This window comes from Lithobates pipiens, unplaced genomic scaffold (genome assembly GCF_037356315.1).
Source record: "Lithobates pipiens isolate NorthernLeopardFrog02 unplaced genomic scaffold, aLitPip1_a1.2 Scaffold_18, whole genome shotgun sequence".
NCBI lineage: Eukaryota > Metazoa > Chordata > Amphibia > Anura > Ranidae > Lithobates > Lithobates pipiens.
The window spans coordinates 335854051-335926139 of record NW_027507758.1 but is presented as its reverse complement, the minus strand read 5'-3'; the positions used below and the strand labels follow the sequence as shown (position 1 = coordinate 335926139).

Here is a 72089-nt window from a genome sequence, read left to right as displayed (position 1 = left end):
CCTGCCCTACCCCTACCACCCCTGCGGAAGGGCCTGCCTCTTCCTCTGCCTGTAATTTTTTAAATGACCCTGTGACAAAAGTCTCTAGATAAGTGCAGTATATGTGGAAGAAGGTATATAACACCCCGCGCTTCAATCTGTCCTTTTGGGGGGCCACTGGTCTATCACACCAGTTATATTACTTTTTTCTAATTGCGCTTGTCACTCTTTGTAGTATCGCTGCAGAACCACTCAGAAGTCACAATGCTGCACAGTGGAAAAGCACTATACTGTGCTTTCTATATTTGCAAGTATTTTATACGTGTATTATACCCCTATATACTGCACACCAAATAGTACACCTATACCAGTCCTTAAAAGAACCTCTGTGGACCTAATAGTAGCTAGTTAGTAGCTAGTGAATTGCAGACTGTCCCTGCTCCAAACACCAGACTGTCCCTCCCTACACTGAAAAACGACAGCTGCAGAATCGGTTAGCAGCACTCCATGCAGTGCACTATAATATGCTTTCTATATTTGAAAGAAAGTATATTATACGTGTATTACAACCCTATATACTGTACACCTATACCAGTCCTTAAAAGGAACTTTGTGGACCTAGTAGTAGCTAGTAAATTGCAGACTGTCCCTGCTCCAAACACCAAACTGTCCCTCCCTACACTGAGAAACGACAGCTGCAGAATCGGTCAACACTCAGCAGCACAGCAGTGCAGTATAATATGCTTTCTATATTTGAAAGAAAGTATATTATACGTGTATTACAACCCTATATACTGTACACCTATACCAGTCCTTAAAAGGACTTTTGTGGACCTAATAGTAATAGCTAGTGATTAGACTGACTGTCTCTGCTCCACACAGCATCCTTTCCCTACGCTGACAAAAGACAGAATGTAAAATGGCTGCCAGATCAGATCTATTTATAAGGTAGGGGGTATGTCCATGTTCTGAAATGTCTCAATTGGCTGTACCCCATGATGGATGTGTCATGGGTCAAAGTTCTTCACAATGTAAACACATATGTTTGCCGCGAACAGCGCCAGAAGTTCACCGGTTTGGCGAATCGCGAACAAGCAAAGTTTGCCACGAACCGACCACAAGGCCATCTCTACTTACAAACAGGATAGCACTGGGCAGTAATGATTTTTCAGCAAGATCAGCAGGCTATTGCAGAGGAAATACAGAGCTCAGAAGAACATGAATGGCATAGTCGGTGAAGGTAGGAGATCAGCAACAAGGACATGGAAAAAAGTTTTTTTTCCCCACAGTTCTGCTTTAATGCAGAGACTGTATTAAGGTAAAAAAACTTTCAGACTTTAGAATCACTTTAACAGTAATTAAAGTTTTCGTTATAGATTGTTTGGGTTGATGGATCTACTAAAGACAAAAATAGGTCTTCAGCTGTTTTGGGTGAATGCTTTGTGCACTGCTCCAAATAATTTGGTGGAGGCAGGATTATGGTGTAGGGTTATTTTTCAGGGGCTGAGCTTGACACCTTAGTTCCAGTGAAGGCAACTCCTAAGGGGTCAGCATAAGAAAGGCATTTTTGACAATTATATGCTCCCAACTTTGTGCTAACAGCTTGGGGGTGGCCACTTCTGTTCCAACATGACTGCACACCAGTGCACAAAGCAAGGTTCATAAAGACATAGATGAGTAAGTTTGGGGTGGAGGAGCTTGACAGGCCTGCACAGAGTCCTAACCTCAACCTGATAGAACACCTTTGGGGTGAATTACAGTGTAGACTGTGGGGTTGATTTACTAAAGGCAAATCCACTTTTTACTGCAAGTGCACTTGGAAGTGCAGTCTCTGTAGATCTGAGAGGAAGATGTGAAATGAGGGGAAGCTCTGCTGATTTTATCATCCTATCATGTACAAGCCAACATGCTGTTTTTTATTTTCCTTGCATGTCCCCCTCAGATCTACAGTGACTGCAATTCCAAGTGAACTTGTAGTACAAAGTGGATTTGCCTTTATTAAATAAACCCCTCTGAGACAGGCCTCCACATCAGTGCCTGACCTCACAAATGCGCTTCTGGAAGAATGGCTAAACATTCCGATAGACACAGTATTATGCCCAGTACACACGACCGGACTTTTCAACATCAAAAGTCTGACGGAATGATTCCGGCAGACTTTTCGATCGTGTGTGGGCTGCAACAGACTTTTGATTCGCAAAAGTCTGACAGACTTTAGAAATGGAACATGCTTCAGATTTTTCCGCAAGAACTCTGCCGGACCCAGTTCCTACGGAGAAATCCGCTCGTGTGTATGCTAGTCTGACGGACAAAAACCAACGCTAGGGCAGCTATTGACTACTGGCTATGAACTTCCTTATTCGAGTCCAGGCGTACGTCATCACGTTCAAATCCGTCGGAGTTTGGTGTGATTGTGTGTGGCCAAGTCCGCTCATTCGGAAAGTCCATCAGAACTCTGTCAGAACTCCGGCAGAACTCCTTCGAAAGTCTGTCGGACATAAGTCTGGTCGTTGGTACGCGGCATTAAACCTTGTGGACAGCATTCCCAGAAGAGATGAAGCTGTTATAGCTGCAAACAGGGGGCCAACTCAATATTGTACCCTACGGACTAAGAATGGAATGCAATTAAAGTTCATGTGCATGTAAAGGCAGGTGTCCCAATACTTTTTGTAGTATAGTGTACAGTATATTGTCCCTACCTATATATAAAGGAAGTGTAGTTAGCCCCAAATAGTCCACTGGAAATAAACACCAGTGGAGCACTTCAATTGAAGTGACTGTATGGGGAAATTTGTACATTTCAAACTTTTAAGTCTTCCAGCAACTTTAAGAAAAACTGCAGCTTACTTTTAAGCCCAGTACAGGGTTTTTCCAAATAAACAGGCTGAAAAATGACAAGGAAATGTTACTATCCAACTGGGAAATTTCTATTTCACAATTAAACCTGCTTTCTCTCTCCCTTTTATATTGTTGTCTAACCAAGCTGTTCAGCCACTGTACAGTATTTGTGGTTATTGTCTCTCAAAGAATACCCTCTAATTTCTGCTTCAAGATAAATCTTGCCTCATTTCTTCTTTTTAAATTGTGGCCTAACCAATCTTCTTACATACTGTGCAGCCAATTTACAATATTTGTGGCTATTGTCTCTCAGTTAGTATACTGTAATTTCTATTCAAAGGTAAAACCTACCTAGATTATCCCTCCCACATTGTGAACTTATCAAATTGCTTACATACCGTCCACCCACTAAACAATATTTGTTGCAATTTTCTACCAGAATATACACTTTAATGTTTATTTCAAAATAAAAATGTATGATACTGCAGCCTAAACAAGCTACCACTATGCTGTCCAGCCACTGAACAACATTTGTGACTATTGTCTCTTAAATAATACACTTTATTGTTTATTTCAAGATAAACCCCTACTCAACTCTCCCTCTTACATTGCAACCGTACTAATTTGCTTTACACACTATAGAACCACTGCACAATATTCACGGGTAGGGATGAGCCGAACACCCCCCGGTTCGGTTCGCACCAGAACTTTCGAACGGACCCCAAATTCATACGAACTTTAGAACCCCATTGAAGTCTATGGGACTCGAACGTTCGAAATTAAAAGTGCTAATTTTACTTTCAAATAGTTTATTGATAACAAGCATTAGGAACAAACAGTCACTGTTACAAACATGTGTTCCAAAGAAAAAAAAATTAACACATCACATCAAAATATCAAGCATAGATACAGAGTCAGGCTACATTCAAATATACGAAATGTACTCCATGCTAAAGCGCGGATTAGAACTTGGGCCTACAACTCACATTACCAATAGTATCACAGGGACAGAGTCCAGTTAACACTGGAAGAAGTAGTAGGGCGGAACTCTGCTCAGATTACTGTGACAACAGTGAGCATACATATATTGTGTAGGTTGAGCATCATTATCAAAAAAGGATAACGGGAAATGGAGAAAGGTAAGACAGAGCAAGAGATCAGAAAGAAAAAAAGAGGAAGAACCAGAATTAGGGATACAACACAAAAGAATTGAAGGAACTAAGGAAAGAGGGGGGTTGGGAGGGAAGGTGGCACTGACCAGGTGGCTCAAGGATGTCACAAAGGGGTGTGAGCCTCCCCGGCTCCTAATAAGTCAAGCTTAGGGTTTCAAAAGTCGACTATCAAATCCAGGGGGAAGAAAATGGTCTAGCCAAGGGCGCCAGACCTTAAGATGTCGTGGGATCTTGTCCACTATTGTGGCCTCAATTTTGCTGTGTATCATAGCCTGGGTAACCCTATTCTTAACTTCCGCAATATGCAGAAATGGAGACTTCCATGCCTTCGCAATTGTCTGCTTGCCAGCTGTAGTGAGTTGCAAAAAGAGACGCAGTTGTGATTTAGTAAAGTCTCGCGGTGGAAGATTAAGTAGGGCCAAAGATGGGTCGGGAGGGAGGGTCACATCAAATAGAATGGAAACCATATGAAATATTGTCACCCAGAAGCGCTGCACCACAGGACATGTCCACCAAATGTGCAAGTGGGTACCACCAGTGTCGCAGCCACGAAAGCAATTGGGGGAGTATGACGGTAGAAATCTAGCTATCCTGGTAGGAACCAGGTACCATCTCATGAGGACTTTATAACTGGCCTCTAGCGCAACAACATTCTGTGAGGAAAGCTTAGTAGTCGCCCATATCGTTGACCAATCGCTATCATCCAGGTCCAAGGATAGGTCCTTGGACCAAGCAGAAACATACGAGGGAGGCAGGGGTGAGGGGGACGTGAGATACACATAAAGACTGGAGATTATGCCCGGGGCATGGGGGTCTGAGTCACAAATACTCTCAAAGAGAGACAATTTGTTCAGGACCCTTTGGGAGCCCATGAGGGTTTGGATAAAATGGGAAATTTGGAGGTACCTAAAGCACTCCCGGGGGGGGAGGTGTGAATGGGCTTGTATAGATGGAAAGGGTTTCAGGACACCATTCGAGATGAAGTCCCTGACGCGTTCCAGTCCGGCACGAGACCAGGCCAGGAAAGAGGCAGGCTGAGAAAATGCGGGGGGGAATAGTGGGTGGCCAAGAAGAGATAGTAGGGGTAGGTGCGGGGAAGTCAATTTAAAAGGTCTGCGTAATTTGTCCCAGATTTTCATGGAATGTAGGGTTATAGGATTATGAATAGGGCCTCGGGCAGTGGGGGGGAGCCATAAAAGATTAGTGATATGTATGGGATGTAAATCTATTGCCTCCAGAGCTACCCAGAGAGGGATTTCCGTTTTCGCGTGGTAAAGGGTCAACTGAGCAAGTTGAGCTGCATGAAAGTAACGGAGAAAATTGGGAACACCAAGACCCCCATGGAGCTTACTGCGGAGCAAGGTTGAACGTGAGACTCGGGGGGCCCGGGTGCCCCAGATATATTTGTATACCCGACTCTGGATCGCCCTGTGGAAATATGGCGGAATCGCGACCGGGAGGACTCTATACAGGTACAACAACTTCGGCAACAATGACATCTTCACAGCCGCGATCCGCCCCAGCCATGAAACATGTAAAGGCAGCCACGTGTCAAGCATAGAGGACAAGTGTTTAAACATTGGGAGATAATTGGAGCGAAATAAATGGGCGGGGTCACTAGTTAGTTTGATACCCAAGTAGGAAATGGAGGAGGAGGACCATTGAAAGGGAAAATTACTTTTTATGAGGTCGAGGACCTCTGGAGGGAGCGACACGTTGAGGGCTTTGGATTTCTCTTGATTTACCTCTAATCCAGATATTCTTACAAATTTAGACAGGAGTTGTAGAAGGTTGGGCAGGGAGACATGCGGAGATGTAACAAATAACAGGGCGTCATCTGCGAAAAGACATATTTTGTGAGTTGTAGAAGCGACCTCTACACCCTGAATATTGGGATCTGATCTAATCAAGGCAGCAAGGGGTTCAATTACTAAGGCAAATATTAACGGGGATAAGGGACAACCCTGCCTTGTCCCTCTACTAATTGGGAAACACTCTGAACTGAAGCCCGAGTACTTAACATATGCCTGTGGATGAGTATACAGAGCACTTACCCATTGCAAGAAGTTGGGGCCAAAACCCCAACGTCCCAAAATGTAGTGGAGATAGGGCCATGAGACCGTATCAAAAGCTTTCCTAATATCAAGGGATAAAAGGTGCATGGGAATCTTACGAGACATAGCTAAGTGTTGTAGAAGGACCACCCGACGGATGTTGTCGGCAGCCTGGCGGCGAGGAATGAATCCTACTTGATCCTTATGTATCAGGCCTCCAATGATCGGGTTGAGTCTTAGGGCAAGGATTTTGGCTAGTAGTTTCACATCTACGTTTAAAAGGGATATGGGCCTATAGTTGGACCAAAGGGTGTGGTCAGTATTGGGCTTAGGGATCATGGCAATAATGGCAGTCAGCGAGTCTCGACCAAGGGATTGTTGCTTTAGCAAGGCGTTGAAGGATTTAGAAAGAAGTGGGGCAAGAGTGGATGCGAATTTCTTGTAATACACAGCAGGAAGACCATCCGGGCCAGGGCGTTTATGAGGTTTAAGTGATTTAATGGCGGCAAGGACCTCCTCAACCGAGATGGGTTTATCTATAGACTCCCGGCTGGCATCAGGCAATGAAGGTATAGGTAAATCTTGGAAGAGCATCTCCGCCTCAGAAGAGGGAAGAGACCCCCTCGATTCATACAGGTTAGCAAGACGCTTACGGAATTCAGAGAGTACCTTAACAGGGTTGCTAGTATGAGTGCCATTAGCCAGCCGGAGTCTAATAGGTTTATGTATACGGTCTGGTCGTCGAAGACTCAGCGCCAGGAAGGTGTCCGGCTTGTTGGCTTTAGTGTAGATCTTGTGGCCGGACCGGCGGAGAGCTTTCTCCGCAGATTCAGCCAAGAGCAGATCCAGTTCCAACCTGGTTACCTCAAGCTGTTTCTTATTATCATTAGAAGGAGTCGTTTGAAATTGGAGGAACTGGCGTTGGAAGTCAGCCTCCAACCGCTGTAATTTGAGTTTTTTGTCACGCTTTAGATGCGTGGCAACTGAAATACACGTACCTCTGATCACCGGTTTATGCGCTTCCCAGAGGAGGGTAGGCGAAATGTCTGGACTAGCATTAAATTGAAGATAGTCATTAAGGGCAATTTGAATATCGAGACAGTAAGACTGGTTAGTAAGGAGGGCCTCATTCATACACCAGGATTTGTTGTCAGGACGGGGTATTAACGACGAGATCGTAGTTACAACAGCGCAGTGATCTGACCACGAGATGGGTTGTATGGATGATTTCAGCAAAATTGGGGAGGAAGCGATTGGTACAAGGATATGGTCTATTCTAGAAAACGAATTGTGTGGGGGGGAATAGTAAGTATAATTTTTCTTCAATGGGTTACACTCTCTCCAGGAATCTAAAAGGGAATGTTGTTGCAACAATCTGCGAAGTTGTGAGGCAGGGGAATAATGATCTGGGGAGTAGGGAGACTTATCCAGATGCGGATGAAGTACCAAATTTGAGTCGCCGCACATAAACAACGTGCCTTTGGCGTGCGTCTTAACTACCCGTAAGAGGTGAGTGAAAAAGGGGATCGGGTTGACGTTTGGGGCATAATAGGAGACAAACGTAGTTTCCACTTCCTGTAAAAGGCCCACCAATATAATATAGCGGCCTGAGGGGTCTTTGATCTCTGTTTGTAATGTGAAGGGCAGGGAGCGGCGGAAAGCAAGTAAAACACCTCTGTGTTTAGTATCTGCAGAGGCGGTATACACTAACGGATAACTGGAGCTAAAATATTTGGGGGTGTTGCGAACAGTAAAATGAGTTTCCTGGAGGGCAACAATGTCGGCCCCCAAGGAAACAAAGGTACGGAAGGCCTTTGTTCTCTTATGAGGGGAGTTAAGTCCCTTAACATTAAGGGAAATTATATTTAAAGGGGCCATCTATATGAGCGGGGAAGGATAAATATACATAAAAAAAAGTGGGTGAAAAGAGGAGGGTGAGCCACCTGGCCAGAAAGGGAGAGAAAAAGGAAGGAAAAAAGCAAGAAGGAAGCACAAAAGAGGAAAAGGACAGCAAGGGGAGAAGAGAAGAAGGGAGGTAGTGTACAAAACGTAGGGCATCACAATGGTTTAAGAAAAAAACTGAACAAAGGATCTGTAGTGCCCAACCAAATAGTGCGCTAGCTCTTCAGCCAGAAAAGACCGACCGAAGAGGGAGAGCACCGGAGGTGGGGGAGCAGTGACAACTCCCCACTGCAAGCGGATCTAACAATGAAAACCATATTATTAAAGTTAGGACAACATCTTGAGCAAACGTAACATAAACTAAACAGGAGATAAACGGCAGTAACCATAGCCTTCTTAAAAAAAAAGGGATTTGCGACTATCGCAGGTCGGAGGGGGAGATAAAGAAAGGAGCAGAGGGAAGGGGGGCAAGGGGAAAGGGTGGGTGTGGGGAAAGCAAAGGAAGGGTGAGGGGAGGAGAAGAGAGGGAGGGGAGAGGGGGGGGGGGATGAGGGAAATAGGAGGAGAGGAAAAATATGGGGAAGTAGGGGAGGGTAAAAGGAGGGGAATAAGGGAGAGAAATAGCCAGCCCACGAGTAGCATAAATGGAAGCAGGCTAAAAAACATACATCACTCTTGATGAAGTGGAGTGCTGAAGGAGGTGCGGAAGGAGACATCAAATGAAAAATGAAAAAGGGAGGGGCAGGGCGCCGGGACGAGAGGAGGGGAAACGAGCAAGTCATATCCCCAACTCCCGCCCAGCCCCCCCCCCCCCGCCTCCCCCAGCAGACCGACCAAAGAGAAAACAATCATAAATAAAAATAAGAGAGAGAAAGAAAAAAAAGCACACAAAAAAAAATATTCGTGGAAATGGTATGCAGTCAGATGAAGTCAATGAAGTATATATCAATATATATATGTAAAATAGAAATAACTGAACCAGAGCTATATCCCCATTAGGGGACATAGAGACCTCGTGTGACACCTAAGTAAGGGCGTCGCAAGCACACCCAGCTATTGTCACCCAGATAGCAGCACATTATCAATTAAGAACAAAAGAAAAAGGTTTATAAAACACGAGGTGACAAACAAAAAAAGATCAACATTAAAGTGAGTGCTGCAACAGCAGAGCTACAATAGAGGTCCAGAGGTCGGGACCACAAGGAGGTACTCTGAGAGTACTGAGGGAAAAAAAAAGGTGAGCACCCTCAGGTACATCAGCGAGGCGTGCGGGACTTTGGGCTGAGGAAGGCATCATCCGAACGACGTGAAGGTGTCCCCTTACGGATAGATGTCGGGTCCAGCGGGTTGCGTTTCGGTGTAGCCGAATATGGATGAGCCGTGGATCGAGCCGGGGTGCGGGGTAGCGCAGTCTCTGAGACTTGAGCCGGCAAGGTCAGACGAAGGGATTCCAGCAAATGCTGTAAGGATTCCGGGGTTGAGCACGAATGCTGCTGGCCCTGGTATGTGAATTGCAGGGCGAAGGGGAACCTCCAAGTGTATTTGAGTTGGTGCTGCATTAAAACTTGAAGTTGAGGCTTCATGGCACGGCGTTTAGCTATAGTTAGCGGAGCCAGGTCGGAGAAGAGCTGATATTTATGCGTTTGGAAGAGCAATTCTTCTTTCTTACGGGCATCATTCAGTAACTGTTCTTTCGTGCGAAAGAAATGTAACTTTACAATAATGTCTCGAGGGGGACCGTCCGTTTGGCGGCGTGTAAGGGCACGATGAATCCTGTCGAACTCCAACCGTTCGATTGGAATGGAAGGTGAGAGTTCCTGGAACAGTGCGGTCGTAAAAGATTGCACATCTTCCACAGATTCTGGGATGCCGCGTAAGCGCAGGTTGGACCTGCGGGAGCGATTTTCGGCATCCTCCAAACGGGAGAGTAAGGTGGCATTCTCCTCTTTTAACATAGTAAAGGTTTGAGAGTGTTCTTGAAGAGTGAGCTCCATGTCATCAACTCTTGTCTCCAGGTCAGCCGTGCGCTGACCTATTTCACGGATTTCCCGTGATAGCCTGTCCGTTATTTGTTCCGATGTAGCCTTGAGAGTCTTTTGGAGCATGGTCTCCATGTGTTTTAAAAAGGCAGTTTGAGACATACCTGAGGAGGGTAGAGGTGGGGAACCACCAAGGTTAGAGTCCGATTCATCATCATCGCCACTGTCTGCTTGGTCGGAGGCCGCAGGAGAGGCAGCGTGGTGTTTAGCTAGGGCCTTAGCCGCCATTTTGGAGGAAGCCCGGGCCAGGGCTTCTTTGATGGGTTTCGGCTTATTCTTGCCCTTCGGTCCCGTGAGTACCATCCCGAGAGACGCCAGTGTTGTCTCAAAGGTGATCCGAGTGGTATCGTAGCGAAATGCGGGTTCAGATGGCTAATATTGATCCGATCTTGCAGCGAGGAGCGCGGAGCTCTAAGGGAGAGCGTCTGCCATGTCGAGCCTCGCGCATGCGCCCCCCTAAAAGTGCTAATTTTAACAGCTAATATGCAAGATACTGTCCTAAAAAGGGTTTGGTGACCTGGCTCCTGCCCCAGGGGACATGGGTCAATGCCTAAAATGTTTTTAAAAATGGCCGTTTTGGCGGGAGCACTGATTTTAATGACGATTAAAGTGAAAAAAAAAAGTGAAATATTCCTTTAAATATGGTGCCTGGGGGGTGTCTGTAGTATGCCTGTGAAGTGCCACGTGTTTCCCGTGCTTAGAACAGTCCCTGCACAAAATGACATTAAACGGAAATAACATCATTGAAAACTGCTTGCGATTTTAATGTTATATCTGGTTCCTGCAATATGGTTGAAAATCATTGAGAAAAATGGCATGGGTAGCCCTCCCTGCCCATTACCAGCCCCTTTGGGTCTTGTATGCATATTAAGGGGAACCCCGTACCCATATTAAAAAAAGGAAATGTGTGTAGCCCCCAGGCCCTATATACTCAGAACAGCAGTATACAGGCGGTGCAAACAAGACAGGGACTGTGTAGGTTTGTTGTGTTAAGTTGAATCTGTTTGTAATTTTCAACTGGTACATTTTTAAAGTGTAGCTCCAGTCAAAAAAAATATTTTTAAGCTTTTTTGAAAACATAGGGAAGGGTTATCACCCCTGTATAATTTGTTTTGTCGTCCATCTTTTTTCATCTCACTTGATGTTGTCTCCTTCCGTTTGCAAGTAGGAGATGTTTGTAAGTTGGATGTTTGAAAGTAGGAGCCTGCCCTATATGCTCTGCAGAAATGGCGGAACAAGGTGTTGGTTTTGCCACAACATTGTAAGCCCTCAAAGTGACTCTTGGTGGGCGCTGGAGCGCCCTGCTGTGAACGATTATATCAATAATTGTAATTACATGCCATTGTTGAACAGTGGTAGAAAAATTGACCTTTGGTGGTTGTGGTGCTGGTGCCACAACACTATAAGTCCTCACAGTTACTCTGGGTGGGCACAGGAACGGGCCCTCCTGTGAAATATTATATTAAGAATTGAAATTACATGTCCCTGTTAAACAGGGGCAGAAAAATTGGGCCTTAGGCACTGGTGCTGGTGCCACGACAATGCAACCTCTCCCATATACTCTAGTTTTATTGCAGGAATTAGCCCTGCTGCAAAGCATTGCATCAAAAATTGTAATTAAACGCCCCTGTTAAACAGGGACAGAAAAATTGGGCTTTAGGCACTGGTGCTGGTGCCACCACACTGCAACCTCTCCCATATACTCTAGTTTTATTGCAGGAATTAGCCCTGCTGCAAAGCATTGCATCAAAAATTGTAATTAAACGCCCCTGTTAAACAGGGGCAGAAAAATTGGGCCTTAGGCACTGGTACTGGTGCCACGACACTGCAACCTCTCCCATATACTCTATTTTTATTGCAGGAATTAGCCCTGCTGCAAAGCATTGCATCAAAAATTGTAATTAAACGCCCCTGTTAAACAGGGGCAGAAAAATTGGGCTGATGGCATCACCCAGAACCAGAAATGTTCTTCCAACATATAAGCGGAGGAGGAAGAGGATAGACAATCAACATAACAGGACAGTCACTCAGCATCAGCATAGGCAGTCTTGAAGGGATGTGATATTTCAAAAAAAATTATTCGGTTACATCAGCTTCAGGTGCTTGGTAGCTGTGGGTGATCCAAGACTGATTCATCTTGATGAAGGTCAGTCGATCAACTGATTCGTTGGACAGGCGCACCCTGTGATCGGTAACAAAGCCACAAGCAGCACTGAAGGTGCGTTCCGAAAGAACGCTGGATGCAGGACAGGCCAGTAGCTCAATTGCATACTGTGCAAGCTCTGGCCAGTGATCCATCCTCAAGACCCAGTAAGCCAGAGGATTTTCGGTGGGAAAGGTGTCCAAGTCTGACCTTGTCCCTAGGTATTCCTGTACCATGTAAATCAGACGCTGGCGATGGTTGCTGGAACCGATCATACCTTGGGGCTGCGGACTAAAAAATTGTCTGAAAGCATCAGTCAGACGGCCACCTTCTCCACCGCTCCTTCTGACCGATGCCTCAGCAACACGTTGTCCAGGACCAGGAGTTTGTAACCTCCCAGTCTCTGGGAACGCGTTGCACACACCTTTCTGCAAGGCCTCCCGGAGATGTCTCATCCTCTGCTCCCTCTGCGATGGCAAGATAAGGTCGGCAACCTTACCCTTGTACTGTGGATCAAGGAGAGTGGCCAGCCAGTAATGGTCCCTCTCCTTGATCCGAAGAATACGAGGATCCTTCCGCAGGCTTTTCAGGATCAGGGAGGCCATGCAGCGTCGGTTAGCTGAGGCATTCGGTCCGGAATCCTCTGGGTCACTAAGGGCAACATGATCTGTAGCTACCTCCTCCCAGCCACGTACAAGTCCACGTGTTTCTTGGGACTGTAAATCATCCCTACAAGACTGCTGCTGCTGCTGATGCTGAGTGCCAGCCTCCACCTCCATGCTGACACAATCATCCTCCTCCTCCTCCTCCTCTTCCTGTGTGATGGGTGGCACAGCAGGAACACTGTCTGGATAAAGCGGGCCTTGAGAGGCAAGGAAGTCCTCCTCTTCCTGCCTCTGTTCTGCCTCAAGTGCCCTGTCCATTATTCCACGCAGCGTATGCTCCAAGAGGTGGACAAGAGGTACAGTGTCACTGATGCATGCACTGTCACTGCTCACCATCCTTGTGGCCTCCTCAAACGGTGACAGGACAGTGCATGCATCCCTGATCAGGCCCACTGGCGTGGTGAGAAAAAACCGAGCTCCCCTGACCCTGTGCTGGTGCCGTAGTCGCACAGGTACTCATTGATGGCCCTCTGCTGCGTGTGCAGCCGCTGCAGCATGGCCAACGTTGAGTTCCACCTGGTGGGCATGTCACATATAAGGCGGTTCTTGGGCAGGTTCAACTCCTTTTGGAGCTCAGCCAGCCAAGCACAGGCATTAAATGATCGGCGCAAATGCACACAGACTTTCCTGGCCTGCTTCAGGACATCCTGTAAGCCGGGGTACCTGCCCAAGATCCGCTTCACCACCAGGTTAAGGATGTGAGCTACATAGGGCACATGGGTCAGTTGTCCCTGTCGGAGGGCGGAGAGGAGGTTGGTGCCATTGTCACAAACCACCATTCCTGGCTTAAGCTGGCGTGGCGTCAACCACCTCTCGGCCTGCCCCTGCAGAGCTGACAAAACATCCGCCCCAGTGTGGCTCCTGTCCCCCAAACAAACCAGTGCAAGCACGGCATGGCATCGTTTTGCCTGCGTACTTGCGTAGCCCCTGGAACGCCTACGGAGCACCGCTGGTTCTGAGGACAGAGCACTGGAAGAGGCCATGGAGGAAGAAGAAGAGGAGGGGGCGGAGGAGAGAGGTGTGTCACAACCAATAGTAGCATTTTGGAGGCGTGGTGGCGGAACAACCTCCAACACTACTGCACCTTGTCCTGCATCCTTCCCGGCTGCCAGAAGAGTGACCCAATGGGCCGTGAAAGACAGGTAACGTCCCTGTCCATGCCTGCTGGACCATGAGTCAGCGGTAATATGCACCTTACCGCTGACCGCCCTGTCCAGCGAGGCAAGGACATTGCCTTCCACATGCCGGTAGAGAGCCGGAATCGCCTTCCATGAGAAAAAGTGGCGTTTGGGGACCTGCCACTGAGGAACTGCACATTGTACAAACTCACGGAAGGGGGCCGAGTCTACCAACTAAAAAAGGCAGCAGTTGAAGTGCTAGCAATTTAGCTAAGCTAGCATTCAACCGCTGGGCATGTGGATGGCTGGGAGTGAACTTCTTTCGCCACTCCAGCAGCTGGGGCAGGGACATTTGCCTGCTATAATTGGACGTGGGTGTACTGCTAGCAGAGTTCCCGGAAGCACTTGGCTGTGACACACCTAATTCTACACCTTCATTCCTCTCAGAGCAGGTTTCAGAGAGGACTGAAGGTCTAGTGGGGTTGGAGATGCCAGCTGATGAGGAGCAAGGAGAGGTCCGCTTTGTTCTTTGGTGTGGGTCTTTGAGGTACGCTTGCCAACGAGCTGCATGGAGGGTCAACATATGTCTGGTCAAGCATGTGGTGCCCAAGCGGCTGATGTTTTGGCCACGCGAGATATGCTTGAGACATATGTTGCAAATAGCAGCGGTGCGATCTGATGCACTCGTCTCAAAAAAGGCCCAGACCAAAGAACTTTTAGAATAACGCGCACAGAGGCAGCACCCTGCACAGGCGGAGCTCTGCGGTGTGATTCAGTCGGTGTGCTGCCCCTAAGCTGGCCCCCGGAGGGCATCCTGCCTCGTTGGACATGTGCCTCCTCCTCCTCCTCTCTCCTACCAGGCACCCACGTGGAGTCAGTGCCCTCATCATCCCCTCCCTCTTCATCGCTGTAGCAAACCTGGCAGTATGCTGCAGCTTGTGGAACATGGCTGCCAGATTGCTGTCCTTCTTGAGCATCCCCTCTCTCTGCGCTCACGCTACTGCCTTCCTCTAGCTGAGTGTCATCATCAGAGCCTACAAAACACTGGGCATCCTCCTGGAGCATGTACCCAACACTGTGCTCAAAGAGTTCAGGAGACTCCTCAGGAGGACGTGGTGGGTCTAGGGAAGGAGTCACTGATGATGACATTGAGAGGAGGGAAGACGATGCGTTGGCAGCTGCTTTGCTAGTACCCTGAGACTGGGTGAGAGAGGATGAGGAGGATGAAGAGGGCTTGGTCATCCACTCTACCAAGTCGTTGGCATGTTGCGGTTCAACATGTCCAGCTGCCGAAAAGAAGGAAAAGCGTGTCCCATGGCCACGTGCTGATGACAATGCACCGCGTCCACGACCAGCACTGTTGTCTCTAGACACAGAGCCTGCTTGCCCTCTTTTATCGGCTCGCGCCTGTCTGCCTCTCCTTGCTGGCCTTCCAGACATGGTAATGGCCTGAAGGGAGTTGGGTAAAACAGCAGTTGGGTAGTGTATATTGTGCTGGAGGCACACAACACCCACTAACTCCTGCAGATGCCTTTATTATAGAACACCAGAGATAAAGGGGTATACTGTAATTGAGTCACACAACACCCACTAAGCCCTGCAGATGGCTCTATTAGAGAACAGCAATAAAGGGTAGATACAGGTGTATATTGTGCTGGAGGCACAAAAAACCCACTAACTCCTGCAGATGCCTTTATTATAGAACACCAGAGATAAAGGGGTATATACAGATGTATACTGTGCTGTGCTGGAGGCACACACAACTTCCAATAACTCCTGCAGATGGCAAGTGGGCTCAAATAGAGAAGAGCTATGTAGGTGGATATAGCGGTGTGTAGTGGGTACAGAGCACGCAGACAGCACGCACAAGCTCCTAACACTACTGACTGCAAGCTCTATTATAAAAGATAGATCACTAGCTATATAGGTGAGGTGAATATAGCGGTGTATACTGCGGTCAGGGCAAGCAGACAACAACCACTACAGAAGAGCAAGATCGAAAATCGGCCGATAAAGATTGGTGTGTACTGTGTTGAAGGTACACAGAACACCCACTAACTGCTTCAGACGCCAACACACTACACAAGGCCGCCGTGCTGGCGGCCTTATATAGTGTGGGGCTTGTGCTACACAGCCTGAGCTATGATTGGCCACAGGCATCCTGCCTGTGGCCAATCATGGCTCTCCTCGCTGCTGGCGCTGTGATTGGCCAAGCATGCGGGGTCACAGCGCATGCTTGGCCAATCATGAGCCAGCAATGCACTGCGATGACGCAGTGCATTGTGGGCCGTGAGCGCCACACGAATTTGGCGCGAACGGCCCATAACGTTCGGAATTCGCCGAACGGGCGAACAGCCGATGTTCGAGTCGAACGTATGTTCGACTCGAACACGAAGCTCATCCCTATTCACGGGTAATCTCTTAAATAATTAACTCTGATTTCTATTTCAAGATAAAACCTGTCTCATCTCCCCCTCTTGTATTTTGGCATAACTAAGCTGCTTAAATATTATACAGTCTTTCAATGTTTGTGGTCATTGTCTCCCAGACAATAAACTTATACATTAAAAGAGAAACCTACCTTTTCTTTGTTTTATTTGCTGCCCATTCAAGCACATCCTTACTGTCCTGAGGCTAGCTAAATTCTACCAAATACATACTTGAAGTCTACATTTTTTAAGTTTATGAAAGAATTAGAGACATGGTGATGGGAAGAGGCTCAGGAAATGTTGGATTTGGGTTATGTGAACTCTGTTTTGATATGGCATTGTATTAAACTATTAGAACATTAGTTGGCACTGTGAAAAAAAAGCAAACTATACCATTAAATGTTGTGTCACTGGTTCATTTGTGCAAAGCTCAGGGCTTTAAAGTGTAAGTTCACCTTTACAGAAAAATCTGTAAGGTGAACTTACATTGGACCCCCTCCTCAACCCCCCCCCCCCAAGTCCCACTGACCTGGACTGTGGCAATCTCCCATTCTAAGCTCCGATATATTCATGTCAGGAGTTCTGTGCTTAGAAACCCCCTCTGCATCTCCATAGCTGACAGGATAGGCTATGTGGCTGCTGATTGGTCGGCACCACCCATGTGATGGCGCTGACCAATTAGAATGCTCCAAAAAACATCTCTCCTGATGAGGTACGTTTTGGACATTCAGCTCAAGGAATTTCTAAGCCCCGGAGAGCTTAGAATGGGAAATTTCCATGGTCCAGGTCAGTGGGACCGGGGGTGGGGGGGGCAAGGAGGGGGTCCTATGTAAGTTCACCTAACAGATTTTTCTGTAAAGGTAAACTTAACTTTTAATGACTTTATTATTACATTTTCCTATATTTTTTAGATCTTTTGTGGCTGCTGCTTTCATTGTTCAATTTAGCGATCAGTTTAATTAAGTATTTTTGTGCTGCCTAGATTGTGTAATATTATATAATATATTTGTAATTGTTAAATATCTCATGTTCTCAACAGAGACACAAGCAGACAGACAGTTTAACATTTGGTTGATTGTGCTGCTTAACATAAAGAGGACAGTAACTTTAACACTTTAAGCGGAGGTTGCTTTTTCTATGCATCAAGTTGGACTGTCTGTCCGGTTGTCAGAGGATTCAAAAATATGTGTGCCCCAATTTGAATTTAGGTCATGTTTTTCATATACCTGATAATTAGACCTATTTTGTGAAGCTGAAGAGTACAGTGGGTGTAGAGTGAATCATTGACTCCTTGTACACCCTGTGGTCCCTTTCTCTCCGTCCAGCAGATGGTGGTCTACACTCTTATTAATTATCCATTCTTACATGTATGTAACTTATTTACTTTACTTTCTTTTGCACATTAATCCAGTGCTGCCTTATGTCCTGAGCACTTTTCAGTGTTATCTCAAGTAGTCCAGTCCAAGTAGTTTAGGTTGTTTCTGTAAGCTACAAAACATCTCCCATTTACTTTCATCAGAAAAACAGAGGGGTGTTTTGTAATGTTAGCATATTTCCTGCACAAGGGTGGCTGCCTCTCTGCAGATACAGTACAATGAGTGAACTGTGCTATCTTAGACAGGAAGTGTGTTAATTACCAATTACCAGTTGAAAACAAAATTGCCTGAAAAAAATCAATAAAGCCACCACAACCTAGGACTAGTATGCTGCAATATATTGCTTTTTTTTTTTTTTGGTAGATACATTTGATCCAGATTCCCACTGGGGCACTGGTTACCACCAGATATGAGCACTATTTGGTAGAAGTAAAAGCTTAACAGCTGTAGACTGAGACAGATTCACATGTATAGGCAGCTCTTTGCAAGTATTAATGATTTTTGGGTACATTGTATAATAATGAAAATAGTTTTGAACCATTATTAACATTTGTCTAAATCAGAGTTACAGCTCTCATGTGAAAATATATATATTGTGGTAGTATGGTACCCCACCAGCAGAAGGATGCAGGGTTCTCAACCAGGCAGGTTGAGGGGCTCCAGGGGAGTTGTTTGTTTGAGAGGAAACTGTCTTTTCAGTTTCCTCATTGTTTTCAAAAATCCAGTTTGGGACCTGGAGCCTGGAGATTCCATAGTGTTATGGGTGGGATGGAATCTCCAATCCTGGGACCGGTTTTGGGAACAGCCAGAAGCCTGGCTGGTTGATTGCACAGGTGGGTCCTGGGCTTATAACAGAGCCAAGACCAGGGTTCTGGGCTCCACCCTCCCGAGGAGTCCAAGCAAGCAAGGGAGAAGCATGCATGTCTGCATGATATAGCCAGAGGGCCCAAAGCTGTGGGCTGGGCAGCAAAGAAGAGAAAAAGAGGTACAGTAGTTGTACGACATCTCCGTTATAGGGATAAGTGGGCTGAAGTGTAAAGCCTGAACGGCAGTACTTCTGAAGAGAGCCAGGTGGCTTGGTATTTTTCGTTTTATTATTAAGCTGTTGCTGTGGAAAGCTGTAACCCCTGTGTGGGAAACCCTCCTGTTATTGGACTTGTTTTGTTTTACTTTTAATAATAGTGGGCCAACAAGCCCTTAAATGGCATAACTGGCATGGACTCTGCTCACTGGTGTGCTCTACACAGAGGCTAAATAACCCCCAAATATCACAATATATATATATTTTTTTTTTCTTGCAATATTTTTCACCTTTTTTTCCTCATCCTTTCTTGAGTCACAATGCTGTTTATTTTTTTATTTTTTATTTTTTTTATTGTGATGTTTATTATTTTCCAAGAAATTACAAAGTAATATAAGCAAACAGAAAATATATTAAAAATATAATAGAGTTACAAAGAAAAAGCTGTAAAAAGCAATCTGACGATACAAGCACCAATATATGATATATGTTCCTTTTAACATTTCAAAAGGTTCAGGTACCAAAATAATATCTGGTTTTGGAGATATTACTATGTTTTTTATCGAAGCATGAAAGAATAATGTACCAAAGTATCAAGATTGCATTAGTAAGGCATTTATAGCAGGATGCTCATAAGAACCACATAAAAAATTACATCAAATAAGCAAGTACTGCTTTATGAGCAGATAAAAGGCATAACATCGTCCACTTTTGGATGTAAGAGTTGCAAGGTGTTTCTGTTGTGTCAGATTTTTCGATGTAGCCAAATAGGCAAGTTGTCTACCAAAATATTGAGATTTTCAAACATTCCTAAAACCGGTGTAGTAAAGTTGGACGGAATGAATCACACCAGAAACAGGTGGAGATAAGTAGATGGATCAGTTTTATTAATTAGGAATGGGATAAACGTCCTGTGCATATGTTTAAACTGTGTTTCTCTCCAACTTTCGCTAATGATTTGACCTCTAGTTTTGAGATACCCCATCTAGATTTTCTTTTGATAGTTCTTCATCCATAGAATCCTTTTGCCAGCTTTTTAGAAGAGTATTTCTGTGTCGGTGTAAAAAAATAGGATTTTTATATACAGCTTAGCTGTAAAATCCTTTTCTTGAGAGTACATCACGGCACACAGGAGCTCATTACATAGTGGGTTATATAGTCACCTCTGGTGATTGGACACTGGTTAATCCCAATTAAGGAGAATTCCTCCCCTATATAACCCCTCCCACATGGGAGGCACCTCAGTTTTGTAGCAAAGCAATAGGAAACCACGTAAAACTCAAGAGGGGCGGGAGCTCTGTGTCCCGTGATGTACTCTCAAGAAAAGGATTTTACAGGTAAGCTGTATATAAAAATCCTATTTTCTTTATCATACATCACGAGACACAGGAGCTCATTAAATAGTGGGATGTCCCAAAGCAATACTCAGATTGAGGGGAGGGAGACACAGATCATAATTATAGACCGCCATGGGCCGGAGGACCTAAACTGCAGCCTGCAGTACACTGCGCCCAAAGGCGATATCCTCTTGCCCTCTGACATCCACCTGATAGAATCTGGTGAATGTGTGGATTGATGACCAAGTTGCAGCCTTACAGATCTGAGCCAGGGAGGCCTGGTGATGCACTGCCCAAGAAGCACTTACAGCCCTAGTAGAGTGCGCTTTCACTTGAAAAGGAGGGATTTCCCTCTAACACTATAGGCCTGAGAAATAATCTGTCTAATCCACCTTGAGAGAGTGGATTTTGATGCCGCCTGGCCCTTCCTAGGGCCTTCCGGCAAAATAAATAAACAATCAGTTTTCCTTATCTGAGCCGTTGCTTGAAGATAGATACTGATTGCCCTAACCACATCCAAAGTGTGCAAAGATTCTTCTTCTGCGGACTGTGGGTCTGGAAAAAAGGATGGTAGGATTACATCTTGATTCAAATGGAATCCCGAAAACACCTTAGGTAAAAAGGACCTGTTGGAGCGCATGACCACCCGGTCCTTATGAACAATTAGATACGGCTCTTTGCTGGAGAAAGCTGCTAGTTCTGACACTCTTCTAGCTGTGGAAATGGCTACCAAAAAAACCAATTTTTTGGTCAAATGAACTAATGAAGCCAGATGCAAAGGTTCAAAAGGCTGCCCCTGCAAAGCCGAGAGAACCAAATTTAGATCCCATGGGCATACCGGAGGTTTGACTGGCGGCCTTATCCGCATAGCCCCCTGGATTAAAGCCCGCACCAGGGAATGCGATGCAAGTGGCTTCTGAAAAAATACTGACAAGGCCGAAATCTGCACCTTGATAGTGCTTACAGCCAAATTCATTTCTAGGCCTGACTGGAGAAAGGCCAAGATCCTGCTAATGACATACTTTCTAGGATGCCATTCCCTGAGTTCACACCATGAAATATATGCCCTCCAGATTTTGTAGTAAATAAGCCTGGAGGCCGGCTTTCTGGCATTAACCAGAGTAGAAAGGACTGGCCCCCGAAAGCCCACGGTCTCTCAGAATGTGGGTCTCAGCAGCCAAACCGTCAAATTCAGACTGTGTAAAGCAGGATGGTAGATTGGACCCTGTGAGAGCAGATCTGGCCAGAGAGGGAGGATCCATGGCCTGCCTACTGCCAACTTCATGATCTCTGCGTACCAAGTCGCCTGGGCCAAGCCGGGGCTACCAAAAGGACCGACTTTGTTTCCCTCTTGACTCTTCCCAGGAACCGCGACAGAAGCGGGCACGGGGGGAAGGCATAAATCAGATTGTACTGATCCCAGGGAACTGTCAGAACCCTGAGCAAGTGTATCTCTTGTTCTTGACACGAATTTGTCCAGTTTTCTGTTGAATCTGGACGCAAACAGATCTACGTCTGGAGTACCCCACCTGCGACATATGTCCAAAAACACGTCGGGGTGCAGAGCCCATTCTCCTGGGCACAACTGCTGGCGGCTCAGAAAATCCGCCTGCCAATTTTCCACTCCTGGAATGGAGACTTCAGAAAGGCATGGAACATGCTTTTCTGCCCAGACAAGTATGCGACTCACCTCTTTTTGCACTACCAGACTCCTGGTACCGCCCTGGTGATTGATATAAGCCACTGCTGGGGCATTGTCGGACTGAACCCGTACAGGGAGACCCCGTAGTCTGGAAGAACACCTTATGAGAGCCATATAAACTGCCCGGATCTCCAAGACAGTTATGGGCAATAGCTTCTCGATCGCAGACCATTTCCTCTGCGAGCACGTCTCCTCTAACACTGCTCCCCAGCCTGTCAGGCTGGCATCTGCCGTAATAATCTTCCATGGAAGAGGAAGAAAGGTTTTGCCTTTCAGCGAATTCTCGGTTTGTAACCACCAGACGAGACTCCTGCGTGTCCCTGGGGATAGACGCATATGAAGATCCAAGGATTGGGGCTTCCTGTTCCAGGCCGCAAGGATGCATCTTTGCAGAGGCCTTGAGTGGAGCTGGGCAAATGGAATGGCCTCAAAAGGAGGCAACCATTTGCCCTAACAGTCTCATGCATAACCGAATGGGGGAAGATCTCCTGCCCAGAATTAGGTGCACCAGATCCCCGATGACCAAGGCTTTTGGCCTTGGAAGAAACACCTTGCCCTGAGCGGTGTCGATAAACATACCCAGGTATTCCAGCCTGGTAGCAGGCTGTAGGGACGACTTTTCTAGGCTTATAATCCAACCTAGGCGTTCCAGGTGTTCTAGTGTTCTGGAAACACTGTGGTTCGGGAACGCTACTGTTTTCTCTATGAGAAGCAAGTCGTCTAGATAAGCCATGACGGCTATACCCTGAGCTCTTAGGTTTTCCAAGAGAGGGTCCAGAATCTTTGTGAAGACTCGAGGGGCCGTAGCGAGCCCGAACGGCAAGGCCACACATTGAAAATGGCGCCGCTCTACCACGAACCTTAGATACCTTTGGTGTGCGGGAAAAATTGGCACATGGAGATATGCATCCTTGATGTCTATTGATGCCATAAACTCTCCCCCTTGCATGGAGGAGACCACAGTGCGAATTGACTGCATTCGGAAGGACCGGATGCGTAAAAACCGGTTCAGATCCTTCAGATCCAGGATAGGTCTGACACTTCCATTTGGCTTCGGGACGGTGAAGAGATTCGAGTAAAACCCTGAACCCTGTTCTTTTGGGTCCACTTCTACTATCACCCCTTGGGATAGTAAGTGATCTAAGGCCAGAAATAGCAGTTTTTGCTTTACTGGATCCCTGGGGATCCTTGACCTTAGAAAGCGAGAAGGTGGAATCTCCTGAAACTCTAGCTTGTAGCCCAGAGATACCGAAGAGATCACCCACTAGTCCCGGATCTCTTCCCGCCAGGCTTCCGCTAACTGCCGAAGCCTTCCCCCCACTCGGCCGAGTGGGGGCACCCCTTCAAAAGGAAGCTTTTGGGCTCTGCTTGGCAGGCTTCCGCCCCCAAGTCTTTCTCTGCCCTGGGGCCCGACCCTGAGCCTTTCCTGTAGAGGAGGGTTGAGAAGGCCATCGCCACTGCTTAGAGCTTGATGCTCCGGGAGAGAGAGAATGCCTAAATGATGGACGTTTGCTCTTTTTGACTGGAAGGAGCGTAGATTTACCCCCTGAAATTTTTTGGACGAATTTGTCTAATTCTTCTCCAAACAGACGTTCCCCTTTAAATGGGAACCCAATCAAATGCTTCTTTCATGATAGCTCAGCTGCCCAATTCTTTAGCCATAGGGCCCTTTGCATGTGTACTAACAGGAGAGATAAACGAGATGCTTGTTGGACAGAATCCAAAATCACATCAATCATGAAACACAGAATCTGAGGTATTTCTGCATAATTCTCCACTTCCTCACTGGGAAGGAGGCCAAGCATCCGCTTAACCTGTTCCTTGAGGAACTGACACAACCCCACGGCTGCGACTGTAGGTTGCACTACAGCGCCAGTCATGGAAAAGGAGGCTTTTAATAATGTTTCCAACCACTTATCAGTTGGATCTTTAAATACCTGAGCATTATCCAATGGACAGGTCAGGTTTTTATTCACACAAGAAACAGCCGCATCGACAGATGGGACCCCCCATTTCTTGGTGAAACTTTCCTCCAGAGGATAATACATAGAAAACCTTTTAGGAGGAGAAAACAGTTTATCGGGATGTCCCCAATCCTCATACATCAATGTATCCATTAATGGATGAATTGGGAAGGAAAAAGCAGTCTGTGGGATTTTCCTGACTCCTAGGGAAGAAACAGAGGACGTAGCGACTTCAGCAGCAGGGATTCTGAATGTGGTACGCACCAATTCAGTATAATACTGCACCTGTTTTCTGAGCGCCTGGGAGGAGGGGACTCTCTCCTCTTCCTCTGATTCCTCTGACTGCTCAAGATCCCTGTCCCAAGATAGGGATCTCTCCTCATTGTCAGAAGAATCATCTGAGAGAGGAATCTCAGCAGAGGGAGGGGATCTACCCCTTTTCCTGCTATCTTTCAGGGAAGCAGAAATAAAATTCATGATTCTCCCTTCAAAACCCTCCAATGTAGCCCTAAGGGAGTCCTCAGTGACATATACCGGGGCTGGGACATTAGGAGAGGCTGCAAAACCTTACAGGGGCACTGACTCGTCCTGTGAGGCTGGCTCCAGTCTTGCAGGTGGGGGATGGTAACTTACAGGCATTTTTAGAACCCCTGGACCTAGGCGGTGATTTACCAGTGCCCTTGTTACCTCCCCCTGAGACCCTCTTACGAGACATAGTCCTAAGCTACAAAGCAGAGGTACTAGTACAAAGTGCAATCACTGTTGTGCTAAAAGTTTCACAATAACATATATATGCTTAATACTGCACAACCTGATGCTGAGTAGGTGTCTAAGGTTTGCCTGGATCCAATCCCCTGGTATGCTTACTGCCCACAGCTCCTGTGTCTCTCACTTACAGTCCCCTGATGCTCTGGGCTTTTAAAACTGCCGCCTGGTGCCTGCGCAGTACAGCGCTGTGCACACCAACGTGCACGGCTCACAACCACACTCCCCCCTCCTCCATTAGCCCGGGAGCGCGCTCAGCACGCGTGCACGCACCCGAGTGCGTGCACGAGGACCGCCGGAATACAGGGGGGGAAAGGAGTCTCATTAGAGCTGCGTGTGACCCCCAGACTACGAGGGACCCCTGTATTACCATGTTGTGGCAGGGACTGCAGTGGAGACGTGAGACCTCTGGAGAACCAGGCTTCACTGAGCATGTATACTGAAAGGCATGTGAGTATGCATCAGGCTGCTCTTACTCCCTCTAGTGGTGGAAACCAGGTAAGACATACAACTACTCAAAATGAAGAAATCGATCATATAATTATATATAGGATTAACTTCCCTTACCTGTCCTCGCCGCAGGAATTGCTGAAACAGACAAATTCCAGGCTTCACCCATCACGGCGGGCAGAGTTAGCCAACTTTCAGGTTTATCTGGGGTTCTTTCTCAGAAGAACCTCCTACCTGGACCATGTAAAAGACTCTGCCAGAAACTTTTGTGCGCTCTGTGTAAACATTACACCAAGTCTGGTTTTCCTAGAGCCCAGTCTTCCAATAGGAGAGGACTTACAGGCCAAACCTCGTTTCTTCGGATGACGAGGCCCGGGTACCATACCATCTTGGGAGTCAAATATCGGCCCGAGATATGGATCCGGTTTGTTGTAGCCCTTAGGCCCCCGCAGGGACCTGCACAGAGCTTTCTTCATAGCACGTTTTACGTGACCAACCACCATAGACACTGGCGAAAAAACTGAGGTGCCTCCCATATGGGAGGGGTTATATGGGGAGGAATTCTCCTTAATTGGGGTTAACCAGTGTCCAATCACCAGAGGTGACTATATAACCCACTATGTAATGAGCTCCTGTGTCCTGTGATGTATGATCAAGAAATGAAAATTAAGCAGTGGGTATAATTCTGATATACCATAAGAGCAATGCTCTACTGCTCGGTCAATCAATGATTGTTGAAAAGGGTTTTTCCTTAGGGTTGAAACACCTTTTAAGATAGTTTGTTAGTTTTTTTATAGAGACTCTCGTGGTGGGGAGGCAGATGAAATTCTTTAGATAATTCATATGAGAAAATATATTTTAAAGTCACTATTTAATTCTTGTGTAAATATAAAGGCAAATACGTTTCTGAATATTATGATTGTCAAAGCTCAATATTTCATATGTTCCTCAAGCACTTATAAACCCAAGAATAAAAACTGAATGTATCATCACAGCTTACTAGGACTTAAATGGGGGGCTTTAATATTTTTTTGGCTTTTTATCAATTATTTTAACCTGGTAATCTTATCAGTATTACACTTGCTGTCCTAGAATGAAAACTGTCACTCACTATACTGTACAGTATATAAGGACAACCAACAGAACACATCCCCCTCTCCTCTTCTCCATAAAAAGGAAGAAGGGTTCTGCAGTTCTTAGACGTAACTGGGAGCAATATAACTGATAAGCATGCAGCACAGGCAGAGAGCATAGAAAGTTAGGAGCTCATAATTTTTCTGTTGGATCAGCAGTTTTTTTTGCACCTAAATATTAGAGAGAGGAAAAAAGTGATTGATATTAACAGGGTATCCTTGTCTCTACCTCTGTTCCTCAGGCCTAATTTTTTACTTCTTAGCCCACTGTGCTGGTCCTCTTAGACCCTCAATCTTTTATCTGAAACAGGGTGGATCTGGGGGAGGCCACAGGACAATTGCCCCCCCCCCCCCAAGAAATTTGTGATCGGCGCCAGTTAGAGGATGAGTGAGCGGGCAGGCGACTGTATGAGCGGGTTAACGAGCAGGCGGGCCAGTCAACGGAGGTCAGCAGGTGAGTGTGCAGGTGGGCAGGGCAGTCATTGGGTGAATGAGTGAGTGGGCCAGACAGCAGGTGAGTGGAGGTGTTGGCCAGCCAGCGTGCTGGCAGACGGGGAGCAGAGAGGTGACTTCATCTCTCACTGCAGTTTCACCCTCACTGTGCAGCCGCAGGCAGCAGAGAGGTTACAGCATCTGTCTGCTGCCTGTATTCACTCTGGCAAGTGACAGTCTGCACCTTAGAAGGTCAACAACAACCAGCCACGTGTGGCAGGTGACATGACAAGTGGCAATCAGCAATGTGTGGCAGGTGACATGGCAAGTGACAATCAGCAACATGTGTCAGGTGGCGGGTGACTGTGTGAGCGGGTTAACGAGCGGGCAGGCCAGTCAGCGGGGGTCAACAGGTGAATATGCAGGTGGGCAGGCAGTCATTGGGTGAGTGGGCGGGCCAGTCACCAGGTGAGCAGAGATGCTGGCCAGTCAGCATGCTGGATGGGCAGGGAGCAGAGAGATAACATCATCTTTCACCGCCCACCCTGCGTTACTGCAGATCCACCCTCACTGTGCAGCTGCAGGCAGTAGAGAGATTACATCATCACTCTGCTGCCTGTCTTCACTCTGGCAAGTGACAGTCTGCATCTTAGCAGGCCAATGGCAATCAGCAACGTGTGGCAGGTGACATGGCAAGTGATAATCAGCAACATATGGCAGGTGACATGGCAAGTGACAATCAGCAACATGTGGCAGGTGATTTGGCAAGTGACAATCAGCAACGTGTTGCAGGTGATGAGGCAAGTGGCAATCAGCAACGTGTGTCAGGTGATGTGGCAAGTGAAAATCCGCAATGTGGGACAGGTGACGTGGCAAATGACAATCAGGAATGTGTGGCAGGTGATGTGGCAATTGTCAATCTGCCACATGTAGCAAGTGACAATCTGCATCTTGTGGCAGGTAGGTGGCAATCTGCAACTTGTGGCAGGGACGTGGCAAGTGACAATCCACATCTGAAGGTGGGTCGACGTGGAAAGTGACACATTCAGGGCTCCCATTGATTTTGCATTATGGGCAGTTGAACCATTTCATATTATATTACAATTTTATAATAGAAATAATGTTCTTCAATCATCCTGACACCATAATAACCATGGTGCAGTGATGATGAAAGCGCTATCACCAGCAATTGCCCCGATAAATTGCCTGCAAATATTTTTTTCTGGCAGTGCCCCTCTCCAGACTAGGCTCTGGATCTGCTCCTGATCTGAAAGGATCTTAAACTATCACTAAACACTGACCCTGATTTAACTTTATAGTTTTGTCATGAATTATTTTTTAAATATTGAAAAGTGACCCAAACCAAAAAATATATGCTTCACCTTTACTTTGGTTTTATTAGGGGTGGAATAGAATAAAATAATAACATGTGCCCAATATAAATGTGAGGAGTATACCAGTGCTCATATGCTTTTCCCAATGGTGGATAGTGGGTGGTTTTTTCTGTCCCACTAGAACTTTCCTAGGCAAAGCTTCTTCCCATCATTCTTCACACTAACATATATCTGACGTCATGAAACACTCTGCACCATGCACATCACAAACATCATGGTGCTTTTGACTCTGGTGGAAGTAGATTGTTGGCCTTTTTTGTCGTGTCAACAAATTGGTTGGCATGATACACCACTTTACACTGGATTAGTGTGCAATTGCTCATTAAATACAATATACAACCATAAATGAAGTGAATTTAAATTGTTTATTGTTTCCTAGTGTTACAGAAGCGAATTTAGTGGACCCATGTGTGAGCAGGTGATTCGAATTCCCCAGGGTCTGGAGTCTTAGGGCCAGCTGGTATTTCACCAAAGAACCTCATCACATTAGGACTTAGCTGCAAGCTGACTAAGTTCACAACCTCCACATTTGCCCTCAAATGACAACAAAGGGGACATGATGCGAACAGCAGAGATGAAGGAACCAATCATCAGAGAACAACTAGAATTGTGCATGAGCAGCATGCCGCACTGCAGACCACACAAGGGCAGGCTGTAACAGGGCTGAGAACAAGAATACACGCTAGGAGGGGAATCCAAACTGGTAGCAGTGGGTGGTACATGGGATTTTAGTCCTAGAAAAAAGACAGACTAGAGTTGCTTGGGCACTGACCATGTGGGCACAAGCCCTTTAAATAGAGGTACCCAATTATGTCAACAGCCGGAGAAAGGGTGTAGCTGTAATATCTCAGGAGGAGATTGGAGACCTAAGTAACCTTAGAGAAGGGAAAGATAAGTGACAGTTTTTCGCTGCTGTTGATATCTTTACCCAAGTCTTCTTCCATTTTGTTTGGGCAGCCCAGGATGATGTAACTCTTGTGCATGCACAGCTCTTTTTTGCAATAAGAGCTTACCTGCCTATGTTTTTATATAGCAGTTTACTTCCACTTTAATGCTATAAAAAAAGCTTAAAAATATATATGAAAAAAAGTGATTAAACAATAAAGATCCATATTTGTAAACCAAAAACTAGTGTATTTTATAGAAACAATGTCATAATGAAAATAATAATCCTCCTTTTAAAAAAAGTAAAACAAGTCCTTTCATTTACAATAAATAATTTAGGTAAAAAAATAAACTTTGTACAAAATATAATATTAAATATTATTATTATTATTATTATTATTATTATTATTATTATTATTATTATTATTATTATTATTATTATTATTATTATTATGTTATTTCTTATTATATACTAAGAAACATATAAATGGAAATAACTTTACTTAATTTTTGGTGGAATATTGTGTATAACAAATCAAGTATCCTATTATAGGCTAAAAAATGGAGGCAGCCAAAACTTTATTAAAGCGATCACATCACAAACAGTGTCAGTGCAAAGTTTCAAGGCTGCTCAGGACCCCTTTGTTAGTCAAATGATGAGACCGCTCAACTCTAGGCTGTTTCCAGGAATATGAGTGAGGGCAATATATTAAGTGACTCACATTTATATTGAGAATGTGTTATTACTATATTTTATCTCATTCTGGGTGAAGCCTTGGGGGGATACATGGTGAAAAAAATTTAGATTTTGTATTTTTGGATTTGGATCACTTTCAAATATTTAGTACATTGCTCCTGAAAAGATAACAAAGTGAACTGAGGGTCAATGTTTATGGACAATATAGGGTCTCTATGAACCTCCCTCTTCTTTAGTTCTGATAAAAAATTGAGGGTCAAAGCTAAGTAGCAAAGTTGGCACAGAGGTAGAGACAATGATCCCTTGTTAGTACCATCTCCCTTATTTTTTATCTGTGCGTAAATATCTAAGACAGAAAGGCAGTACATGAGTATAAGTAAAAGGTTTGTCTACAGTATAGAGTGATTTGTTTATTTTTAGGGTGAGCAGCACATCCTGACTGTATTGATAATATTGATATCATTTCCCCTTGACTTTCAAGATTAATAAATAAAATTGCAATATCAAACTTGGAATTAAGAACTATCAAACCAGGAATCAAACTAGAGAAGATCATCATTTTGATTTACATACACGTTATGGCTAATGTGCTTTGTATGTGATTCACAATGTATGTGAATGAAGTCTTATAAACAATTAATTTCTATCCCTTTGTTGTAGCAGCTATGTGCAGTTAAGTGTCAGATTAAAAGATCTTCAGGGTAAATATATAGTTTAATTGCAAAAGTTTATTAGGAAAAGAGTACAAAAAGTCTTTCACATTGAGAATGTATGATTTGCCAACACTGACCTGCAACACTGCTGAAATCACAGACACCCGGTGGCACCAATTTTTTTTACAAAGATAAGACAATAAAACACCTTTGGTTTAAAGTATGCATGTTCATATACCATTTATTATTTTCCTGCTTTCATGTTATGTCCAAAACATTTTCATAAAGGAACAAGGGCTTTCTAAGGTAGTGTTTTTCTTCTGCATGTGGGAGGCTAATTGTTTGTATTTACATTTTTCTACGAGAATTACCAGCCATTGTCCTCAGCTTTTATCATCGTTTGACAAAAGACAATTACACAAATATATTTATCTTGTTTGCCATTCTTTCTTTTTCCTTCCTTCAAATTTACCTAACAAAAGACCATTTATTTCTCTTCAATAAAATCCTTTATTTATTCAGAAGTGCTATCTGGAAAGCCTGTAAATTGAGTCATTGATGGCTTACACAATAGAGATTCACTTGGTCTTGGAAACAGAAGCTGATTTCACAGGCATGGATCATTTGAGGAAAAAAAAAGGTAGTATAGCTGTGTATACATACTGTGTACCCAGCCTGGACTGCTGTAATCCAAAGAACTACTAATTTGATTATTCTTAAATTTCATGTAAACCTCTCCAAATCATAGGCTGAATGGGTTAACTTCTTGTTTTGCCTAGGGGTTAAAAACTAAAATGATGTCAGTACCACATTCCTTGCTCTCCTGGCAGCCAATGCTCTCCTCCACTGTCAGGACGTTTGGTCCAGCATTGTTCAGGATATGACCATCCAGTTAGTGCGAGGAAGAGGATTTAGGGGACCAGCTTCATGAAGAGGAAAAAGTCATTAAGTGTATCTCCTTATTTATAATCCTCTAGGCAAAATGAGCTCTGCAAGGTGAAAGAGTTTTATTCCCCAGAATTCAGCTTCAGCTAAGATGCTGCCAGAGAGTTACTCTTTACCTCTAATTTTCAGCCTATGCAAATAGTCTGGTTGTCGTTTTGTGCAGGCCATATCCTTGAGATGCATCTATGAGGAAAGATGAACCAAATATGTTAGACATTTTAGGCATTTTTATTGTACTCATGTCAGTGCACAGATAACACTTCATAACTCTTCAGTTTACTGTTTCTCTAATAAAAGATGTTTATCTACACATTAGATACAATGTATGCCTAATGGTATCTCTAATGATAATAACTGATTCAAATGTTTGTATGAATTTTGAACAGAGAGGAAAATGGTTAGGACCCCTGCTTGGTTTCAATTGCTGTCTGGCACTGTTAGGCAAATTTCTGTCTCATTGTTTTCTGTTCTGGGTATTACACAGGAAATTAGAGAAAATCTATTCCAGTAGAACACCTACAGTGAAGAAAGAGTAACAAAGAGGTCAATTCACTAACATTTATCACATGCGATAAGGGTATCATATTACTCATTTACATACATTATCGTATGTGGTAAATAAAGTCTTATTCATAAAAGAAAATAACAATTGCGCGGTATGTACTGGGGGAAAATAATAATAAAACTCTTAAGTTCAATTCATAAACGACCAGAGAGTAAAAAAGCTTGCGGTATTTACCACCAGGGTTTTGCTGGTGGTATCACATTTGATATTTGTCAAAAAACAGCGTGGGGTCGAAGGGACCACCATGCTGTTTTTTGACAAATAGCTGGTTGCTTAGGATCGGGCTGGGAAGCTGGCCTCTGTGCCCTTAACAACAGATGACTCATCAGCTGTCAATGTGTTCCCCGTTGACAGCTGAATGTAAAAAAAAACGCAGGCAATTTAAAAATGATGAACAATAAAAACAGCGTGCCCCCCCTCCCCCCCAATGCTCACCAGGCCAGAATCTGGTATGGGTATTAAGTGGAACCTCACTCCACAATAAAAAAAATAACGGCGCGGGGTCCCCTCCAAAATTCATACCAGACCCTTATCCGAGCATACAGCCCAGTAGGTCAGGAAAGGGTGTGGCGAGCAAGCGCCCCCCCTTCTGAACTCCTTACCACAACCATGGCAGGTGGCTGTGGGGGTCTGAAGGCAGGGGGCTTATTCGAATCTAGAAGCCCCCTTTCCCTTCCCTGACCCCCAGATCCCTGCCCCCCCCTGTGGATGATTATGGGGTACCTAGTACCCCTACCCATTCACCAAAAAAGTGTCACAAAGTAATACAAACACACAGAATCCATCATCAATCATGCCACCTGTCACACCCAGAAAAAGCAAAGACCCTCCCGCCATCGATAAAGGCTGGCCACCTACTGCATGCTCCGCCGTTTTAATTTTTTTACATAGGTAAGGACCATCAGGTGACGTAACCAGGTGGCTCCATCCTTTAACCATATAAGAAATGTCAAGCGACAGAGCCGGCAATAGGTGACCAGCCTTCATTGATGGCAGGAGCATCTTGGTTTTTATTTTATTTTTATGGTCGGCGGTGTGGCGGGCGGCATGATTGATGATGGATTTACATCAGGGGACACTGTTTTTCATTTTTTAATAAATTGTCAAAACTGTCTGTGTGTTTTTATTACTTTGTGACACTTTTTTGGTGAATGGGTAGGGATACTATGTACCCCATACTCATTCACATAGTGGGGGCTGGGATCTGGGGGCCCCTTTCTTAAAGCCATTGGCCCGCAGCCCCCACAGCCATGGCCACGGTTGTGAGAATGAGGCCCTTGTTCCCACAAGGTGCTTTAGAGCCCCCCTGCCCCAAAGCACCCACCCCCCCACGTTGAGGGTATGTGGCCTGGCATGGTTCAGGATGGAGGGGTCGCTCGCTCATCCCCTCATTTCCTGAGCTGCCGGGCAGCATGCTCTTATAAGGGTCTGGTATGGATTTTGTGGTGACACCAGGCCATTTTTTTTTTAATTTAGGCGTGTGGTTCCCCTTAAAATACATACCAGACCAGAAGGACCCACACTGTTTTTTTTTCCATTGTTTTCAATTGTTTTTTTTTTTTTTAACATTCAGCTGTCAGCGGGGAACCCACTGACAGCTGATGAGTCATCTAGTGTTGAGGACGCGGCGGCTGGCTTCCTGGCCCACTCATTAGCAACCAGCTCAATGCAGAAAATTACCGTATTAACTAATCCAGTAACTACCTCTAAATCAAACGAATACCACATTCGGTATTTAACAGAAAATTCCTAATGGATTGAACACTTGCACAATTGTTACTGCATGCAGTATTTTACCGCATTTTATTAGTCCATTATTTAACTCTTAGTGACTTGATCCCAAGGATTGTAACCCTTCTTTGCTTTCCTAAGAAGAGGCTGTTTTGCAGTGTTGAAGAGATTTAATTTAACTTTAACATTCCCCACTAACCCAACCTTCTTAACATTCCCCATTCCATCCAAAAAACAAAACAAAAAAAAGAAAAACTGTTCTTGCTGCCATGTTAATAATTTGCGAGCTTTACATAAACTGAGCTTTACAGAAGTATCTGTGCTTTATGGTAAATTCCTTCTACAAACCTGGTAGTGTCAGTCTAGATCTCATCTACAATAATTTCTGTCTCTTTTATCATATCATGCAAAGACCTAAAAGGCACTACTTTATTTGAACTAGGGATTATTTTACATGAATATGATCAAACTTTTTGTCTATAGCTCAAAGCATATATATATAAAACTGATAAAAAATGACCTATTCATTATTCCATTTGCATTTATATACTTATATTTGGTATAGTACACAGGAAATATGAAGCTATTTACCTTAATGTAATTTTCACTATAGATTAAGTTGCTTTTGAGGCTTCATGGTCATAACAGTAACAAAATAATGCCATGCTAAATAATATATAGGTGACAAGGAGACCATGTCTTCTAGCCCAAGGACAGTCAGTCTTGCATGGCCAATACTTAAATGTAAAAAAGCAATTCCCTCACGGAAGCTTTTCTCCTCCAGAGGGGCACCCGCCAGGGCTGCCCGCTGTCTCCTAGTCTATTTGCTTTGGCGTTGAGCCGCTGGCGGCGTTGGTTAGAAAGTCTGAACGAATTGTCGGACTTAAGGTGGGCCCTCTGGAGGAGAAAATCTCTTTGTATGCGGACGATGCCTTGCTGTATCTGCAGGATGCGGAGTCCTCGTTACAAGCTGCCCTGGAGTTATTCGACGAGTTTGGCAGATTCTCGGGGATATGCATAAATTGGACCAAATCGGTGCTCTTTCCAGTGGATGCGCGGGCTAAGAATGCTGCAACTCAGCTAGCGCTGAGATGGGTTGAGGAGTTCACTTACCTGGGTATTAAAGGAACGAGGGACCCCCAATCGTTTCAACAATTAAACCTCCGCCCCATAGTTATGCAGATGAAGGACCACTGCTCCAAGTGTTCTACTCTCCCCTTAAACTTACTGGGACGCATTAGTATCATTAAAATGATCTACTTGCCTAAATTTCTTTACATCTACCGGAACTGCCCGGTGCGGTTGCCCCGGGCTCTTTTCAGAGAGCTGGAGGCTTGCCTTGGAAGCTTTTTATGGAGGGGTTCTGCCCCTCGGTTAGCTAGGGCTACATTGCAGCTGCCGACCAGTGGGGGAGGGCTGGCGATGCCCAACCTGTTGGTATATTACTGGGCAGCCATGTTGGTAACGGTACGGTGGTGGTTTGAATGGTCCAGGGCGAACGCGGCAGTCTGTTTGGAAGCTGCCATAATAGGTTCTCTTATGGAACTAAGCAACCTGGTATATCGTGGGTGTTCATCTCGCCCTGAACTGCCGAGCCCCACCAAAGTCACGGTGAAGATCTGGGAGGTGGCTAGGAAGCGTTTCATGGCCCCTAATAGATGGTCCCCTCGCTGCCCTTTGTGGGGAAACCCGGTACTTCCCCACTTTAGGACTATTCCGGACCCACAGTTGTGGGCCAGGTATGGTATTAAGACCTTGGGAGATGTGGTTTCCAATGGGACCCTTGTCCCTTTCCGGGAGTTAACGGGATGCATGGTATGCCTAGGGGAATGCTCTTTAGGTACTGGCAACTGCGGCATGCCTTTCGGGCGCAGTTCTGGGAACCGCTGGTTCTGGGGGTGGATGACCTGGAGGGCCTGCTAGATCAGGAGTCATTAGTGAAACCCCTCTCTGCGCTGTACTCGGTGTTGATAAGCAGGGAGTCCCCGAGAATGGAAGCGCACGGACAAATGGAAAGGGGATGTCCCAACACTGGATAGAGAAGCCTGGGAAGATACTTCGAGACAAGTATCGGGGTTCTGATATCCTTTAAGGATAGGTTAATACAAACAAAGTGTTTACATAGAGTGCACTTCACGCCTCAGAGACTGCACAGAATTTATCAGAATAGATCCCCAAATTGCCCTAGATGTCGATCCCCTGAGGGTTCGTTTTTACATATGTTTTGGCAGTGTCCACGCATATCACAATATTGGTCTGCGGTTATGGAATGCATTAATGAGCGTCTTCAGATGGCTGTTCCTCTGTCAGCTGAGCTGGCTCTGCTAGCTATTCATGATGACGAACAGAGGCCCAGATACACCAAATTACTGATTTCATTGCTGCTTTTCTATGCCAAGAAACAAATACTCCTCAAATGGACCTCACCCCTCCCACCTACACTGAGAGCCTGGGAAAAATCCATTGATGAAGTACTGCCAATATATAAGCTGACATATGCCAGTAGGGGGTGCCCCAGAAGTTCAAAACAGTGTGGCAACCTTGGGTATGCGCAGGGGAATGACGAGATAGAGGTCTCTTTTAGTCCTGAGCCCCGAGATTTCAGGAAGGAGCTGTGTGTGGGGGATGTTGGCTGCCCCCCCTCTCTCCTCTCCCCTCCCCTCCCTTGTCTTCTTCCCCCCTCCCCTCTCCTCTCCCTTTCCACCCCCCCTCTCCCTTCCCACTTCTCCCTTCCCTCTCCTTTCCTCCCCCTGCCCCCCCTTTCTCTCCTTCCCTCTCTTTCCTTCCTTCTACCCCCCCTCCCTCCCGTTCTTCTATCCGGGTGGTCTAGACCAGTTGGAAGCGTGTTGAAGGCATCAATGGGAGTTTTCCATGTGGTTATGTACATTGATTCATGTTTGTGTAAGAAACCTTGCTATGTATTATTTGGATTATCTTTTTCTAATAAAGACCATTTGTTAAATGTAAAAAAGGCTCTCTAAATCTAACAATATTTAATTTTTATTAGGTATGTAGTGCATATAATATGGCAAGTTATTACTATATTGATAATATAAAAATATTGTAAAATGTTGGTCATTACCTTAATTTTCATACATTGTTGGCTAAATTAAAAGTGGAAGTAAAGAAATTATTATAAAATAGTTGAAATAGTTTTGAATGCAGGTGAAATAATTTCGAATCATGTTGAAATAATTTCGAATCCGGTACAAATATTTTCGAATTTGGTTTAAATATTTTCAAATGCGACCGATTTTTCGAATTCAGTAGAAAATGAAACGAAATCGGAAAGCGAATTTAATGAATTTAACGAATATAACTAAACAAAATTAATTAATTAACTAATTAAAATGAAACAAAACTAAACAATTTTTTTCCTTTTGCACATGTCTATAAAGGACATTGACCCAGCATTAATTCTCAGTAAAACCATATTTACTATACTATTGTAAACTACATCATCCCAGTAAGTTCCTTAAGGCAAGAATATGTTAATTAAAGGCGCTTTCAAAAATTCAGCTGCATGGTCCAATGAGGTTTATTTAGCTAAGGACTAAGCTGTGGCTAGAACCCTCAAGTCCTACGTAGAAGATCCAGAAGCAATTTGTGTGTATTTTGATCATGTAATCATGATTATCAAATCATGGTGATTACATAGAATGGCAAGCCATAGATGATGTTTTGTGCAAGCAATGGGTTGAATGAAAACAAAAAAAATTGAATTCCCTCATCAACTCACACACTCGATTTCTCCTGCAGAGCTATTGTATTCTGACAGTGGGGAGAGTTCCCTCTGTCACAATACACTGATGAGCATTGTCGGTTATAGCCAGCTGTACTGATCAAGAAGAAAAAAAACATAATTCTTATTTCTATAAATATTGCATCTGACAATTAGAAATGTTTGCTCAATACTCCCCCTCTACAGGAACACTCTCACAACTCCTCCTCAAGAAATACACACACATTATGGCTATGTTGGAATACATTGTTCATGTACTTTTGTACAACTACAGATATATTCTTCAGCTAGTAGATGGCAGTGTTTATAAGTTTGTAGCTGCATCTATGGCTAAACTCTATCTTTTCTCTGTATAATAAAGTTTCCTGTTTCCTGTCTACAGTTAAGCAGCAAAGCCAGTGTGGACTGTGCACTGTTCTGTAGGACTATATACAGAAGTTCTAATATATCAACATTATCAAAAGAAGCAGCCCTATTAAAGTGGTATCACTGGGTTGCTTTTCCCTATCAACAATGTATCTTGACACTGGGAACCTTGTAGTAGGAGGAAAAAACAACATCTTGACAGGTTGTCAGAAACCATGAATCAGACCGAGACAGAAGTACAGTTAATCACAGTTGTTTGATAATAATAAAAAGGTAAAAAGAGTAAGCATAGTCCATACATGGCCCGAGCTCAGTAACCAGATCGGGTAGTCAGACAATGCCAATCTCAGTGAGCCAGATATCAACGTAGTAGTACAGCAAGCAGGATCAAGAGCCAGAAGAGACATCAGCTGAGCAAGTCTTCAACAGGAACGCAGAAGAAAAGTATCTGAGATGTGACCAAAAGCGAAGGCAGAGATTAAGTGAGCTGGATGGCTTTAAGGTCCCTTTCACACGGGACGGATCAGTAATGATCCGCCCCGTGATGATCAACTTGCTCAGCGGGGATCGCTCAGTTGTCCCCGCTGAGCCAGCGGATAACAGGGCGGTCCCGGCACACTGTGCAGGGACCGCCCTGTCAGCTCTCCGCTCTCCTCTATGGGGGATCGGACGAGCACGGACCGTCTGTCCGTGTTCATCTGATCCGCTCTGCAGATGGATAGAAAAATAGGATTTTCCTCCGTCTGCAGAATCAGACAATAGCGGAGGCGGACGATAGCGGGTGTGTGCGAATGTTCATCCACAGACACACGCTATCTCATAGGAATGCATGTATGTCCGTATTTCATCCGCAAACGGATGGATGAAATACAGACATATGGTCCGCACGTGTGAAAGGGGCCTAAGTAGGCAGGACTGACGAGCAGATCAACAACAGCTGAGTCACTGTGGAGAGAAAGGAGCTGGCAATTAGCTGACAGCTAAGTGGCCAGCTCAGAGAAGGAAGGGCTGAGCCCAGCCCTGACAACAGGTAACAATTTACAAACCCTTTTTTTTATATATATGTTTTAGGCAGAAATATAAAACTTAAAAATCATTTAGCAATTTGACTTTTATTAAATTAATGGTAGCTGTTGTTTGAAGTGTCATTAAACACCAGCTATTATTTCAAAGCTTCATTTAGAAAGCAGCTTGTAGATTAATGTGTTAGATAGTGACATTGTTGGATTTTCATTGTATTTCTTTTGTGTTTTTACCTGTAATAATCAGTGGTTGAAGAATAAATACTCTAATAATAGTCTCTTATGCAGTGAATGGATTACAGCTGAATATCTCACTATTTCAGGTACATATATTTATTCAAAAGTCCATCATGTAGCCTATTTTAATTTAAATGTATATGAACATGCTGGTTTATACCAAAATGTCTCTGCCATTTTTTATTTCTGTTGAAATTCAGCAGACCCCTTCCTACTTCAGCCCTATGATTAGCATTTTGTGAGTGCACTTACACCTGGACAGTGCAACTTCCACCCACAATTATAATGATAATGGCAGCAAGTAGTACACAACACTGACAGCTCTGATCAGAGCCGCTGTACTAACAATCTGATCCTAGCACAGCGATCTCCCCTGCTGTTCTGTTGTGTTCTTACAGTCTTAAAGGGGGACAGCCCCCCCCCCCCCATTGAGTCAGAGCATTGATTGGGAACCAGTCGGCTGCTGGTTTTCCAGCATGCTTATCTGACAGAAGCCAGCCAAATGGTCGGCTTCTTTTGGTTCGATTGCCATACACACTGGCCGAATGTCAGCCATTTTTTATTGAACCATTTTTTATTGACTGAGAGTGCTGATCAGGAGCCAGTCAGCTGCTGGTTTTGCTCGTCTGGCCAAATGTCTGGCATCTGTTGGACCAGCTGCCATACACAAGGGCCGAATGTAGTCATTTGGCCCCTGTGTACTAGTCTTAAATCTGTAGCAGTAAGATTGTACTGCCATTACAACACCTGTGACCAGGAAGTTTATCTCTAAATTTTCTTGAATTAAAATAGTTTCTCAGAAAAGAATTGGATTGATTATATCACTAAAACACAAAAGTTGGCCTAATGCTTGTAGATACAGTAAATGTCTAATTTTTATTGCTTCTCTAAAACAAATATATAACAGTTATACTTGTTATATATTCTCATTCACATAGCACAAGTTAAAAAAAGCAACTTGTGTATGGTTGTGTATTGCAGGGAGCATGGCATGCATGCCAGCCTGCATATATGCCATGTGATAGTCTCAGTGCCACTGAAAATTATATTGTGCACCCTCAATGGCACACATGCCTTAAGTTGCCTATCTCTGCTTTAATAGTTGAATTTTGAAAAACTTCAAACAGTGTTTTCATTGACAAATTACAGGCCATTAATTATACATACCTTCCATTATTCTATAAAAAGCTTTGTAAAAAATTTACTTGATTATATTATAAAGCACATAGGCATATGTGAAAGGTTTTGTGGATGACATAATATTGAAACTCTGACATTTATTGATTACTTTCTATTTAATAATGTAAGGTTTCTGAATCATTAAATCTGTTGTCCAGTAATGGAGATTTTAGCAGTTACATCAGTAGAGAAAACTGTTAAAGCAGCTATAAGAAAAAAAACAAGTCTTAACTCTATAAAGTATAACAGTTCAAAGGAAATATTGCTCCTTAATTTTGCTTAATTTTAGACAGGATTAGATTTCCTATCAGACACAGCAAGCACATTCCTGAGGCCCACTGTCACTGATGGGTATTGCTTACTGCACCTTTTGTAGAAAGTGTCAATAGTTTGTGGGCCTGAACCACTTCCTGACGCAGTATATGTACGGTGGGTGGAAAATTATGTACCTGAATGTGGGAGCCGACAATCAGCGGGTCCGGTGGCCGCAATGGCGAAAACTAAAGGTAAAAGATTTTTACCTTAATTCAAGGGTCTGGGCAACTACATGGCAAATGAGGTTTCATATAGAAACATTTAATATGAATGCAATCTACTCACTAGGGGGTGAGCCTCTGGGGGAATCTAGGATGGAAAAGGACTTAGTAGATGATAGGTTCAGCAATAGCATGCAATGCCAAGGTAACAAAGCAAACAGAATATTGGCATGCATTAAAAATTGGATTAACTCCAGGGATAAAGTGATAATTCTCCCACTCTACAAGACTTTGGTGTGGCCTCATCTGAAGTATGCTGTCCAGTTCTGGGAACCAGTCCTCAGGAAGGATGTACTGGAAATGAGTACAAAGGACAACAAAGCTAATAAAGGGTCTGGAGGATATTAGTTATGAGGAAAGGTTGCGAGCACTTAACTTATTCTCTCTGGAGAAGAGGCGCTTGAGAGGGGATATGATTTCAATTTACAAATACCATACTGGTGACCCCACAATAGAGATAAAACTTTTTTGTGAAACGGAGTTTAATAAGACACGTGGTCAGTGGTCACTCACTAAAATTAGAAGAAAAGAGGTTCAACCTTAAACTGCGTAGAAGGTTCTTTACTGTAAGAGTGGCAAGGATGTGTAATTCCCTTCCACAGGCGGGATTCAGTTTCAGTTTCAGCAGGGGGCAGCGATAGTTTAAAAAAAATATTATATAAGCACTTGAACGACTGCAACATACAGGGATATACAATGTAATACTGACATATAATCACACACATAGGTTGGACTTCATGGACTTGTGTATTTTTTCAACCTCATCTACTATGTAACTATGTAACTATGTAACCTCCATGCAAAGCTACATTCAAGGGCATTTGAGGACATAAGGCCTGGTATTGTTTTGTCACTGACACCCCCCCACCCCCCCCCCCTTTCCTGTCTAGCCAGGCTGTATGCTTAGATAAGGATCTGATTTCATGATTGTGGGGTCCCCTGCCGGTGATCTCGGCTCCTAGTCCTTCCAGTTGGCAAGGTCAGGACATCCCTCTCTATCATGAAGGGGCAGTATTTACAAATGCCACATCTGGACATCCCTGTTTCTGCTGAAAATGTGGGCAGATTTCACATAATCACTCAAGTAGTTCATCCAGTGATTGAGCCCTCCTATAAATGAATCGGGGACACTCTGTGACAAATTTACTCACTGGGGAATCTTCCCTCAATAAGTGTCAATGCTTGGTGTAAATCTTTTTTTGCAGTATATCCTCTATCAATTAAGTGTATTGTAAACAACGTCAACTGTAGTCTTATGAGCCTTAAACAGACTCCTTGTATTTGAAACTGAATTCCTCTCAATGATAGTCCCTTGCACTACTTTTGGGGGATTTAGACTTAGACTTCTGTTAAATGAAGTCACAAGCCACAATGAAATCAGAGGTGCAAATCAGTTATCTGCAGCTTTGAAATTGCTGCACTGGTGTGAACCAGGGCTTAGTACCAGACAGCTGCTTCACTAGTGGGCCATAATATAGAGCCCCACTTTCCAAATACCACCCCAACAATGATAGGCAACATTCTTATTCAAAATTCATAGGCTCATGAAGGGGCATTATATGTACTAGAAATAGGTCTCCCCTAATGTGAGATGGTAATACCACCCTAGCCCTGGTAGGCTGGTAAAGGGGTCCTTTGGATCACTACATATTTCAGCCTGTGTGTGAAGATAATAAAAAAGAGAAAGGATAAAAAAAAAAACTCTTTATTTGATTGAAACTCACCTATCTATTCACCAAGTTTAAAATGTAATCCTCTGGAAACTTTGCTCTTTTTCTATCCTGTGCCAAGTTTCATCTTCATCAAAACACTGCCAAAGAAAAAACTTTGTGGAGACAAATCTGTATAACAGTGACTGGCTTGCTAGATTCTGGCTTATTCTTATGGGCCAGGTCCACTGTCTTCTCATTCATTCATTCATAGTTAACAATCTTATCAGGCTGTAAATACAGCTCTACATTGTTATGTCATTTTAAAGGTTAAATACAGCTGAAGAAAAAGTATATATATTATACATTCTACAGAGATATTTAACATATCTGCATATATTTTTTGAAAGGTACAGTACAATCCGGTCAAAATTGAAAATAGCATTGAAACATAGTTGACCTACTCAGGACTTCAATATTTCCTCTAGACATAGGCCATTTCTTTTTTTTTTTTCTTTTTTTTTTGTTAAATTGGAGTTATGAAAAAACCTTTTGCTTACCTGTTTGTAATGCAGGAAAGTTATTCCTTACTGACCTGAGCTTTTACCTCTCTTCACATGCACAGCACAGGCCTCAGGAAGCAGTCCCACCTACCCAACATTTGAAGATGTTTCTGGAAAATCTCTCAAGAGTATTATATAGAATAAAATTTACATTTAGCTCAGAGAATATTCAGCATTTAGTACAGATGTAACAATTTCTAGACATTTATATACCATATTTCTTCTTTCATTATCACACACAATGAAAGATTTCACCCAAATTGTTACTGTAGGCAACTTTTGTCTCTTTTAGATTATTTTTTTTCTAGTTTTCACACATCAATTTTAAACATTTTATGACCAATGTTCAATGTTCATAAACACTCAGTGTCAGTGTGACCTCATTTGGTTCTGCGTCTTGATAATACAAAGGTGGATTGCAACATCACATTTTGCTGACAGAAAGTTATTTATTTGTTACATCCAGAAAAACAACAAATACCAGACATCATACTGCATTGTGAGTTCATCCAAATATACTTTTCAGTGGTTGCATATGAAATAATTGAAGGAATGAATCAAGAAACAGAAAGTTAATGCAACTTATATGAAATCTTAATTTTATAATAATTTTATAAGCAGGGTTCAATTCCTTCGGTTTAAAATGTAATTAGGTTCTAGTGTTTCATTAGAAGACTGAAATCATATACTGTACTATTGGAAAATACTGATGTTTACCAGTTGTAAAAAAAAGGCCGTACAGCAAGATTTGCTATTCAATAATAAAAGTATAGTATAGACATGTTATATTATTTTGTTTCTGAAATGTAAATCACATATTGCAAGTCACCAGAGAAATCGTTTTGAAAATTATAATTTTCTCCAAATATATGACAAAGAGCTGTGGAGATGCCCATAGTTTTTTTGTTAATTCACATTGACATGCCCACTGGTAAGTCAAGGCCATGGGACATATTAATAAAACTGCACAATTTTTACTCCTTAGCTTTCCTTAGCACCTAGCAGAAATGTTATTTAGTTTTATACAAATAAAGAGCAGCAATCTGTTTAAATTGACTAAGCCAAATGCAGATGGTGTGTAGGCTTTATAAAACACATATTGCATGATAATAAAGTATTCACATGAAATAAAAATCAGGTAGAATGAAAGCATAAAAAAAACAAAATTTGTTCTCTGCCTGTAGTGTATTCACTGTTCTACTTTGATATCCTAAGTAAAAAGTTATCTTCATAACATATTACGGCTCTGGCTAACCAGATCCAGCATCTGCACAGATCTTAGGTTTGCTGAGATGGCCTGGTGAACATTATATGATCTCTAAGCTAAATCTGCAGTGTGGCCAGTGCTGCAAGTCCCTCTGCCCCTATACTTATTATTGAATATAGAAAAGATTTGGGATACAGCAAACTTGGAATATAGGCACCACTTGCCTAAAAATGTAAGTGAAATTAAAATTCTCATATCTACCATATCTCACAGATAGACAGCAATTTAACATAAATAAGACAATTAATTCACTGACACAATAGATAATAGTTATGGTTAACCATGCTCACAGAAGATCATTACAGCAATCATTAACCTTTATCAGATGTTTTTGTGAGCAAGAGAAATGTTACTTTTTTCAGACATTTAACAGTAAATCATATTTTTTTAAATGATACTAAACACATGCTGTTTAACCGCTTCAATACAGGGCACTTTTACCCCTTTCCTGCCCAGGCTCCTTTTTAGCTTTCAGCGCTGTCACACCTTGAATGAAAATTGTGTGGTCATGCAACACTGTACCTATATGAAATTTGTATCATTTTTTTCATATATATATAGAGCTTTCTTTTGGTGTTATTTAATCACCACCATTTTTTTTTATTTTTTACTAAAACAACAAAAAAAGACCAAAAATTTTGGGGGAAAAAGGTAAATTTTGTTTATAAATAAGTAATTTTTCTCCTTTACTGATGTGCGCTGATAAGGTAGCACTGAAGGGCACTAATGAGGTGGCACTGAGGAGGAGGCACTAATATGCTGCACTGATGGGCACTGATAGGTGGCACTGTGATGAGGCACTATGAGCAATAATAGGTGGCACTGATAGTTGGCACTGATGAGGTGGCACTTATAGGCACTGATGAGATAGCACTGAAGGGCACTGATAAGGGGCTATGACGTTTTCACACAAATATAGCTTTCTTTTGGTGGTATTTATTCACCACTGGGTTTTTTTATTTTTGGCTTAAAAAAACAAAAAAAAGACCAAAACATTTTGAAAAAAAGGAGGCACTAATATGCCGCACTGTTGGGCACTGATAGGTGGCACTGATGGGCACTGATAGGCAGCACTTATAGGCGGCACAGATAGGCAGCACTGATGGTTACTGATGGGCAGCACTGATAGGCAGCACTGACTGTCATCACTGATGGGCACAGATTGACATCACTGATGTGCACAGAATGGCATCACAGATAGGCACAGACTGGCATCACTGCTGGGCACTGTTGGTGTTAGTTGATGATCAATGCCCTGATTACTTGTACAGTTCTCCCCTGAAAGGAAATGCTGCTGACCAGCTAGCCTCTGTCAGTGTGAGGCCAGGAGAGCCAATTACCAGCACTTCCGTGTTTACAGCACGGTGTCCACAGCTGATCACATGGGTAAAGAGCCACATCATTGGCTCTTTACTGAGATCAGTGTTGTGCCATGTTTCAGGGACACAGCGCACCTGAGATCGCCGTGCCATGGGACAAACGGGCATGGGAGAGCAAAGACACTGGGGCGCCATCATATGATGTTGTCCCAGAAAGAAAGCGCATCCTGCTTGCCATCAATTGACTATACAGTGGACGGGAGGTGGTTAATTTACATTATGCCTTCCCTTTCTATATACTGTATAGATGGTGGCGCTGTAATTGTTTTAATTATTAAAAGAAAATCGAAGTATCCTTTTCTAATCGATATACAGCTGTCATATGGCCCAGGTCTTTTCTAGCCTGGCTGCAGGGAAACTTAAGCAGGAGGAGCTTATGCTGCTGGTCACTGTTTAATTTTTTTTTTTTAAACTGTCTTTGGGAGACAGCGACAAATAAATAAATAATATCAATAAACTGTTTTAAATCATCATACACATCTATATTTGAAATCAAGTCTTTATTATTTTTGGTAATAACGTGGCATGTCAGCCAGTCACGGGCTGTGTCACGCCCCTCCAGCCTGTGTCTTAGAATAAGAGGAAGTTGATGCCTCCATCAATCAAGATGCTATATCTCATCCCTATTGTGTTTAGCTGATTAATGGGCATGGAGAAGGAGGGAGGGAGTGGGCTGTTTTTTTCCACTGTATATACATCCACATGTCATGTGTGATTCTATAGTCACATGGGCTGCTTAGATGTGATAGGGAGGAAATGCTCAGCATAGAAACTCGCTGAAAACTGAGCATGGGCAGAGCTGCCAACACTGCCCTACAAAATCTCCAACTGCATTGGGGACATGAACAGAAGGTGGAGATAGAGAACAACAGGATCAACAAGGTTTTTTGCAGAGTACAGAAAATTAATAACATGGTGAATGAGTAAGTTTGAACAGCATGTAATATAGCATTTATTAATAGGTTTTTTTTTTTTTTTTTATTGTTTCTTGTTGAAATGTATTACCTACAAAAATGAGCAGTTTTTAACTGCTTAAGGACCGCCTTCTGCACATATACTTCGGCAGAATGGCACAGCTGGGCACAAGCATGTACCGGTACGTTGCTCTTTAAGTGCCCAGCCATGGGTCGGGAGCGTGCCGCCGCCGGCACGCTCCTGACCCAGTCCTGAGCTCTGTGACCGTGGCCGCGGGACCAGTGGACCCAATCACCGCTGTTGTCCCGCGATCGGGTCACAGAGCTGAAGAACGAGGAGAGGTCTGTGTAAACAAACCTCTCCCCGTGCTTCATACTGTGGCTGTCACTGATCGTCTGTTCCCTGTTATAGGGCAAGATGATCAGTGACATCACATGCCAGGCCACGCCCCCCTACAATAAAAAAAACACATAATGTCACACATAACCCCTCCTCGCCCCCTAGTGGTTAACTCCTTCACTGCCAGTGGCATTTACACAGGAATCAGTGCATTTAAATAGCACTGATTGCTGTATAAATGACAATGGTCCCCAAAATGTGTCAAAAATGTCCAATGTGTTTGCCATAATGTAGCAGTCACAATAAAAATTGCTGATCATCGCCATTACTAGTAAAAAAAATATTAATAAAAATGCTATAAAATTATCCCCTATTTTGTAAATGCTATAATTTTGCGCAAACCAATCAATAATCGCTAATTGCGATTTTTTTTACCAAAAATATGTCGAAGAATATGTATCGGCCTAAACTGAGGAAAAAAAGTTTTTTTATATATTTTCTGGGTATATTTATTGTAGCAAAAAGTAAAAAATATTAATTTTTGTTCAAAATTGTCACTCTATTTTTGTTTATAGCACAAAAAATAAAAACCGCAGAGGTGATCAAATGCCACCAAAAGAAAGCTCTATTTGTGGGAAATAAAGGACGCTAATTTTGTTTGGGAGCCATGTTGCACGACCACGCAATTGTCAGTTAAATCAACGCAGTGCCGAATCGCAAAGTGGGGAAGTCAGCTTACTACTATACCTAATGACACCAATGAAGGGGGGTTTGTATTGTTCCTACTGACACCAATGAAGCGGGCTTATAATTGTGCAAACTGACACTATATTTCCCTGGCTTAATTACTATTAGGGATAAGAAAATATGCCCAGGTTCAATACGCCGGGAGGTTCATTGAATCCTGCATGAGATTCGAAATTTGGGAACTTCAAAATTAAAGTTAATGGGGAGATAAATCTTGATACCTCTATGTTGGCACTGTTCAAGGATAATAGGCAAGATATTGTCAAAAAAAGGGCACTGAGGGCACTGGGTGCATGGCTATTGCACCACAGATCATCAAGTGTTGTCCACAAGTTTTATTGAAGGATGATTACAAAACAAAAGTCATAGTACAACATTTTGGAGCCTTGCAGGATCCCTTTGTCAGGCATGTGATCCCCTCTGTGATGTCCTACATGATGTGATCATTTTTCCATAAATTTTTCAGATGACACTTGATGATCCATGGTGTGCTGGCAGATGTGTGCATTGATCTGTGATGTCTCCAGTCTCCATCTGGCTGTTGCTGCAGCAACTGCTATCTTTGTGCCCATTCCATGAACATGTGCATTAGAAATATTTACATTATTTAGGGGTGGCATGGGGAGTACATGTTTGAATTTCATGTTCTTGAGTTGCCTCTAAGCTGGATGTGGTGTCACAGAAAAGTATAATTTTCATGGACAGCTTCAGTGGCACTGTATGGTTTCACCATATATTTTGAATGTGCAATTGTTTTATTGCTTTATTACATTTTACAGTATATTTTTTATTTGTCTTGGCTGCAAACTATAGGCTTATAAATACCCATGTTTACAATTAATTTCCAGAAATTCTAAATAAAGACTTCAGGCATGTGTTTGTTAAAGCTTGACCAGTGTCAGGGCTAGGGATGAGCCGAACACCCCCCTGTTCGGTTCGCACCAGAACCTGCGAACAGACCTAAACTTCGTGTGAACTTTAGAACCCTATTAAAGTCTATGGGACTCGAACGTTCACAATCTAAAGTGCTCATTTTAAAGGGTAATATGCAAGTTACTGTCCTAAAAAGTGTTTGGGGACCGGGGACCTGGGTCCTGCCCCAGGGGACATGGATCAATGCAAAAAAAAGTTTTAAAAACAGCCGTTTTTTCAGGAGCAGTGATTTTAATAATGATTGAAGTGAAACAATAAAAGTGTAATATTCCTTTAAATTTCGTAGCTGGGGGGTTTATATAATATGCCTGTGAAGGGGCGCATGTTTCTGGTGCTTAGAACTGTCCCTGCACAAAGTGTAATTTGAGCAGGAAAAAAGGTCTTTTAAAATCACTTGCGGTTATATTGTCGGCTCCCCGTAATACAGAGAACACTCAATGAGTGTTCTCTGTATTAGCCGACAATTCATTCATTCATTGATAAAAAAAAGCGTGGGGGTTCCCCTAAATTCAATTACCAGGCCCTTCAGGTCTGACATGGATATTAAGGGGAACCCGTGTCAAATAAAAAAAAAAATTGACAAAATCCCCCGTCGCTGGATATGATCATCCATCACTGGACCCCGGAGATTCGTCGCTGGATAGCAAGAGTGGATTAGCACCGCTGGAATCTTTTTTTTTTTTTTTTTTTAATAAAGGAATTTTTCAAAAGTGTGTTTGTCTTATTTAACCATTTTTACACTTTCTTTGTGAAATGGTACCCTTACCATTTCAAACAGGGGGGGGCGGGTTCTGGGGTCCCCTTGTTAAAGGGGGCTTCCAGATTCCGATAAGCCCCCCGCCCGCAGACCCTCACAACCACCGGCCAGGGTTGTGAGGATGAGGCCCTTGTCCTCATCAACATGGGGACAAGGTGCTTTGAGGGGTCACAGACCCCCAAAGCATCCTTCCAATGTTGAGGGTATGTGGCCTGGTACGGTTCAGGAGGGAGGGGGGTGCTCTCTCATCCCCCCCTCTTTTCCTGCGGCCTGCCAGGTTGCGTGCTCAGATAAAGGGTCTGGTATGTATTTTTAGGGGGACCCCCGCGTCAATTTTTTTTTTAATTTGATGCGGGGTTCCCCTTAATATCCATACCAGCCCTGAAGGGCCTGGTAATTGAATTTAGGGGAACCCCCACGCTTTTTTTTTATCAGTGAATGAATGAATTGTCGGCTAATACAGAGAACACTCATTGAGTGTTCTCTGTATTACGGGGAGCCGACAATATAGCCGCAAGTGATTTTAAAAGACTTTTTTTCCTGCACAAATGACACTTTGTGCAGGGACAGTTCTAAGCACCAGAAACATGTGCCCCTTCACAGGCATATTATAGAAACCCCCCAGCTACGAAATTTAAAGGAATATTACACTTTTATTGTTTCACTTTAAGCATTATTAAAATCACTGCTCCTGAAAAAAACGACCGTTTTTAAAACTTTTTTTTTGCATTGATCCATGTCCCCTGGGGCAGGACCCAAGTCCCCAAACACTTTTTAGGACAGTAACCTGGATATTACCCTTTAAAATTAGCACTTTAGATTTCTCCCATAGACTTGTATAGGGTGTTCCGGCTTTTCGAATTTGCCGCAAACAGCCCAAATCGTTCACTGTTCGCTGAACAGGCAATGTTCGAGTCGAACATGAGTTCGACTCGAACTCGAAGCTCATCCCTAGTCAGGGCAGTACACAATCACTTGAGTAGTCAGCAGAAAGAAATAAACAAGTCAGGTTTTAACTTGTGTATGAGAGACAATAGACACAAATATTTTTCAATGCCTGGATAATATGTAAGAAACTTGGTTTGGCCAAGAGAAAATGCAAGAGAAATGCAGTAGGTTTTAACTGGAAATAAAAATAAATTTGTATTATTTGAAAGACAATAGCCACAAATATTGTACAGTGGATGGAATGTGCACTTCCAAATGACAGCTTTTATCTGGAGCTGTAAAAAAAAAAATCTACACTATAACTATGCCCAATACAGCAGCCTGAGCCCCAGTTTGTTCAAGTTCTTTGCATTGCAGCCCCTCCCATTTAATTTAATTGGCCTGGACTGCTTCAGAGTGTCAGATTCCCAGCCATTTTTTTATTTGTTCCTATTTTACTTATAGTATTATTTTTTTAATTTATGAGTATTTATATACGTTTATTTTTCTGTGTTTTTTGGTATTGATGAAGTGATTGCGCTGCACATAGCAAAGGTCAGTCACCTCTGTTTTGCCAGCATCATATTTCTCCTCCCAAAATCTCAGAAACCAGTTTTTTATTATATAATGCATTTATGTTATGATAGCTAGGACACTGGTTGCATAGCTGCAGTAGAGAAAACTATCTGCTGCTGCTGCGAAATGCAGGAGAAAGGGGCAGGCACATGAAGAGGGGAAATTCAATGATTAGGGAAAGAGTAGGGAAAAAACAAAAAGTTAAGTATAGAATTCTTCATTTCTAAGGTATCTGCCCTTCCTCAAATCAGGGCAGGCAAAAACTGAAAGGCAGGTGTAATGGCAGGGCTAGAGGTCAGGTGTTTTGTTTCTATTTTATGTGAATGTGTCCTTGTCATGCTTATGCAATAGAGTTCGTCTGCTTACCTGTCTGCATGTGTTCATTTCTAGAGACCAGCTGAGCTTCACCTGACTGCTTTTATTTCCTTCCTCTGGCATGGCTCCACCCTAGCTCCTATCAGACAACTCTATATTAACCTGTGCACTGCTAGCCTATCCTGCTGATCAACCTTTGTGTGTTAGCTTCCTGTTTCCTGCCGTGTGCTCTGCTACTGTTTTCCGTTACCGACTTTGGCGTGTCTTGACTATCCCTGTTTGCCTGTGACCCTGACCTTTTGGCGTGTACCCGACTATTCTTGTCTGCTTGTGGCCCCGACCTTGGCTTTGTCCCTCACCATCCCTATCCTCCTGTTGCCTACTGTGGGTGTGAGCTGGGGGACCCTGGGGGTCGCGACCTGGAGCCAGTTGCAGCCAAGTCCATCCTCACCACTCGAGGCTCTGGTGAACACCTGCTGGCTCTTAGACTCCGCGCCCCGGGGAATCTTACGCTCTAACCCCAGTGGGATCTGTCCCCCGTCTGCAGCAGTCAGCCGTATGGTCCACAACCTTGCGGTGTACCCCTAAACCCTATGGTGTGCATCTGTCACCTGGGCTCTAGGTGACCTGACCGTTTGATCAGCCATGGACCCGGCTGACGTGCCGCTCCCTGCAGTCGATCCATTGCAGGGCATAGTGCGGAGACTCGAGACCCAGGAATCTAATCAGACTCAGGTGATGCGATTCCTTCAGGATCTGGCTTCCCGCTTTGAGCAGCTACAGGCTTCCTTGGGAACCCCGAACATGCAGCCTCAAGTACAGTCTGCGACTGCACCTATCGCACCAGTCGCATTCACGCATTCATTATTACTGCCAGCTCTGTCCCGTTTCTCTGGGGACTCCAAGGCCTGCAGGGGCTTCCTCAGCCAATACACCATTCATTTTGAGCTCCAGCCTCAAAACTTTCTGTCCGATCGGGCAAAGGTAGCCTATATAATTTCCCTCCTCTCCGGTGAAGCTTTAGCCTGGGCTGCTCCCCTGTGGGAGAAAAATGATCCAGTGGTTTCCAGCCTGTCCAACTTCTTGAAGCTCTTTCGTAACATCTTCGAGGAGCCAGCTCGGGTTTCTTCTGCGGCTAGTGCCCTTTTACGCCTTCGCCAAGAATCTTGTTCTGTGGGCCAATATGCACTTCAGTTCCGTATCCTTACGGCGGAATTGAGCTGGAACAATGAGGCCCTGGTCGCAACCTTTTTACATGGCCTCTCTGACCGAGTGAAGGACGAATTAGCAGGAAGAGCTATCCCCGCCGGTCTGGACGATGTAATTTCCTTATGTAATCAGATTGACATTCGTTTCCAGGAGAGGTCCTTAGAAAAAAGACACCAGCACCCCCCAGGTTCTAGTCAGCCTGAGCTTTTTCCCCGTCACCCTGTGGAGCATCCTCTGTCTGCTGAGGAACCCATGCAGCTGGGCCGGACCAGACTGACCCCCGAAGAACGTGCTAGACGCAGAACTCTGGGCTTGTGTCTTTATTGTGGGGGCAAAGGCCATTTTTGTGACTCCTGCTCGTTCCGTCCGGGAAACGCTCGGGTCTAATACATTTGGAAGGTGGAGTATTGGACCCAGAAACATCACCTTCTCGTCTCCTTCTTCCGGTGTTCCTCCATGTAGGCACTTCTTCCCAATCGGTCCTAGCATATCTGGACTCCGGGGCTGCCGGCAATTTTATGGACTGGAGAACTGCTTCTTCTATGAAGCTTACCCTTTCTCCCCTCGCTACTCCACTAGTAGTCTCGGCAATTGATGGCACTGTGCTCCCAGGGGGCCCTATCCGTTTCCAGACGCTACCTATTAGGATGTCGGTAGGGATACTCCACCAGGAGTGGATCTCCTTCCTCATCCTACCCAAGGCCTCTACCCCCATTGTATTGGGCCTTCCTTGGCTACAGCTCCACTCACCACATGTGGACTGGGTATCTGGGCAGATCCTGGCCTGGGGTCCTTCGTGTTTCTCGTCGTGTCTTCCCAAGGTGACCCCCAAGAGGAAACTTCCCATTGCTACCACATCTGTATCGTCCGATCTTCCCGCGACATACAGCGATTTCCGGGATGTGTTCTGCAAGAAGTCTGCTGAGGTGCTTCCTCCTCACAGATCTTTTGACTGTGCTATTGACCTTGTCCCTGGAGCAATCCTGCCCAGGGGTCGTACCTACCCTTTGTCCATTCCAGAGACCCAGGCCATGTCTGAGTATGTCGCTGAGAATCTGGAGAGAGGTTTCATCCGAAAATCCTCATCGCCTGCAGGAGCAGGGTTCTTTTTCGTTGCCAAAAAGGATGGTACCCTCAGACCCTGCATCGACTATAGAGGTTTAAACGCTGTGACTATTAAAAAACGTTACCCCTTACCTCTAATGTCTGAGCTATTTGACAGGTTGAAGGGGGCTTCCATTTTCACTAAGTTGGATCTCAGAGGTGCATACAATCTCATTCGAATACGGGAAGGTGACGAATGGAAGACCGCATTTAACACTAGGGACGGGCATGACGAGTACTTGGTTATGCCTTTTGGTTTGTGTAATGCTCCAGCTGTGTTCCAGAACTTTGTCAATGAAATATTCAGGGATCTACTGTACCAGTTTGTTGTCATCTATCTGGATGATATTCTCATCTTTTCCGAAAATCTGCCTGCTCACAGAAACCATGTACGCACCGTACTTCAGCGCCTTAGAGAGAACAATCTCTATGCCAAGATGGAGAAATGTTCCTTTGAATGTTCCGAGGTCCTGTTTCTGGGATGTTTTGTTTCTAGTGCGGGTCTTCGCATGGATCCCAGAAAGGTCTCAGCCATTACCAACTGGCCCCTTCCCGCTAGCCTCAAGGCCACACAGCGCTTTCTTGGCTTCACAAATTATTATAGGCAGTTCATAAGGAATTACTCTTCCATTGCTGCGCCTATTATCGCTTTGACCAAGAAGGGTGCGAATGCCAAAGACTGGCCTTCCGAGGCTGTCTCTGCGTTTCACGATCTGAAACAGGCCTTTGTCTCTGGACCCCTCTTGAGGAGACCAAATCCTGAGGACCCATTTTTTATTGAAGTAGACGCTTCTTCGATGGGGGTGGGAGCTGTGCTTCTTCAGGACTTTGAGAAGAAACGTCAACCATGTGCTTTCTTCTCCAAAAAAAATTCTCAGGCAGAGAGAAATTATGCCATTGGTGATCGGGAACTTTTCGCAATTAAATTGGCGTTGGAGGAGTGGCGTCATCTCTTGGAAGGTTCCCCTCACTCCATAACGATCTTTACTGATCATAAGAATCTACAGTACCTACAGAATGCTAAACGTCTGAACCCCAGACAGGCCAGGTGGAGTCTCTTCTTTTCTCGTTTTAAATTCACGATTACGTACAAACCTGGTTCCTGCAACGGTCGAGCTGATGCGCTCTCTAGGTCATTTGACACTTTGGACGAGGAGTCCAACCCTGATCCTGAGCCGATCATTCCTACCTCTTGCATTGTTGCCCATTCTACCACCCTGGAGTCAAAGATTCCTCCTAGTAAGACCTTTGTTCCCATGGAGCCAAGAACTAAGATCCTTCATTGGGGACATGATTCCAAGGTGGCAGGTCATGCTGGGTTCCTCCGATCCTTCCTGCTTATCAGTCGTCACTACTGGTGGCCTAATCTCCGCTCGGATGTTAAAGACTATGTTAAGGCTTGTCACATCTGAGCTCAGTCTAAATCTTCCACTCAAGCCCCTGCTGGTCTTCTCATGCCCTTGCCCATTCCTAAGGAGCCCTGGTCTCATATCGCCATGGATTTTATCACTGATCTTCCACTATCGGAGAATAATATGGCCATTTGGGTAGTAATCTATCGGTTCTCCAAGATGGCTCATTTTGTTCCTCTTCCTGGTCTTCCTTCTGCCCCTGCCTTGGTTCCCATTTTTGTACGAGAGATTTTCCGCCTTCATGGTGTTCCTTCTCATGTCGTCTCGGACAGGGGTGTGCAATTTACTTCTGGTTTTTGGAGAGCCTTTTGCAAATCCCTCGACATTACCTTGGATTTTACCTCTTCTTATCATCCCCAATCCAATGGCCAGACTGAGAGAGTTAATCAGGAGTTGGAGGTCTTTCTCTGTACCTTGGTCTCTGCCCATCATGATGATTGGGCATCACTATTACCATGGGCTGAGTTCTCCCACAATAATCATGTTAACGTCAGTTCTCAGAAAACACCCTTTGTCACTGTTTATGGAAGACATCCTCAGCTTCCTCTTCCTATGACTTGTTCTTCTGACATTCCAGCTTTGGCTACTGTTCAGGAATCATTCAATTCCATGTGGGTTGACGTTCATGATTCCCTCCAGAAAGCTGCCAACAAATTCAAGAGTTTTGCTGACCGTCGCAGGCGTAAGCCACCTTCTCTTCAGCCAGGAGACAAAGTCTGGCTCTCCACCAGGAACATCAAACTCCGGGTTCCTTCCCTTAAATTTGCCCCAAGATTCATTGGTCCATACACCAAAATAGAAACCGGTTTGTTTCAAGCCCCAGATTCCCAAAAGCCTCAAAATCTCTAACTCCTTCCATGTTGCCCTTCTAAAGCCTTTAGTCCTCAATAAGTTCTCGTCCTCTCTCTACCGTAGCACCGGTCTCTGAGGATGATCAGGAGTACGAGGTTAGCCAAATTTTGGATTCCCGACTCTGTAGAGGCATTCACCAGTACCTCGTGCACTGGAAAGGTTTTGGTCCTGAGGAGAGGTCGTGGATTTCGGCTTCCGAGGTCTTTGCACCTCGTCTGTTGAGGAAGTTTCATTTGAAGTTCCCCTCTAAACCTGGTCCCAGGCGGGGAAGGGGGAGGCCTCGTAAGAGGGGGGTACTGTCATGGTTATGCAATAGAGTCCATCTGCTTACCTGTCTGCATGTGTTCATTTCTAGAGACCAGCCGAGCTTCACCTGACTGCTTTTATTTCCTTCCTCTGGCATGGCTCCACCCTAGCTCCTATCAGACAACTCTATATTAACCTGTGCACTGCTAGCCTATCCTGCTGATCAACCTTTGTGTGTTAGCTTCCTGTTTCCTACCGTGTGCTCTGCTACTGTTTTCCGTTACCGACTTTGGCGTGTCTTGACTATCCCTGTTTGCCTGTGACCCTGACCTTTTGGCGTGTACCCGACTATTCTTGTCTGCTTGTGGCCCCGACCTTGGCTTTGTCCCTCACCATCCCTATCCTCCTGTTGCCTACTGTGGGTGTGAGCTGGGGGACCCTGGGGGTCGCGACCTGGAGCCAGTTGCAGCCAAGTCCATCCTCACCACTCGAGGCTCTGGTGAACACCTGCTGGCTCTTAGACTCCGCGCCCCGGGGAATCTTACGCTCTAACCCCAGTGGGATCTGTCCCCCGTCTGCAGCAGTCAGCCGTAGGGTCCACAACCTTGCGGTGCACCCCTAAACCCTATGGTGTGCATCTGTCACCTGGGCTCTAGGTGACCTGACAGTCCTGCTGTTAGCTCAATTCAACATCTTTCTTTGAGTGTTTATATTAGAATGCAATTCATACAACATGTCTTTTACCCTCAATAAAAATGTTTAGACTAAAAAAAAAGGGTATTTATTTATTACAGGTACTTATATAATGCTAAAAAATATATGTAGATTTCTATATATATTGTATATTCACATCAGTCTGTGCCCTCAAGGAGCTTACAGTCTAAAGTCCCTAACTCACATTCATACTGAGGCCAATTTAGAAAAGAGCCAATTAACCTATGAGCATCTCTTTGGAGTGTGGAGGGACCCACACAGAGACAGGGGGAACATGCAAACTTCAGGCAGCTTGTGCCATGGTTGGATTCAAACCAACAGCACTAGTGTTGCCAGGCAGGAGCGCTAACTACTTAGCCACTGTGCTGCATATGGAGTAATTTGGTTGCAAATGTTGCTGGTGCACCCTTTTATTCCAACACCTTCACCCCTGCCTCTGACTCTTTTTCCTCCAAACCCACCATACCCAAACCAAGGGGAAGCTTTCCTTATTGTCTTCCACTTGACCTCCAGAAGGTTTCATCCCCTTTCTGACCAGAGCACTTTTTGCAAATTAGCACTGCGCTATTTTAACTGGTAATTGTGTGATCATGCAACATTGTACCCAAACAAACTTTGCATCCTTTTTTGGTAGGGCAGTATGAAACTCCCCCCAAATTACCCTTTTTTGAAAGTAGATCCTCCAATGAATTTACTGAGAGCTATGTTGAGCCCATTGAATATTTCTTTTTTTTGTCACAAGTGATTGAAAAATGACAAAAAAAAACATTTTTACACATAGTTGTCACTTAAATGATATATTTCTCACACATGCCATGGGTACACGTGGAATTACACCTCAAAATACATTCTGCTGTTTCTCCTGATATGGGGATACCACATGTGAGAGACTTTTTGGCAGCCTACCCACGTACGGTTGCCAAAAACCAATCACCGCCCTAAGGATTTCAAAGAGTGTAAATTACTCATTTCACGTCCTCACTACCAATCACAGTTTTGGAGGCCCTTAAATGTCAAGATAGCACAACCCCCCCCCCCCCCCCCCATGACCCATTTTTGGAAAGTAGACCATAGAGATGATCGGAGCCATTCTGGTCTCCAATCACCAGTTGCATTCTTGGGTTCCCAGGTGGGACAGGAGAGCCTGAGAAAAATATAGAAGGTGGGACGTCCCCTCCCACTCCTTGTGAATGCAGTCTATTGGCTAACTAACTGCTAGGATTGCTTTGACAAGAAATCCGACTGAAAAAAATGATGCAAAGATAATGCCTAAACCTGCAGACTTTATTTTGGAATAACGACTCAAACTCCAGCAACATACCAGTATGTTGCTGGTCCTTGTTGAGCATATATTGTAATGTTCTTTTTTTTTCCATGCAACCTGTGGGCTTAACCAAAAAAGAGTTCCTAACAGATTCCTCCATTCACATTAATCGATGTGGATAATGAAATCTCTGCCAGAAAAAGTGTGTGGTATGCCCACTATTAGAATACCACCCTGCATCCACCCACTTCTTATGATGGGCATACCCCATGGGCTGAACAAAAAAAATAACCTAATGCCCCGTACACACGACCGGACCTTTCAACATCAAAAGTCTGACGGAATGATTCCAGCAGACTATTCGATCGTGTGTGGGCTGCAACGGACTTTTGATTCGCAAAAGTCTGACAGACTTTAGAAATGGAACATGCTTCAAATTTTTCCGCCAGAACTCTGCTGGACCCAGTTCCTACTGAGAAATCCGCTCGTGTGTATGCTAGTCCGACAGACAAAAACCGACGCTAGCTATTGGCTACTGGCTATGAACTTCCTTATTCGAGTCCAGTCGTACGTCATCACGTTCGAATCCGTCGGAGTTTGGTGTGATTGTGTGTGGCCAAGTCCGCTCATTCGTAAAGTCTGTCAGAACTCTGTCAGAACTCCGTCAGAACTCCTTCGAAAGTCTGTCGGACATAAGTCTGGTCGTGTGTACGCGGCATAACAGATTCCTCCATTCACATTGATCAATATGGATGAAGAAATCTCTGCCAGTAAAAGTGAAAAAAAAAAAATATGTTGAAGCATAGGGGTTGACCTGCCCTCTGTCCACCCCAGCCCCTATGCTTCACCATATATGCTCTTTTTTTAACTACGGTGGAGTCACTGATTTACATATTGTGAGAGCAAACCCTGTTGCTGTCAAAATAAACAAATCAATGCTGCAGCTGAATAACATACCAGCAAAGCAAACAATAGTTAACAATAAAACACAGTAACAATAAAACATTACAATATAGCAGTATAGTTTACAGTATAGTAAAACAGTTGAATGACATACCTGCAAAGCAAACAATAGTTAACAATAAAACACAGTAACAATAAAACATTACAGTATAGCAGTATAGTACAGTAAAACATTAAGAACAATAAAACAACAGTTATTTTTGTATTTTTTATTTTTGTTTTTTGATTTTGGTTTTTGATTTTATACACCTTTTTTGTAACTATAAAATAAACTTTAAATGTTCCAGGCTAGGGTCTCTCAAAATGCAATAGCCATTTAACATCTTTTGAGACCCTGTGTGAATGTGGACCCTAGACTGTGCCGTGCTGTGCTCTATACTAATAATCCACTACTGTGTGGTAGCGTCAAAAACAGTCCCCGATGCAGAGACCAGCTTCGCTAGGATAGGAGAGACAAAAATAATGTGGTAACGCCTAAATCTGCACTTGATACAGAGATGGCATCTTTCTTGGGATGCTCTTTGGGTAGGAGTACCAGGGAGGACATCCAGAAAATGCCTCTCATGCAGCCGGCTCACTGCATCTGGATTGAGAAACTGGCCCACAGCACCTTCTGGGTACAAAAGGACGGTGATGATCTCTTCCTGGAATTTTAGGAAGGATCCTCTTGTTCCTGGTGTTTTGTATAGTACATAAGTGTTCAAACAGAGCCAATTGGAATATACAGACACTTTTTAGATTCACTTTAGATATGTAAGAAATATTTTATCAAACTTGTTAAAACATAAAAAGGATAGCAAATGAAATATGTCAAAATATGTAGTTAGAAAAATATTTAACTATCCAAGGCTGTTCACTAAATAGAAAAATTGGTGTGCTTTTCCTGAAAGCAATCATAAGCTTATTATACAAGAAAAATATTGTGTTGAACCTTGATGGTTACAAAACAATTGATGGCAAGTTTCTTCACAATGTCTGTAATATTTTGCTAATGGCAATTTGTCAGTACTAAATGGCACATTCTATGCGGAACTATTAACCATTAGAAATAACAGACTACACGAATCACAAGAACTTAAGGGCTGGTTTTGCTACAGATTACTTGCTAAGTCATTGAACCTGAAATTGTCTAAATAACTCTCAGAATCACCAAAGATGAGGATGAGTGGTAAGCACAATTACAAGCAGTGCGTGGATATTCTGAATGAGGAGCAATGCCATGAGCATAACTTACTTTCTAGGGCACACACCGTATTGCTGACAGGAGCATAAAAACTGAATTTAATTATTATTTCAGTGTGTAACATTCTGAATTTTTTTGCAAATAACGTATTTTAGATTTACTCAAATATAAAAAAATATAAAAAAATTAATTGGCGCAATCCACCTGTGTATCAAATTAACATCTTAAGAAAACCAATATATATTTACGGGATGTTCAGTGTAAAGTAGGGCTGCGGAAATTAATGATTAGTACCTCGATTAATCGTTCATTTTTTTTATCGATCAAAATTCTTTTGATCGGTAGGCTGCCCTCCTAGATCTGCTCATATGATAGACGCAGTGTTCACACGAGCTGATCTAGGAGGAGGGCGGGACTTTTCTCCCAGCACAGCCAAAGTTTTCACACTCAGCTCAGAGACACACAGTGGGAGATGCCCGCAGACTGTGTAGTTCAGGCACTGACTGCAGTGAGGCTGCGATTATGGGCATGGTGAGACTGCATTATGGGCATGGTGAGACTGCATTATGGTCACAGTGAAACTGCATTATGAGCATGGTGAGGCTGCCATTATAGGCACATGAGGCTGCGATTATGGGCATGGTGAGACAGCATTATGGGCACGGCAAGATAGCATTATGGGCACAGTGAGACAGCATTATGGGCACAGTGAGGCTGCGATTATGGGCACGATGAGACAGCATTATGGGTACAGTGAGGCTGTGATTATGGACACAGTGAGGCTGCGATTATGGGCACGGTGAGACTGCATTATGGGTATGGTGAGGTTGCGATTATGGGCATGGTAAGTCTGAGATTATGGGCATGGTGAGACTGCATTATGGGCATAGTAAGGCTGTGATTATGGGCATGGTGAGGCTGCGATTATGGGCATGGTAAGGCTGAGATTATGACGTGTGATGTCCTAGCCATGCCCCGCTATGTCCAGCTTTGTCCGTTGCCAAAACAGCGGTGCTAAATCAGCTAAAATTAGTTGGATCTGTATGTGCGTTATAATTAATCACAATTAGTTGATTAAGCGATTTAAAGAAAATTGATTAATCAAACACGAAAATTTTAATCAGTAACAGCCCTAGTGCAAAGTAAAATAAAATAAAATACAAAATAGTAGCTGCTATCACTCAAAAGTGTTTTCACTACACTCAAACACATATTAAATCAATCACAGACAGCGCTGTGCTACTAAATCATAAATGCATATATAAATAATGTGCTCATCAATCAATAATAATAATCAAACTAAACATGAACAATTAAAGTCCATAAATTGGTGACATGTGAAAAATAGGTAAACGCTCCACCGCTCTGTGCAGACAAATCCCAAAGTGCTCGTGCTCTCCTCTACCTGTATCTTAGACTGCTCACCTCACACTTTGACCCCTGTTTCACTAGCGGGTCAAAGACAGCAATTTCCCCCTGGGGATATCATATGAAACTGGCATGGTGCTGGCACTTGTAGTCCTCCGTCTCCTACCCTTCTTCTATCTGGCTCAATGAGCGTTGATGTATTGCACTGGTCAACAGATATATGGAAAGAATGGCAGAATCTAGTACTCTCCATATAACACATTATCATATGTTTCCTAACTTTTATTATCTAACATGCAGTTCTAACAATTGTTTGTCAACATTTCATGATTTATTAAGAAAAAAATATAGTTAACTATTCATGTTTGTTATTTAGGTTGTAAAAAACATCTTCCTTCAAAATAATCATAATACAAGAAAAACGTTTTACTGATTTTACCAAAAATGCTTCTTGCTTCTAAATATTATTGCAACACAGTATCGAATACAACCCACTCTTAAAAAATACTTACAGTGAATGTTTGGAAAAAGTTAGTTTTTTTGTCATCAGATGTGTTCAGATGTATTTTGGAGATGCAGTTAGGCTTCAAGCTTCTAGGATGAGTCAGAACACAGCCTTGAAGTAGGAAGCCTCAGTGCAGTTCCAATGGTGACAGAAGTAACGGTGACACAGTGGGATCTTCTCAAAAAAAACTGCCAAACAGATTATTTATATACTATAAGGAATGCAGAATTAGCATAGTATTTAAATATTTGTTTCCTGATTGCTTTATTAAAACTGAAGGTTACAGTAAGGGGACTCAGAAGCCCAGATATCATACTTGATCACTCACTGGCAAATTTGAGAAATAAACAATATAAAAGACACAGGCAGTAGCTTTTATGTGCATTTTTATGGTGTACTTAAAGAGGAAGTAAACCCTGATGATAGGTTTTACTTCCTCTTTCGTTCCCTGCAAAGTAAAAGCATAATGGACCAGTATGCATCGCATACTAGCCCAATATGTGGCACTTATCTGCAATCGAAGCCTGCACTGTCCCTGCTGGTGGAAGAATCCATCTTCTGCCCTCTAACCTTCGGGGATGGCAGACTCCGGCTCTGTGACTGGCCAGAGCTGTGTGACATCACTCCCGCACATGCGCGCAGGAGCCATCAGTCACGGCACATACAAGTGAAGAAACAGCACAGATGTCCGTTTCTTCACAGCGCATGTGCCGATGACATCATCGGCACACTACAAGATAAATATCTCCTAAATGGTGCAGGTTTAGGAGATATTTCCACTACCTATAGGTAACCCTTATTCTAGGCTTACCTATAGGTAAAAGTGATGCATGAGGGTTTACAACCACTTTAACTTACTACAGCAAGACTGTTGATGAGGACAAGCCCTCTCCCCACAACCCTGGCATGCTGGTTTCAGGGTACTATGAGCAGAGGCCTTATCTGAATCTGGAGGCCCCCTTTAAAATTTAGGTACCCCCAGATAGACGTCATCCATGTGAATAAGATAGAAGTACTTTGTTTTACAACTCTTTCACAAGAAAGTGAAGAACTGTATACTGTAAACTGTAAACACACAGCCATGCTTAGACAGTCAGTTATTTAAAAAAAGCCCTATAATGTAAAACAATTGCCAATCATGTCATCCATGTCAATGATAATTGTTGATGCCCTCTGCCCCTTGAAAGAAAGGGGCAGAGTGTTGTTGTGAATCTGCTGGTCCTGTGAGTACCTTGCTAAGATGCAGTTATTATTAATAGATCTTACCCCTTGTCTCTATATGGGGATTTACTATATATATATATATATATATATATATATATATATATATATATATATATATATATTATATTTTCCTTTCATTACATTTTTGTCCTTCTCAGACTGGGACATTAGAGGTATTTCCTGGTCGGTTCTGGTCTAGTGAATGTCTCTCTGATCTGGTTGCGCCTTGGTAACACATGGCATGCCGCTTATGAGTGGACTCTATTTACTATGTAAGTGGTACCCCATATATTTTGTCTCCATACCATCTGTGGGGTTTATCTTATCATATTTGATTTGTCTGCATCTGTCATCCTTTCGATTACGTTTTTGATACTGTTCTGTTTCCCACGCAGAATCCCTTTGCTTGCAGTCAATGGAAAGAGGTCCTGAATAATTGACAGAGAAGCGTTGACCTTGTTTGACTTGGCAGTATAGAGAATATATTTTTTTATACCTGGGGTTATATGAATGAGAGCTCCTTATTCTCTTATTTTATCAAATTTTGTAATACTTAATAAACAACCTTTTTTGTTACATCACATAGTGTTCCTTTCTGGTACTGGTAAAGTCCGCTCAAATGTCCAAAACTATTTTCTAACAGTTTACATTGGATGTGGTACCCCCTTAGCTAGCTATCTCCTCGAAAGAAAAAAACATGTCAACTGCCAACAGGATTTGCTCCTGATGGCTGCTTGCCACAAATGGCCTTTCCCTACAGTGAAATGTAAAGGTGCATTCTTCACCAACCTTTAACCCAAATGCAATTCATAATAAAAATACCATGATAGCAAATATCTCACTAAAACTTTGACCCACCCTGCACCTCATACAACAATTGCATCAAACATATATTTTTCATGTATACACTTTGAATAGCTCTAAATCCACATACAGTGGGAAATAATGTATTCTTAAACTGATGATCAGCTGGTATCACAATGACAGACCTCAAATAAATTACATCCATTATAAATACACCAAACTAATGGTATATTATAAAAACAGTTAGAAAAAAAAATTGAGAAACATTTGATATTAACTATTCATCAATGTTTGAAGATTAATTATAGCCAAGGATCATAAACCACTATTTATGTGTCTTACTCAAATGGATTGACCAATTTTGCAATTTTATAATATGTAACAGGGATGTAGGTTGGATCCTTGGCAGTCTCCAATCAGTATCCACTATACATATTCAAATGGTGTCAAATAAAAAAAAAAAAAAGAACTCAGGTTCATCTGATCTATATTTCATCCTCTATTGGTGCCATCCTTTTTATATGGTGATGAATATTAAGCTATACAGTATGTCAACAGATCTTTATCACTCAGTAATGGCCCACCCAATTAATAACTTATTAATATAATAGATGCTATGATAATGAACTTAAATCCAATTGTAAAACACAAATGATAAATTCACTTATGGCATTCCTATAATATAAGATATTCTCCAACTAGATATACAGTATAATGGTAAGTTTTGATGGTACCTTAATGCCTGTGTTGTGTATATTTATTTCATCAGTATGTCTCAGAGATATGCAGGCAGGTGCAGTCTACCTTCTTCTCTGCAGGGGGTGTTCCTCCGCCGTAGCATTGCAGTTGGAGAAGAAGTCAAGAGGAACATGGTTCTTTTATGGTCTCCTGATTAACTGGGAAAGCAATCAGATTGGATGCTGCCACCCCATATGATCTTCAGTTTGCAACAAATGTACTTTGAGCCCCAAATGTGATATCCACCTTAGGTCCTATATTCTCTTGAGCCAAGCCTGTACTGAAGCAGCATGTAAGGAGGCATGGAGCATGCAAAATACACAAAGGTTTTGTTACTGCAAAACATTTTTTTTCCCACAGTAGCACAGGTGTGCTTCATTTTAAAAGTTTGCAGCTCATCTAAATATCAAAAATTCACATTTATCATTTTACCAACTTCTCAACAGTAGCTGACTCCTAGTTTTCTTAATTTTTTTTCTCTGTTGCTTACAGATCTTGGAGAACCCTAAATAAAGGTAGCATCCTAAGAAATAAGGATAAACAGGAATTCAATTAAAAGATCAAATTAATTCAATAAAGCATGTGCAACAGCTTTCTGGCAGTAGTTTTCCTTTGAAATACCTGTACCTAATTCAGGCAAGCATTTGCTCCTGTTTCAGTAATATTACTGACATGGGTGACAAATTCAGGTAGTTCTAACAATGACCACCTTCAACCATTATTTTTTTAGCTGTTTTCTAATTTTTGTTTTATTAACCATTAATATTTAATCTTTATTTACTGTGTTTTGTTTGTTAACTTCCTCATGCCACGTACACATGATCGTATGTACGCGTCATCAGTGTAACATTTTATAAAGTGCAAAAAAAATGTTTTTATTTTATTTGTAAATAACTTTGCAAGATTTTGTGCAAGAACCATAATTTTAGTGTAGTTTTAAAAAGGACAAATTATAGAATACATCTCCTACTTTTATTTTTTTACGTAACATTATTTTTTTCTCAAACAATTACTGGTAAAAAGGGTGTTTTTTTCAGTTTTGTTATTTTTTTTTCTGAGGATTGTATGGGAAAAAAAATGTTGAAAGCCAATATCTATATGTATATATATATATATATATATATATATATATATATATATATATCACAATACATTTTTTTTTATCCTTAAGAAACCAAAGTAAAACATACATTGTTATTTAAGTATTGATAGCGTTATTGTCGAATACACAGACCCATAGCAAAAATGTAGAAACTGCTCGGGTCCATAGGGGGTGTACAAGGGGAAGTGGTTAAAAGCCTTTGTTAAGGCCCTTCTGGGGTTTTATTAGAGATATAATAGTCGTTATTATTGTTATTAATATCATATTATTATTATTTTTATGTATACATTTGATAATCTGTGATTTAATTATTTATATAATATGTATTATTCTTCCAAAAACAGGTGTTGTTACAACTTAGCACATTTTACCTGAGGCTCAACTGTGACTGCTCATTATATACAGCTGGCTTTGGGATTTTTTTTTTTTTTTCGATGTAGTACTATCTGCTATGCTATGCTACTTCACATTTCACATTTTACTGTCTGCTCATTGGGGTAGAACCCTTTACTGGTATACAGGGAATTCTGCATTACTGATGTAACCCTTAACCCTGCTTGGTAACCAGAAACAATGAATAACTAAACATCACAGCCCCTTTATTCTTTACCATGACCTCTGCCTAATTATATCTTTTTTTTTTTTTGTTGACAAAAAAAATAGAGTGGCTAAACTCCTGACAGGCTTCACAGAGTGTTAAGCACACATTACTTCTGAAAACAAAATAGGCCATAGGAGAAGTCTTTTCAACAAGGACATAGACAACAATAAAAATCCAACAGAGGCACAAATCTATTAAAAAATGATGTACAAAGCACAGCAAATCACAGTACAAAATGGGTTCTGAATAGTTGCTGTAGGATGCTGTATTTTATCACTTTTCTTTGTAGTGCCAAGAATAAGCACAGTGTTAATTTGCACTTAAGAAAATATTGATCTAAGGTCACAAAGCATAATTTTAAAGTAATATATGCATAAAATGCACTTTGGAAAAGTTAACTTAAAAGATTTATTCCCTGTTTTAGACTTTCCACAAATATTATTAAAACATCCAATACAATCAAACAAGAAAAATACAATGCCAACAATATTACAAAGAAATATGCTTTTATATAAGAAAGGCTGGGAAAAAAAACTTTTCACAATCAACATGTGTTTTTGTATTTTTTTTTTATCAAAGTAACACAGCTGGCAAGAACATGGTTTGTTAATATTGGGAACAGCAAGTATACTTTTAACATTTTCTTTTTCTTGCTGCCAAATGGTTGATTAAAAAAGTGTAATTGCATGAAATACTCTCCATTAACTCTGAGGAACAGCCTACATGTTAGAAGGCTTGGTTTATTACTGCAGTATTTTCTCAGATACACAATTGAAAGATTGTCTCTTCATTGTTATGTAATTAAATTATAACCCAAATATAAATAGTTTTATTAAGCATTAAAAAATGCATGAATAACTGGAAGCATTTACTGTCTTCAATGTATTTCCAGTGCGGAAACAATAGCTCCTAATGCATTAAATATTTACTGAATTACAAAAAGAGTCTAAGAAATAAAACATGATGTTCTGTATGGCTGTTGTAACACTTGAATATGAGACTTTGGAGGAGGGATCAGTTAAAGGAATAATGTACATCTATGTGAATTCAGAAAACTTACCTGACTGTCTTTACAGAGCAATGGATCTTAACATGTACCCCTAGAGGTACTTCTAACAAGTTCAGAGGATTTTCCTGCTTAAAAAAGTAGACACAGTACAGTAGCTTGAAAGTTTAATGAATATGACATTTTATATAAAACAAATAGGAATAGTTATTTTTTGACATTGTAAAGGGTTATTGTATAGTCACAGTGAATGGTAAATAAATATATACTGGACAAATTGAGGAGTTTTTTTATGAATAAAATGGATACATAATTAGAGAATCAAGAAAAAAAATCATAGAGGACCTACAGATGATGACAAGGAAAAGGTGACTGAAGTGTTTGTCTTAGGCCGCGTACACACGGGCGGATTGTCTGTCCAACTTAGTAACTTTCAGCGGACAATCTGACGAACAAAGTCTTACGGAATTTCCGTAAGACAGTCCGTTCAAACTTGGTTTTGTCCGTCCAAACTTGGTTTCAGCGGACAGTCCGCTCGTGTGTAGGCAAGTTGGACGGACTAAGTATGGCGCATGCTCAGAAAGGATTTACACGGCCGAAGGTTGCATTGCAGTGTATAGGACGTCGTTTTTCTAGTCCCGTCGTACGTGATGTACACGTCATCACGCACGCTTTCAGCGGACTGTCTGCTCATCGTGTGTGGTCAAGTCCGTTCATGCAAATTTTGTTTGTTTCAAATTTCTCTTTATTTATTTATATTATAAAACATACATTCAAAATTTTCCATTCAATTTTCACATCATTATAAAACATTCCCCATACACAAAAAGAAAAAAAAAAAAAAATTATCACTACTATTCCATTCAATCCCCCTCCCTTACATAAATTCCCACACTTTTCCTGAGGTACTCAATTCCTCCCATTTCTTCCAATAGTCCGACATCGGTTTTTCTACATATCCCTCTTGTCTAATCTGTTTCTCCATGAAGCACACCTCGCTCATCTCATAATTCCACTCTACTATTGTTGGAGCTACTTCCTTTTTCCATTTCCGTGCTATTACGGTTTTAGCTATTGTAGTTATTTGGTACAAAAATTCCATCTCTTTTCGTTTTAGTTTTCCAGATGTATGGGAGAATAATATTGTCTTTATATCAAGATTTATTCTTATACCTGTCAGTTCCTGATATATTTTTATTATCTTACCCCAAAATATTTTTATCTTCCAGCAACTGTACCAAATATGTTCTAAAGTACCCTTCTCCTTCTTACATCTCCAACATAATTCAGAGTTCCGTTTATTTATTTTATTCATAATCACTGAGCTTCTATACCATCTTAATAGAATTTTATAATTTTTTTCTTGATATTTAATAGCTAAGGGTGTTTTATATATTCCTTCAAATGCGTTCATTCACTGGTTCGAATCCGTTCATGCAAATTTTGAACGGATTGTCTGTCGGATTGTCTGACGAACTTAGTTGGGCAGACAATCCGCCCGTGTGTACGCGGCCTTAGACCCCAAAAACTAGAGCAAACATGGGTTTTTATTTGATGTTAGAACTTACTAGCATCTTGTCCCATGCAGGTGTTAGCAGTGTCTGCAATTTCATATGTTGCCATCTACAGTCTAAGTGTTCACTAGAAGACCCCTTTCACACTGAAGCGCTGCTAAAACAGTCACCAAAGCCCCGGTCTTTTGCGGTGCTTTAGTGGCACTTTTGCTGCATTTTTGGGGGGCTAGCAGGTAGCTTTTTTTTTTTAAAAAAAAGTGATACTTTTAGTGCTAAAATGGCTGAAAACTGCCTCGGTGTGAAAGGGGTCAACTGAGCTTTCATACAACCTGCAGCATACTGATGATATAATTCTCCCATATGTCTAGGCTATGTTTTTACACAATAATTTTTTTTGGCAGAAAAAATACTGTGGCGGTATATATATATATATATATATATATATATATATATATATTTTTTTTTTTTTTTTTTGTTTTTTCATTTAATGCAGATTTACAAAGTTATTTTTCTGTTTCACTTATCCACAGGTAGTTAAATTGTGTGATGCCTCACTTGGTCTGTGAAATATGGGTAGGGGTGGGTACCATCATCCTAGTTAAGTTAATAGAAGAGAGGACGGGTTAACTTGAGCTACTCCAAACAATAATACCCAGTAATGCCTCTGATGATGAAAGGACTATCTCTGTACCCAGTGATTGGAAACGAGTTATGTTATATTAAAAATTATACATTTATTAAAGAATATACATAAAATACAATCACAACAGGACATATGGAAGAATTGTTGTGGAAAGTAGTATTGGATTAACAATTATGTGCTCTAAAACCCATCTGATGGATGGGAACAAATTGATACAGGTAGAGACGATCCTCAACAAGTTTAGCAACATGTGTCGCTTCTTCAGGAGGTGTCAACCAGAGCATCTAAAAGTAGACAGATACAGTCTCATAGTTACACAGATATTACACAGGTTTTGCAACTTAATTATGGCTAAGCTACCAGATGAAACAAAATTGATGGAGTTTGATGGATAACAGTGTAACTCACCAATGGAAACCCAAAGAGGGCATCAAATGGCTATTGAGAATCTATAGATAGTCCTTTCATATCACAGGCGTTACTGGACATTATCGTTTGGAGTAGCTCAAGTTAACCCGTCCTCTTTTATATTAACTTATCCACAGGTGTCAGATAATCCTTACTATTCTTATTCACCTAGGTATCATCAAATCAGGAAACAACTGTATGTCACAACTTTTACAGGTAATACCATCTTATCAGTCTTAAGGAATGGCATAATTGTCTGTGTTGGATTTTGGACTACCCAACACACATATACAATCATGCTTTGGCAGTCTGACCCTGAATAATTATGAAAAGCTATTTCACAACAAGTATTTTCTGGCGCGTCTGACCATGCACACTGCTTACAGATACCTACGGATGTTTTATTTAAATCACAAAATACTGATTCAGTAGGCTGAGAACAGCACAGACAGAACTTTTGCATTTACATTTGTAAATAATTCAAAATTTGTTTCAAAAGTCCAAGGGAGTCGAATAATTATGCAAAGTCCACAGGCGTTGAATAATTATGCAAAGTACTGAAATTCAATAATAGGTCAATATATGGAAAAAAAATACTTGAACTGATTTGCCAAAATTCAAAAAAATCTGTTATAGAATCATTACAAAATCTGGAGGACCCACGGTTGTTTTAAAACAAGAGTGCATAATAAGTGTATGAAAGTTTGCCTGTATTTTATTGATATATTTGACTCGTAATATGATTTCAACACAGACTGGCTAGACAACATATAATCAACGATATTAACCTCTTGCATTTTAAATAATAATAGACACTATACATTACACTTACCCTTTCTTATTGCACACAAATTGTGTTTTTTTTTGGAGAATGGAACTTGACAAGTCTCCCAGATAACATTTATTTAGCTATTTACTAGGCTTTAAGCCTATTGTAACCGCAGAGTTTCCCTTCTTTCTTTTGTTCTGTTATCCTGGTAGCTTCTCTAAAATATTAACAGCACTGCTTTCTTTCAAATTTTCCTAAAAAGAAGACTTTGAAATGTATGATTTTTGTTAATTGACAAACAGCAGGTAATACTAATCCATTTCTCTTAAAATACATTTTTTTTCTACTGCTTTGTATTCAAACTGAGAATATTCTAACCATAGAATAACCACATTTAAGTAAATCATGAAGTGATAGTCAACTGTGCAACATGGTGATTACTGAATATTGTTTATGCAAAAAAAATATTACAGCGTGAAATGAAGCAGATGGTAATATTTGGCATTTGGTGTTTTAGTCAAGCTTTTCATCTATTCCTAAATAAAAAAAAAAATATTGGCACTGTGCATTAAAATTAAAGATATTTGAATAAAAAAATTGGAAAAAGCTAAATTGCATATATTGATACTTTGTTTTGACAAATATAGTCACTTTTACCCAATTGTACTGCATTCTCAAACTTAGTCCCATATGAGCATTTACAGTGATTACAATGACTGTTGAATTTGCCTAAAAGCATGTAGCTTCTGAGGTCAATCTAGCATTTTTAACGCAAATAATGTATATTTTTTACTGGTATGCCCAGTTTGTCTGGTGTTTGTCATACTAAAACTTTGTATTACATTGTAAGATAAAAGATGAGCCCCTGCTGATAAGTCACCCACCTATAGTATGTGTTAAATTACAGCTTGAGCTTTGGAGCCTCTAAACAAAAGGTTTTATTAAACAGGTTATAGATAAACAGTCACACAAATCTGAACAATAATTTAAAACTCCACCTCCTGGCTGAAAAATAGAACACAACATGTTTATGTAAAATATTTATATTTTATAAAAAAAATAATTATGGACAATTAATAAAATAAACTAATTATGAACAAATCATTGCATTTTATGTGTAATAGTGCAAGCTCTGGGACTGTCATTTTTATCTGGCTTCAAGAGATAATATTCACAAAACTACCTGACATGGAGCAAGAATGCATAGTACCTCTTTAGGTAAGCAGAATGACAGCCACTGAGCTGTCATATGTAATGACAAGCCAGCCATGGCAGTTGCCATATGTTTATTCCTACACTTTAATACCCACTTTACTCTTTAACGTGTAGTACAGATGTTATAGGAAAAGTTGCATTTTCACTCACAGCTTGAAGATTTTCAGACCTGGATTTGGTGACCATTTGGTTGAAAATGTTTTCCAATAATATTACTGTAATTATTTTTATTTTAAAGTAATACAGTGGGGGTTATTTACAAAAGGCAAATTCACTTTGCACTGCAAGTGCACTTGGCAGTGCAGTCGCTCTAAATCAAAGGGGTAGATCTGAAATGAGCTCTGCTGATTTTATCATCCAATCATGTGCAAGCTAAAATGCTGTTTTTTATTTTCCTTGCATGTCCC

At 42.5% G+C, this 72089-nt stretch overlaps 1 long non-coding RNA gene across 1 annotated transcript; it reads right to left on the bottom strand.

Moving 5' to 3' along the window:
* Window positions 1-30203: 30203 nt before the first annotated feature.
* Window positions 30204-48319, bottom strand: LOC143988086 (uncharacterized). Its single transcript, XR_013276748.1, has 2 exons — window positions 42196-48319; window positions 30204-31276 (listed from the first exon to the last, which is right to left on the bottom strand). It is a non-coding gene; the product is annotated as an uncharacterized LOC143988086 (long non-coding RNA).
* Window positions 48320-72089: the final 23770 nt, after the last annotated feature.